At 34.9% G+C, this 72,089-nt stretch overlaps 1 protein-coding gene across 1 annotated transcript; it reads right to left on the bottom strand.

Moving 5' to 3' along the window:
- Nucleotides 1-12,483: 12,483 nt before the first annotated feature.
- On the bottom strand, nt 12,484-33,630 carry LOC149571304 (uncharacterized). Its single transcript, XM_089812853.1, has 2 exons — nt 32,888-33,630; nt 12,484-13,246 (listed from the first exon to the last, which is right to left on the bottom strand). Exon 1 carries the CDS (start codon nt 33,515-33,517, stop codon nt 32,921-32,923), a length of 597 nt encoding a protein of 198 aa, XP_089668979.1. The 5' UTR covers nt 33,518-33,630; the 3' UTR covers nt 12,484-13,246; nt 32,888-32,920.
- Nucleotides 33,631-72,089: the final 38,459 nt, after the last annotated feature.

Genomic DNA, 72,089 nt, shown 5'->3' on the forward strand with positions numbered 1-72,089 from the left:
TTTCTTTCATGTTTTGCTTGAATTTTGAAGTTTTCTTGTATGGGTGTTTTGGCATTACTCATCCTTAGATAGGGCGGAAGTGGCCAATTTTGGGAAAGGTCTTCCGTTGGACCCCAATAGTGTAGAGTCTCTTCTCAGGATGAGAAGAGGGAGAGAGGGTAGGGTGTTATGGGCCCCTACCTGTCAACACAAACCACATATGAGTTTTGGATGTAAGAATGGAAGAATGAAAGTTCTTGAATTATAGCCCCAATAGGGCATTTGTTTTGGTGTTGTGCCTAACATCTCCTGTTGGGAAAATCCACCTTCTCCCTAGTTTTGATTCAATGTTGAATCCTATTGTGAAAACCTAATATGGATATGAATGTCTGATTTAGTTTCTTGTTATGTTGTTTTGTCACCTAGTCAGTTTTCATTCCCTCCACTACCTCAGCAATGTATTACAGAAAATGAAATGGGTCCCTTCTTAAGGGCCATGAAGAAAATTTAATTTGATTGTTGAAATTTTGGGATTGAAATCCTCTGTAAATTGTATTTAAAACCTTTGTTGTAATGGCAACGATGTCGGGTTTTCTTCCTAGTTCTTTCCTGGTAGAGCCTTTGAATTAGGTTGTCAATAAAATAGTGTTTGAGTGATATTGTTCTTATGAGGTTTTCATAATTTCCTTTCAGTTATAGGAATGAATATCAAGATAAGATAGAATGATGATGTTAAATTTTGCGATTTTCAAGTGCAAATATGTTAAGGAAAATTAACAAATAAGTAAATAAATGATATTATGTTTTTGATTAGATAAACAGGTTTTACAAGGATCCTGAAACCCAAAAGTTAAAACATATAAGGCTGATAATAAGCATGAAAGCCCAGCCAAAAAAGTATAAGTTCAGAGGCTAATAATAAGCATAAAGCCCAGCCAAAAAGTAGAGTTCTAAGAAAAGACTAGGAAAAAAGACAAGTAATACCACAGACTAAAGCCAAAACAAAAGCCACAAGACAAAGAAAACAAAAGAACAGGTGAGATTTATTCCTCGCTCTTTCGCTCCAACTCTTGCATAACCTGACCAGCCTCGAAGGCTAGTTGATTCTCCTCCGCTTCCAGCTATTGTGCCCTTTGGTCCCCTTGGTCCTGATTAGGAATGGTGTTGTCCTTTGCAGAGTCATCCTCCATTCTGGCTTCATCCCTGTCTTTTCCTTCCTCATCATCCTGCATTTCTCTGTCTTTGATCCAGCCCGTAACAGAGAAGATGTTGTTGTTAATGGAGCTTAACAAAGAGAACATCTAATTCGCAAGGTTGTGATTGTAGTTCTCCAGGTTGTGTATCCTTCTTTCTGCCAGACTGAGCCTATCAGCCGAATCTATCCTCTAGGTTAGCATCCATCCCATTCCTTGTTGCCTCAATATGTCTCACCTATTCTTTGACCTCCTCCAGCTCATGGAAAAGCCATTTGATTGATCTAAAATTGTCAATCATACTGTTATGAGCATTATTCAATAGGTTCAACCCTATCTCCCTAGCTCTATCTGAAATAGCCACTATTGTTGGGTCAATGAGTTCTTCCATCCACTATTCCTCTTGATTTTCTACGAGGATTTGGGGATTCATGGCCTCCCTGAAGATGCCCATCTTTGAAGTCTTGACATTAAAGTTTATCCAAGCTTTCCTCCTATCATTGACCTACACTTCCCCTTCCGCATACCCTACATTCTCCTCTTTCTGCTCCTTGGGTTGGGCTAGGAGGTGGACAGGAGATAGGGGCAGCATAGACGCCTCCTCCAACTGAGAGTGCACTTCCTCTAAACTCTCCCTCTTGCATTTCTTCCTTCCACTTTCATCCTTAATTTCCTCCTGCATCTCCTTACCACCTCCTCAGACTCTGACTCCTCCTCATCATTGCTATCTCCCTCCTCATCCTTCTTAGGAGGCTTCTTCCCAAGATCCCTAGGGCTTTTTTTGCTAGGGGTTATGGGGGAGGGAAATTTTTTAGCTTGGTGAGTCGCTAATTTCCCCAAAGAAGAGATCCCTCCTTCCTCAGAGCTGAGGCTTTGAATTTCATCCGAGTCAGAGGAGTAACTAGAACTACCAAACTCCACATTCTCTGCCTAAGGGGGAGTGATGCTTATAGGCTAAGCCTTGAAGTGCTCATGGATAAGCAGCAACAGCCCCTTGTGCAGAGCCAGGTTTGCGGTGGGCTTCTTTTTGAAGCTATCCACGGCCTTGCTCATAGAGGTTAATAGATAATATGGAAAGGAAATATTAGCATTATGCTGGAAATGATTCAATATAAAAAAGTGGTGGGTACAAGCTGCATCAAACCTAGGGTCCAACATGATGTACTCGATAACAGCTATCAGAACATACCTCCATCACTTCTTCATGGAGTCGGGGACATAGTAGGTGTCAATCTTTCTCAGCGCCTTCAGTTCCTTCTCACTCTCCACAAAGTCCCTAACCGCATTGGCCAAGAGCTTCTTGTCCCTAAAGAATTTAAAACCCTCGATACGGATTTCAGTGACAGTTGCAATCACCTCCTTCGTTATCTAGAAGTAGACCCCATTCACCTTCACCCTGCCATCCTTCCAAAACCCCACCATGCTTTTCGTCACGTCCTGATCAAATCCATGCAGCTTCATGATATAATTAGTAACCCCACCTTCTTCTAGCTTTTCCCACACTTTCTCCCTACTTCTCCATTTCTCAAAATCTCCCACCGGCTCCTTTCTGCACCTTTTGCCCACCATTTTTGCACACTACACACCCTCTTTACTCATGTGCTCCTCACTCTATGACTGAAAGGGACCTCTAAGAGTAAGCAATAAATAGAGAAAAATAGCCATGCTATTGCTCCAGAAGCAAGTGCAAAAAACAACCCACAAAGCGTGTCGATTAATCAATAATGAATCACCACAATTACGATTTCCCATGCTTCCATTTTGAAAAGTATCCTTATTTCTTAAAACTTTCATAATCATAATTATAGCTTGATTTTCTCTTTACTTTCTTGGATCTTGTCTAAGTTGATCAAACTTTTAACGTCTGTCGGGAAACAAATTTTGGGATGCCAAGTCATTTTTTGGCCTGCGCCGACCCCAATGTTCGCAAACCTGTCGACAACTAGGTTTGCTTCCCAAAAAATATGAGTGATGTGGATTCTATTAAATTTGGCGAGGGTCTTACGTGTCTCATCAATTAGATTTGCAATCGTCCATGATGGATGTGAGTTGCCAATGATGCACTTTATATTGTTATATGAATCCCCTTCGAGCCATAAATTGGTAACACCAATTTCAAAAGCTAGTTTTACAACATTGCACATGGCGTTCGCTTCTGCAAAATGATTGGTTTGGAATCCCAGTGGGAGAGAAAAAGCCGCAATACTATCTCCATTTTCATTCCTTATCACCCCTCCACTAATTGAGGAGCCAAGGTTGCCCTTGGAGGCTTCGTCGAAGTTGGCTTTGTGCTAGCCTTCAGGGGGGAGGAGCCACTTGGCTTCATGTCTTTTCCTTGATCTGTCTTTTACCTTCTCCTTATTCCTGCCTCATATCTCAAATTCTCCCCCCTTCCTCACAGAAAAGTTTTCCTTTATGTTACTAAAAATCTTTCTCCCAACAACTAAAGCCGGCTCCTCCCTATCTCTGAAAATTTGATCGTTTCTCTCCTTCCATATGCTCCAACAAAAATGGGGCAGGATCCAGGAGCTAATTTCCTACAAGACAGACCCATTGAACAAGTCATGTCATTGATAGAAAAAGTCCAGAAGGTTAGAAGGAAAGCACTAGTTGTGGCCTAAGTCTTGGGTGAGGATGCCCTAAACTGCCCTAGAGAAAGAACAGTGAATGAACACATGGTTGCCTGTCTCTGACTCTTCTTTACACAAAACACATCTATTGGGCATGATGTGACCTCTTTTGATGAGATTTTCCTAGTTTAGAGTTTTTTCCTAAAGAGCCAACCAAAAAAACATGTTGACTTTTGGTGTGAAGCCAAGGATCCAAGCCCTCGACCAAGGGGGAGACTCTTTCAAGCTCCATAAAGCAGAGTACCTAGAGGCAACCGAATAGAGCCCATTAGCATTATCCCTCCAAACTAGTTCATCCTTATTGTTGCTAAGGGACAAGGAATTAAGCATGATCATGATTGGTTTGAGGTCATCTAAGATAATGGAAAGGTCCCTCCAACCCTGTTCAGTCTTATAATTGTTGACTTTGTGCCCATAAAGGTTGATGCAATCATTAGCCCAAAACTCATAGCTAGGGTTGTTCATAAGGGGGCCTTGAGAAAGCCAACTGTCAGACCAGAACAGAATGTCCTCCCCATTACCCAGCTTCTAGGAGACTTTTGAGTTAGCCAAGTCCTTGGATTTTAAGAAACCATTCCAAACAACAGAACCTCTTGGGAGGTCCTCACTGAAGAGGGTGAACTGAATAGAGGGCCTCTTTATATACTTATTTACTACAGTGTCTCTCCATTCCCTCGTGCTACTAAAGATGCGCCAGATTTGCTTTTCCTGGAGGGCCTTATTGAGGTGAATGAGCTTCATGATTCCTAGACCTCCATTCTTCTTGGAGAGGCAAACTTTGTCCCATGCAACAAGGGGGTACCTTTTATTCCTTTCAGCTCCCATCCACAAAAAATCCCTTTGGATTTTCTCCATCCTCTCAGTGTATTTCACCAGTATGGTAAAAAAGCTCAGAGCATATATCGGCAAGTTTTGAAGGATGGATTTAACTAGTTGACATTTTCCAGCTTGGCTAAGAATGGCTCCTTTCCAGCCTGCCAGTTTCTTACTAAACCTTTCCATGATGCCATTCCAAAAGGAATCTAAAGGGGTCCTTCCCAAGGGGAGACCAAGGTAGGTAGAAGGAAGCTTCCCCACCTGAGATCCCAGGATTCTGGAGATTCTCTTCTATCTTTCCTCCGGAGTGTTCATAAAGAAAACAGAACTTTTGTCCCAATTGATGAGCTGCCCCGACCCTCTAGAATAGGTGTCCAAAGTGTCTTTCATAGCCTTTGCCTCCTTGACCAAGGCCTCTCCACCCATAATAGTGTCATCAACAAATTTTTGATGTGTAAAGGGGGTGCATTTGGAAGAAGGTTTAAAACCTTTGATCCTCCCTTCTTTTTTCTTCTCCATGAGTCTGCCAATGCATTCTACCAAGATAATAAAGAGAATAGGTGATAGAGGATCCCCCTAACGTAGGCTTCTGGTAGGTTTGAAGAAATTAGAGGGGGATCCATTAATTAAAATAGCTAGAGAGGGAGTGGTGACCAGCTGAGAGATTAGCTTACACGATTTGACATCAAAGCCAAAAGCCTTCAACACCAAATCCAAAAAAGACCAATCAACCTGATCGTAAGCTTTGGACATGTCTAGTTTGAGTAACATCCCTTCTCTCTTTCCAACTTCCATAGAGTGAATCACTTCATGCACCATAATAATCGAATCTAAAATCTGTCTACTCGGAACAAAACCAGATTGTTGCTCAGAAATAATTAGGAGGAGAAGCTTAAGCAGCCTCGAAGTGAGCACCTTCGAGATGATTTTATAAAAGGAGTTGCATAAACTGATGGGTCTGAACTTATCCAAAGTGTCTGCTTCTAGCACTTTGGGAATAAGAACTAAGAATGTAGAGTTTATTTCCTTCAGAATACTTCTAGCTCCAAAGAATTCCTGAACTGCCTTGACAACATCCTTCATAATGACAGGCCAGTACATTTGGAAAAAGAAGGTGGGAAAACCATCAGGGCCAGGTGATTTATCCGTCGGAAGAGAAAAAAGAGCTTCTCTTACTTCGAAATCAGAAGGAATGGCCCAGAGCAGATTATTATGGTGCGGTTGGAGGATTTGAGGAATAAAAGAAACAATATCATCTTGGTCCACTTTAGAGAGCAAAGGATCCCAAGACAGCAGGGAGGAGAAAAAAGAAACAGCTTCATTTGATATATCTTCTTCCTTTGTCAGCACACATTGGTCTTTCTTCAAGCCAAAAATCCTGTTATTTTCTCTATGTTTAAGAGTATAAATGATATTATGTTATTAAGATAAAATGGTGGTATATAGATAAGCAATTTAATTTAAATTCAAACCTTGTCAAGTAATTTCCAAGGTTCATGCATAAAAATCTAGTCTTGCTTCTTTCATATTTATTTTGAATAGAAATTAATCCTATATTATTGTACCCACAATGCGTTAGAATTCCATGTTTTAAATCCAATAGGAAAGTAAAATTGATTCGCGATAACATTCCCCTTAGTCTAATAGAGATGATGGTATTAATTATATACTTCAAAAAATAATATAGGTCTCAAAATATGCTCCCTTTGGCAAGTTCTAAATTAGAAGATTATAACACTATAAAAAAAAATTGTCCCAAAGAGTAAAACTCTCTAGATTTTGTATGGGCAAGCAAAATTAATTGTTCTCATGTGATAACAGAAAATATTCTCTGTTGATTCTTTTATTTGAAACTTATATTTTTTTTTAAAAAGGAGAAGGAAATACTTCTAATAAATCTTAAATATCCTATTAATATCCTAGAATCCCAACTATAAAACTTTATGACTTAAATCCCATCCCCCTCAACTTCAAAACTCACCTAAGTATCTTTTAGACTTATCTCCCTTTATCCTCCCTAGGCTCAGGCTCTTCCAACTTGGAATGGCATTAATGCTATCTTGAATTTGTTTTGGGGGTGGGGGGGGGGGGGGGTCGTCTATGATGCCGGATGGTACCTGCGAATGGCGAGTGGGGCAAGTTGAAATAGTGCAAGTGTTTCCTTTATTAAAGTTTGAAATTACATTTTCCTTGTTCCTTACTTTCTTTTTTACCCAAGCTTCTCTTTGGGTTGCATAGAAAGTGCTTGGGATGGCGCCATGCATTGTGGGGGGGGGGGGGAACCTTGGAAGGCGTTGGTAGGATGTGGTTTGGCATTAATGCCAAAAACATTACTAGGGTCTTTTCCTTCAACCATACCCTCTGCTCTTGGCGTGCCCACCTTGGACTGCCATGCGCAGTGAATGAAGGGTGCCACATCTGCCATAATGTATGCCTAGTCAATGCTTGGGAAGTGCGTTGCAGACTTGGGCAGTAAGGTATGTGGTTTTAGGATAGTGGGTAGTAATGTTAGGATAGTTAGTTTTTAGCTTAGTTTGTTTTGTTATTTAAAAAAAAAAATTTTAAGTTAGTTATAAATTATGATTAGTTTAAAACTTATGATAGTTAAATTTAGTTAAGCTTTGTATTAGTTAATATTTATTTTTAAGTTAGTTGTTTTATTATTTAGTTAAGTTTCGTTTTAGTTAATATTTAGTTAAGGATTAAATTAATGAAGATATTGTTAGTTTTATTAAATTAGTTTCATTTTTAGTTAGTAATTTTAAAAGTTGGAGATTAGTATTAGTTAATAATGCCATTAGACATTAGAAAAGATTAGTTAGTTTAAATGTTAAGATGCTTAGTTAATATGTGCTAAAAATATTAGCTAGGTTGATGTCTTTTTATTTAGTTTTGTTTAATTTTTAGTTTTAGGTAATCTTAATTATATTACCTTTTCAATAATGTCTTATTGTAGGTTTGAAACCAACTAATTTAAAATAAAGTTTACTTAAAGCTTAATTAATAGTTTGATTGACCTTGAGTTTAGTAGTTAGTTACTTTAAAGTTTAGGAATGTTTTAATGAATTATAGATTTAAATAAAAATTGTGATTAGCATAAAGATTACTTAATTATATGTAAGATGTTACTTTAGTAGGTGTTCATTTGTGTAACATTTCGAATAATTAGTTGTATATTATTTAATTGGACATTCAAATCAATTAGTTATAATGTTAATGGATATTTTGCTTAACAGATTTATTATTGATTAAAGTTAATAGGACTTAAATTTATTGTAAATTATGTTCTACTATTGTTCTAAGGATGCAATATTTAAAGAGTAATTTAAAATTATTAAGTGTTAGGTCTTTTAATTAATTGAAATTAGTTTGTTAATTTAATTAATTGATTTAACTTTATCGATGTATTTCTTCTCATGATTATTAACTTAAGATGAATGTAGTAAACCCATCCTTGCACTTGCAAATCAACTCTTAAACCTTAGTGAACCTTATTATTATTAATTTAAAAAAAAATTACGTGTGTTTTGCCCACGTATTTTGGGCATGACAAATAACATGAAAACTTTGAAGATTTAACTTTGAATTTTCACAACACCTTGCATCTTTATTCATGCTAATCCATTATTTTTAGTGCTATTTTATTTTGGAACTAATATATGATATAATACTTTGAGGATCAATCTCACATACCTCTTTTTTGCTTAGTTTGATGAAGTGTGACTATTTGACCCATTGGGTGAAGTGATCCCTTCTTTATTTGATGTATTGCAATCATCTTTCTTCTTCCATGTCTTATTCATCTCATTCCTAATGTGTTTAACACCTACCTTGCCTTTGCCTTTATCAAATTCACAACTTGGTGCCTTTGACCTAGTTGGACAATGTTTATTGATGTGACCAGTCTTCAAACAGCTAAAACATGTAGTTTGACTCAACCATCTTTTGTAGTTACCACTGACATGAGTCCTAATACAATTTTCAAGTACATGTCCATATTCTTGACAATAGTGACAGCAATATCTTATATTGTAATCCTAATTATAAGAATTTCCATAGCTTCTTACCTTTGTTGGCTTGCTTAATGACCATGTGGACTTGGATTTGCATTCAAGGGCTCTATGTCCATACTTCTGACAGTTGTAACAATATCCTTCAAATTTTGGTGCATGCATGGTTCTAATTCTGCATTCATGTGCCTGATGACCTTGTTTATTGCACTTATGATAGTGGACCATGTTCTCAAGCTTAGCATTTTGATTTGTATTCTTGGTTCTGCACACATTAGTAGTACATCCTTTCTTTCCACAATTATGACAAGTAGGTTTGGAAATCTTACCTTTGTTGTTCCTTTCCTCAGTAGCTTTGGATGATTCTCCTTCTTTAGTGCTTGTGTAGCCCATTCTTGTTGTATCTATGTTGGATCTAGGGGATTTCAGTAATTGCTCAAAGTATTTGAATGCTTCATTTGGCTTTTTCAAACTTTCAACAAATTCCTTTTCTCTTTTTAGGTTATTCTACAGTTGTTCATTCTACAATTTTAATGCAGTTATCTCAATGTCCTTGACATTCAACTCATAATGAGCATTCATCATTTGGCTTAAGGTATCCAATTGCATGTTTGAGATCCTGGTTAGCTTTGTTGACTTTTCTTCCAATCTGTTGTTTAAGATTCTTTTGTCTTTTTCAATCATGGCCTTGTCTTCTATACCTTTCTTCTTTTGTTCAATCATCTCACATATCATCATGGCTTGATATTCTTGTTCTAGTTTGAGATTTCTTATTTCCTTAGCTTGGATTTTGTTCTTCTCCATTCGATCTGCAACTGTTGCATCAAATTCACTGGAGTTACCATCTGCAAATAGCTTTGTGGTGTTGATCTCTTTATATTGTGTGTTATTTTCTACTATGACAATTTCTTTCCTTCTTTTCAAGGAACTCTTCAAAGCATCTCTAGCTTCATTTAGTTGATGTAGTATGAGATGTATTTCAATCTACTAGTTCTCAATAGTCTTTCCCAAGTTGTAGACTTCCATTTCAAGATCTTTCCTCTAAGTTGCAAAGCTTCTCATCCTAAGAACTTAGCTCTGATAACAATTGTTTGAATTACAAGTGGGACATGTAAACTTCTGGGGGGGGTGAATCAGAAGTTAAAACATGAAACCATAAAAATTTTCACCTCACATCTACCTTATGCATTCAATAGATAAACTGAACTAACATGAAAAGTAAATGCATCTAAAACATGTAAGAAATTAAATACACGCACTTTGGCACCAGATATGATTACCCAGAAACCCTCCAAATGAGAAGGTAAAATTGGGGTGGGGATGACACCCACAAATATTTACTACTATTGTTATAAAGCATAGAAAATTAAGGTTACAATGGTTTGACCATGAATCATGATTTGCCCTATGAAAGACCTACCTTGTTAAAGGCTTACAAAGACTGTTAAGTCTCACCTTGTTAGAGGATTTCAACACCCTGTTAGAACTGTGCCTTGTTAAAGGACTTCTAACCACTCACTTAGAATGTCACCCTATTAAAAGATTTGATAAGGTCTGTTAGGACCACTCTACTTAGGAGATTTAACTAAAATTACCTGTCAAAATGTCTCAGCATAGATCTTGTGATTGGCTCTGGATTGCCTGATTAAAGATCAAATTAACACAATATCCTTCTTGATCCTTTATGATTGAATGTATCAATGTTGTATCTTTATCTATCCTTTGTTCTCCTCTAATTGATTATGCAACTCACTCTCACTGCTAAGTCACATTGAATGCTTTATAAAAAAATTTGATTATTCACCCCTTGTTACCTTCATGTAACTTGATCTCTCTCACATTAAAACCTTCAAGGCTTTGTCTTCCTTATAAAAACTTTGGTGGCTTAGGGTTAGGCATGAATCTACAGTTGAGATTCATCCTTTTTATTGCCTAATCTTTCCTATTTTCTAATTGGCTACATGCAAATACATAGGGATTCTGCAAATAGATTCATCCTTATCTCCAAAAGATCGTAATCTATCCTTTGGTCAGCTTGAAAATGGTTTACATAGTTGTTTGTGCAATCACAAAAAAATATGTCCAATCTGTGTTACTTGGCACTTGAAGTTACTGATGCTTGACAAATACTATAATTCTATTTCTGATTTGGCACCTGAACTGCTTGGCATCTACTATTCACTCGGCACTTGAATCACTCGGCATGGTCTATCTGCTCGACACTTGGGTGACTTGGCACTCATTACAACTTAGCATGCATTGGTAGTTCGACATAAACTAAGTAAATATCTTAAGTGTGTTGACACTCAATTGTCAAAACCAATCTAAGATCAATAGTAATAGGTAGTTGAATCACATCTTTCTTTCCTTCTATTTGTTCTGGCTGCACTATAATAGAAGAAGGCTTAGTTTCTCTAAAAATAACACTTCTTGAATAAAATACCTTTTGTTCAATAGGATTCCAAAGCTTGTACCCTTTCACACTATAGTTGTATCTGATCAAAATACATTTAACAACTTTGTTATCCAATTTTTTCCACTTCTCCTTTGGCACATGAGTATATGCTTCACAACCAAACACTCTTAGATGTCTAAGTGAAGGCTTGTGGCTCGACAACACTTCCATTGAAGTCTTATCAACAAGAGCTAATGTAGGAGACTTATTTATCAGGTAGTAGGTAGTGGCTATAGCTTTAGCCTAGAAATTTTGTTCTCATCCAACACCACTCAGCATACTCCTAGCCTTCTCCATCAAGGTCATGTTCATTCTTTTTGCAACTCCATTCTATTGTGGAGAATATGGAGTTTTCTTATCTCTTTTAATACCACAATCTTTACAAAATGTGTCAAAATCATTGGAGCAAAATTCACCACCATTATCAATTCTCAAACATTTTATTTTCTTCACACTCTGCAACTCAACCATTGCTTTAAATTCTTTGAAACAGCTAAAAAATTCATCTTTTCTCCTTAGAAAATAAACCCATGTTCTTCTACTAAAATCATCAATGAAAGAAACATAATAAATTGATCTACTAATAGAAGGAACATTAATTGGACCAAATACATCTGAATGGATTAAATCCAAAATACATGAGGACTTATGAGAACTCGAGTAAAACTGAATGAAATTTTTCTTACCATAGATACAATGCTCACAAAAACCAAATTCAAGATTGCAGTCATTCAACCCATCAACAAGGTTCTTACTTTTCAAGGTTTGCAGACCCTTCTCACCTATGTGGCCAAGTCTCTAGTGCCATAACATGGTGTAGGCAACTTTGATTCGGTAGACAAAGCACCCTTGGGTACCTAGAAACTATGACCATCTATTGAAAGAGAAACTCTCTCCTTTTCCAACTAAGTAGTCTATTTTACAATCTTATCAGAAGTACTATTGCACTCAATTGTGCATGCATCAAGTAGGTACAATGTACCCAATATGCTTCCCCTTGCTATCACCATAGCACCTCTCACCAATTTTACACCTACTTTAGAAAACTGTACATGCACACCTGCATCTATTAGCTTACTGACAAATAATAAATTCCTCGCTAGTCCAGGGATATGCAAGACACCATCAAATCTTCTAATTCTAGCATCAAAAAATTTTACATGTATACTTCCACAACCAAAAATATCAAGAATTGAGTTATCACCCAAATACACCTTACCACCATCAAAATTTTCATACTTACTAAACCAGTTTCTATTAGGAGCCATGTGGAAAGATGCACCTAAGTCTATTATCCATGCATTTATACCTACACGAGTGGCCAAGGTTGCAATGAAAGCATCTCCATCTTCCTTTTTAGACTCAGAATCATAATCTTGCTTCTTCTTCTTCTTTTTCTTCTCCTCTTTGTAGTCCTTTTGGAAGTGTCCAGGTTTGCCACAATTCTAGCAGATTGCCTTGGACTTACCAGGAGATTTTGATCTCCCCTTATTCTTGGACTTAGAACGGCCATGCTACTTTTCATTCTTGCCTTTTTCTTTTGGTCTTCCTTGAACACTCAAAGCCTCTTTGGCATTTAGAGAGACCTTCCTTCTCATCTCCTTGGAAAGTAGAGAACCAACAACGTCATCTATCTTCAAGACAATTGAAGTGCTTCCTATGGCCATAACAAGTTTGTCCCATGAGTTTGGGAACAAACATAGCAAGATTTGGCACCTTTCTTCTTCAACCATTGGCACCCCTACTAAGGTCAACTGAGTCACCAACATGTTAAAGCTTTATAGATGCTCAAAAATTTGTCCACCTTCTTCCATTCTCAAGGAATACAAATTCTTCCTTAAAAAAATATTGTTTCTAAGTAATTTTACTTGATAGATCTCACTTAGCTTCTTCCAAATCTTCTTCACAATAGGTTCTTCATGGACATTAATCATAATTGAGTCTACATGACACAATCTGATGAGACCTTTAGCTTTTCCGTCTGTCACATCATACTGTGTGGCCAAAGTTAGATCTACAGACCTCAACTTCTTCTTATCAATTGCATCCCATAGATCCTGATCATTCAATAGATCTTCCATCTTCGGCTTCCACATCTCAAAGTTTGTGCTAGAAAACTTTTCAACATCAATTCTCCCCAACATGCTTGCCATCTTTGTAATCCTGCAACACAGAAATGAAATACTCAGCACAAGCTCCCACTCAAACCTTGATTAGCTCAAAAAACCTTGTACCCAACAACTAGAACCAAAACTAGCTAGGCTTTGATATCACTTGTAAGAAAGCAAAGGTGTGTGAAATCACTTCCTACACTAATCATTGAGAGAACGATTATCTAAATTCAACTAACTATTGCAAAGATCTCAAGAAATGCATAATGATATAATCAAAATAACAATGAATGCATAACACAATGATTACCATGGGGAAACCCTTCTAGGAAAAAAACCCCACCCCTCCAAAACCTACATAATGTATTATCAAACTAAGATGATTACAATACACTTGCAATGCAAGTTCATACAGGAGCGCATAACCACAACTCAAACTCAAAGAGACTTCTTCTAGCATCCAGTCTTACAAACTAAACTCAATGACCCAAACACCTCCCCAAGCCCTCCTTTTATAGTGATTTTACAAACTAGAAATCACTTGTGGTTTTACAAAACCATGGGCAAAACTACCATGCCACATGTTACCCATTTTTGACATTTACATTTCCAAGATAGAAAAAAAAATAGGTTAAAATAGTAATCCCGTCCATAATTTTGTCTCTTAGTTTAGACCCCTATAAAAATCATAAAACAAGCTAACTATGTTCTAAAAATGACCCTCCTATATTCTACTATGGATAAGGCACCTTTTGGTATTTTTATACAATCTTTTCCAAGATATAAACAAGTGGAAAACTTCCACAAATAAATTCTAGAATTTTCTAGAAAAAGATTGCAAAGTTGAGACACATATTTTGAATAGATCAAAGGTTGGATCTGGGTGATTTGTTGTAGAGGATCTTGGAAGATGCCTCCAAGAAGATTGGAACCTAGGAAAATTGATGATCTCAGTGATGTTGTGGAAGAAAGGATCCCAGAGAAGGTTAAAACATATTTTAGATCTGAAATGGATGAGGTTAAAGCCAATTTCAAATCTGAGATGGCATTGATGAAGAGTGACATGATTGCTGAAATTATGAGTGCTTTTGGTGGTGTACCTAGGCATGTAGGTACTAAATATGGTTATGAGAAAGTTGTTGAAGACTTTGAAATTATTGAACCAAGTGATGAGGACAAAACTGATCATGCAAAGACACCTATTGGAACTAGGGTTGGTCAGTTTTCTAGACCTAGATCTCAGTGAAATTGAAGCATAAGATGGAGGTCTAATTTCTCAAGTACTTTGACTCCTATAGACCTGATTGATTAGAATCATGAATTAGAAGACTACTTTGAGCTTGAGGATATTGATGATCCACTTAGAGTTAGGTTGGCACAAACTAAGTTGAAAGGACATGTTGCTCTTTGGTGGAAAGAACTACAAAGAGATAGAGAAGAGGAAGGTGAAATGAAGATCACTAGATGGAACTTGATGGTAACTAAGTTGAAGTTAAGCTCATTCCTGCTAATTATGAACTTGACTTGTTCAAAGGGTTGCAGAATTTTTAACAAAAAGATATGACTATTAAGTATTATACCAAGGAGTTCTACAAGTTGACAATTTGGTCTAGGCATAGAGAATTGTCAAAGGAGAAGGTAGCTTGATACATTAATGGTTTGAGATTCAATATCCAAGATGAGGTTGGTATGTTGAAGATTGATTCAGTTGAGGATGCTTATCAGTATGCCTTGAAGGAAGAAGATGAGTTGAAGAGGAAAAGTCAAGGTAGTTCCAGAGGGAAGAAGTAGGATAGCTTAGAAAAAGCTAAACCAAGTAAAGAAGATGAATCATAACCTGTTGCTCAAAAGAGAAGGACGGGTAGAGGTGAGTTTAAGGGTACTTGCTACAAATGTGGAGAAGTAGGGCATAGGTTTTATGAATTTCTTAAAGCTGGTGACAGAAGAAATGATGTTGTGAGTGAGGTTGAAGTCCAAGACAATCAATCTGAGCAAGGAGAGAGTTTGCTAGCTTGGCGAGTACTGATTGGTCAAAAGACAATGGAATCTTATCAGAGGACTAAAGGGTTCAGGACTTGTTAGAAGTCTCGTGGAAAAGTCTGCAAAGTAATTGCGGATGGTGGTAGTATGGATAACCTTGTTGCTGAGGAGATAGTTTAGAAACTTGGTTTGAAGAGAGTGAGACATCCTTATCCTTATAGGATTGGCTGGTTTCAAGGTGAGTATGCTTTGTAAGTGAGGGAGTAGTGCCTTATTGATTTCCAAATCGGGCAGTATAAGGATCAAATGTTGTGTGATATTGTGGACATGAATAGTTTTCATTTGTTGCTTGGTAGATCTTAGCAAATATGATTGCAGGGTTGTGCATGATTGTGTCAAGAATGTGTTTACAATTGTGAAAGGTGGCAGGAAGCATTCTATGATTCCTTTACAAAATGAAGAGCTTGGTAGAAGGAACCTAAGTATTGGTAGCCAAGTTGAGTTGAAGGATTCTAAGAGGGTTAAAGATCAGTGTGGAAGACAGACCAGTGGAACATCGAGGATGAATGTGAAGAAGCAGAAGAAGGTCAAGAGAAAGAGTGTACAAGTTGAGGACTTGGAGGATATGTATGTGAAGAACCAATTTGAGATTTATGTGTTGAATCCTAGAAGATGTTATTCCAGCTTTTGAGAACATATTTTTAAACTTGGGGTGTCTGATGCAAGAGCATCCTTGGTTAGCTAGCAATCCTACATGTTGGAGGTATTTTGGCTTTGGAGTTATGGACTCGGTCACCAAAGGAGTGGTGCTCAGTTGTTATTGGATGTAGTGTTGGCCGAGGTGTTCCATCATTGAATGGCTTTGTCACTCAAGGAGCTCGAAATCTGTTGTTTCTCAGAAGTCTTTGTTGTGCTCGGCATGTATTAGTTTCTTAGCACCTATGGAACTTGGCAATGCTTGTGGGAGCTTGGCAGCACTTGTGGGCTTGCTAACACTCAACAATGTGGCTTGCAGGATGGAGTTCTTGCAAATTTCCTCAAACGTTTTGGTGCATTTAATGCATGTAGTGTGTGATCATGGTGTGGATCAATCTGAGAGTTTGTGTGGACCTATTTGGATCTTGGTTGTCTCTCCTATGTGCATTTGATTTTTGTTGTAATCCTTCTAAGGAATTTTTGGTATTTAATATATGTTGGAGGCTGACTTGTGGCTCAACATGTATTTAGTGTAAGGCTTTATTTAATTTGTAGCTTACTAGGCTAACTTGTGGCTTAGTTGAGTATAAGTAGGGGGTCTTGTGGAGTCTTTGGGGTAGTGATTCATCCAGCTTGGAGAAGAGGATGAAGTGGAGGAGCAAACTTTGTAGAGATAGTAGTTGAGGCTTGGTAAACTAGGAGATTCCTTGGTGGGCTTGCGGACACAAGTTGAGATTTCCTTGAGGTTTTCTACTAGAGTGTGAATCTGGACTAGCTAGGTTTAGTTTTGATTTGGATCTTGAGGGATCTTGTTGAACTGTTACTTTCTCTGCATTTGGTCGTAACCAAGAAGGCCTTGCATCGACACATTGCATGTAATCAGTTATTTTATGAATAAAGAGTTGTGATTTGGTATCTGATCTTGCATTATTGTTATGTTTCCAATCTATGGTTATTTGTTGGGGGTCTAGAACATCTCCTTTGGAGATTCTCCTACCTTGCACTACATCAATAGTATATTTAGGCCTACATGTAGATCAATTCCAAGATATGGTGGGACCTATCACCTCCCTTTTTACTCTCACTTTCACCAAGAATGGTGATTTGTCCATGCAAGAACTGCAATGTATTTTGACACATTAAAGTTTATATCCATAGATCAAGAGAGTTTTGATAGAAAAAGGAGAAGGTCTCACTTGAAATTTCTCAAAGAATAATGGTCCTCTAAGAGTTTTGTTGATCCATAGAAAAAGATTACCATAAAAGCATATGATGAAGAGGAACACTCAACTAAAAGATTGACTATATTGCCTATCAACGTAGGACCTAAAACAAAGGATGTGGTTTTCCAAGTTCTTGATATTGCCTTAACTTATAGCATCCTTGTTGGAAGAGCATGGATTCGTGCAATGCAAGCTATATCCTTTGCATATCATCAATGCATAAAATTTCTTCATAATGGTACTAAGATTACCATACTAGGAGATCCAAATTATTTTTTATATTGCAATAACTTAAATCTTCATATTGAATCCATTGTTCCTAGTAATCATGAAACTCCTCCCTCTCAAGAATATGTTAACCTTGAGTCCTTAAAAACATCCACCTTCGAATCTAGAGAACTTGAGATCAAAATACAACTAAAAGAACAAGGGGTGAGAGAATGGACCCTAAATTGTGCTCTTTGCATTGAAAAACTATATTTGCCTCCTCAAGTCTATGGAAAACCACAAATGGCTGAAACAATATCAAATACCACAACCCCTCAAATTTCTAAAATTGGGGAACCTTGCATGATGAAACAAAAGAATCTATCCTAAGATGATTGCACAAAGATGAAGATACAAAGAAGGAACAAGCTGAGAAACCTGAAATCAAGATACTTGTTGAGTAGTAAGGAAAAGAACTTAAGATCATAGAAATATATGGTTATGATGGTCATAGACCTCTTGATTTACAAAAACAAGGCAAACTTGAACTAATAAAACCTAATGGTGGATGTAAATTTATTGTCTTAGGTTATCATATGCAAAAAGATAAGAGCTCAACTAATAAGGGCAACTTGAGTGAGGTAGGAGAATCTTCTAATACACACAAACTGAAGAGTAGGATATCATTGACAACTATGATGATTTCACTAATATCTATGACTATGACAACATCTGCACCCTTAAACTTATTCATAATCTTGAGCCTAGAATCCTAATCATTTATTCCTTGTTCACCCAACTCTTATTGATTTGGACCAATAAGACCATCACAATTGAACATTTTTCAAAAAATGAACTAAAATTAAAATTTCTCTAAGCATGGGGAACCACAGAGTTGGTTTTACCATAGAACTTAACAACACAAATTACTCTAGAGAATGTGTCAACCCTTTCAATTGCAAAATAATTCAAAGTATAAATAGATCTTCTAGCAAAAACCACTGTGTGATGCTATTAGACTCAGAAAGGTTCAATAAAGGAAAGGTTATGAAGGTGAAAATCTCTCTAAGGCACCTAAAGATGGAAGAATTGACAAACTTTCCCTAGCATCATATCATGAGAAGTTGACTATTTTAGTGGAGAAAAAAATAGATAAAATTTGGTGTTGAAGAGAAACCAAGAATTACTCATTGAGCTAAATCATTAATCTCTCAAGGAAGAGAAACATATGTACAATTTACAAGGAAAGATAGATCAATTTTGCTCGGTCCTATCAATTTTGCTTGGTCCTATGTAGACATGTTGGGTATTGATCCTAATTAAGTCAATAGGCTTATATTGGGAGCTTTGCTCCCAGATTTTATAAATATTTGCCTAAAAATTGTCAACCTCTTGCCAAAAAATAATTCAGGTTATTTTGAATTCTTTTTCGATTATTTTAATTTCCTTTCATTTCTCTTTTATTTCATTTAAATAACTTTCTATTATTATATACTTAAGTGATTTGAAGTTTCTAATTGTGAGGACCACTTTCTAATATAATTTTAAATTTGGCATGTTTCTAATTGTAGTAGCAAAAACATGCAACAACTAGTAATATAACTTTTAGTCTAATGATGTTATATCGACTTCTTTGTTAATGTCATTCATATTGTTGTATTGTATTGTATTTTTCTTTTATTATTATTTATATTTGAATAATTGTAATTATCATTATCATTTAAAAATTATAGTTTAAGTTTTTAAATTGTATAATAATTAATTGAAAAAAAAATCAATAGTATCACCAATCTTTATGGCTATCTTTAAAATAGAAACCAAAAAGAAATGGATGTTAGAAATTTCTAATTTCATCACCTTTCTCAATGATTCCATTGTATATTGAAGTTTCCTATTTTGAAAAAAAAATCCTTTAAAGATGGAGTTTCTAAATGTATCGATTAATTTGTGTACATCTCTCACCCCTAGCTTCTTTGAAAATGTTATAGGATAGAGTGCAAGGCCAAGACAAAGACTATATGTCAAATGGATGAATTGCTTGCAATATTTTACTCTCCATTTTGTCATGATATGGTAGCTTAAAGATGTTCATAAAAATAATATTTTATGCATAACTTCACATTTGTATCTATTATGTGACTTTACTTGCTAAACACAATTTGAATTGTAATAATGAAGATCTAACAAACTTTGTTTATATTCTTAACAATAATCACTCTGCATGCAAGTAGCTAGTGATTTGTCAACTGACCTATTGAATATGAATTTGTTATATATTTTCATAGTCCTCTACAATCTCATGGAAACTAGGACTTTGTATTGCTTCATCTAATGGAGAAATGCAGTTTATGGCTCTTAATTTTACCAAGATGAATTGATTACATACCGATGCTTTTTTAAAATTATAAATCAGTATAATTGGGTGCCATTATAGTTCTTAAGGTAATTTTTCCTTCTTAGTTTTATAATTTTCATTGGATTTTTAATGTAATCTTTTTTTGTTAGAAGAAATAAATATAACAACATCCTTCACTTGTCTAAAATCTACATGCAATACATCTATAAAAATATATTTAGCTAAATCATATATCCCTATTTTGTCCTCTCATTCCAAATCTAATTTTTTTTAAAAAATTGTAATCCTCTAAAAGATGTGTGAAATCTTTACTCCCCTTAAATTTTTTGTATAGATGTTATTAGATAGTAAAATCTTAGTCTTGTGTCTACTACAAGGGAAAATTATAAATTATAAATTTAAAGGCACATGTATTTAAAAATAGGCAGCATAGAAAAGACTAACAACTTTGAAAGTGTTCCATTTTGTGACTACCTTTAATCATGTATTGGTTTTTTCTCTATGGACTTGAATGATTTGTCTACCGCTTGTTTGTACTCTGAGTATGGTCTAATATAAAACAATAGGAAAATCCACATCCTACTATTGAATTGCCAACTTTATGTACTATAAAACTAGAATGATCTAAAATGTAGTATATAAAAGAATAAAAATTGGCATCAGAATGAATTATTATAGCTGAAGTCAACCACCGGCAAGACTCATACATATGTATGAACGAAAGAAAGAAAAAAGTTTGTACATATTGTTTTCTTTGATCTTGGAATAGAGTATGCATTGATTTTATGTATAGATAATATGGCCATGTTAGCTTGTAGGATAGTGGAGTCAGTAGTCACTTAGGAATGTCTTCGTAGCATGCACACATGGGAAATAAGGAAGCTCGAAATATATTAGAGTCAAAGGATATATATATATAAGTTAGAGCATCTAAAGTACCTATATTTTCTTACCCATTCGTTTCAGCCCTACCCATAACAACAATCACAAGCTGCTAAGAAATATATGAGAAACCTTATCATTGAACTTTTTCGTGATGATGAGAAAAATTGAATGAAACAACTTGATAATTGAATCAGCTTCACTAAGGCTTCTTAGTTGAATGTCCTTGTCAGTACTAATTAGCAACATAAAATCATCTCATAAGCAATTTCAAAATCCTATCAACTACCTAGCAATCTTCGGATGTTGTCACAGAATTCTCATGGTTTATGCTATCATGCACTATGATCAATAATATCCAAGGCTCAAAGATGTGATGGACACAAAAATGTGTGTGATACTCTGTATACAATTGTATAGATTTCTTGAAGGAATACACAAACCATGGCTTGCAAAACTTGTCATATTCAAGAATAACATTGCTTGAGAAATTGTTCTTCTATGAAACAATATTTGGTTAGGTCTGACATGAGACAATAGGAAAATTCATATACCATAGTTGAATTGCCCTATATACAAGATCTGATTCAACAATGTGCCCTATATGGCTCTCAAAATATTACATGAACACGCAGAATACAACCCATGGATCCAAATCTAACTCCACTAAAACAAAAAAAATTCACAGAGTCATGCTTCTTTAATATAGGAAGCTAAGACTGGAGGTTAAGCTAACAATAATCTAGATAGACAAATAAGGCAAGCAAACATGATAAGATATTAGTTTAATGGGAAGATATCAACACTATGATACCGACATGATGATACAAAATCAGGGCTTCCACCTATTGAGTATTCCAAACTTTGTCAAACCCAATCCAATTTATCATAAGATTAAATTAAATTTTATGATGCTCCATGCACTACTGTCCTACAAAATAAATTTATATATTTTACTATCATGTTACTCTACACTTGAATATTGATACACATTACAAAAATATATTTTTACAAACATTCCAATTTCCTTTTATTACATTGCTTTACAATTTCAAAATGTCATATTACCTACAAATTATCATTCTACAATGTAATAACATGTTACACTAAACATATCACTTCTATCAACCTCTTGTTACACATACAAAAACGTGCAACTGCTAGTTTAGTTATGCATCACTTTTCTTTTCCACCAAGGGAAAACCTTGTCAAAACAAATTTGATAAAAATACACCTATGTGTTTCTCTATTAGTGAAGGTTGAGTTCCAAGTTGCTAGATGTTGGATTCATAAGACTTGTTGATTATGCTTGCTAGATTTCAAATATAGTACTGGTTTCAAAATCTAATGGGAATGTTCATTGTTGCATTGATTCCAGGGAACTAAATAGATCTTGTCCTAAAGATGATTTTTCACTTCCAAATATTGACATAATAGTTGACTTGACAGAAAGATGAGACATGCATCCCTCATGGATGGTTTTTTGGGTTGCAATCAAATTAAAGTTGCTCCTTAGCATCAGAACAGGATAGCATTCACTTGCCCTTGGGGAACTTTCTGTTGGAATGTGATGCATTTTAGGTTAAAAAATTCTAGAGCCAATTATCAACAGGCAATGACCACAATATTTCATGACATGATGCATACATATTTGTAGGATTGTGTATATGACTTACTGGGAAAATCCTACACTAGAGAGGTCCATTTAGAAATCATGGATAAGATATTCATAAGATTGGAGCAATACAGGGTCCAATTGAATTCAAAGAAATTTTTCTTTGAGGTAACTTTCAAGAAATGTACTAGAGTACAGGACAAAGTATTAGAACCAAGCTGAACCTCGAATCTAAAGTTGACCAATAACTCACTTCATTCCATTGACAAAATACTAGAACCATAATGAGCCTAGACTCTAAAGTTGGGATTGGTAACTTACTTCATTTCATTTGGGCTGCAATTGCATTGCATGTGACAATGGCCACTAATAGGCTAATAGCATAGCTCCCATGAGCTGCAAGTACACTACTATTTAAAGAAAAATTCAATTCACTCAACAAAGAGGTTGCAAGCAAGACATATTGACAAATAGACAAATGTCTATGATAAACAACATATATTCATTGCATTGATCCAAATGCTTTTATTCATGAATACATGAATATAAAGGTTCTAAATGCAAAATGCATTTTTGAAGATCTTTTTAAATTCTCATATTTTACTCATATTTTGATTAAAAATGAAACAAGCTCCCAATACTCTCATCCATACTATATAAAGGTCCGCTATTTGATTAAAATGGCAAAATTTGACAGATACTAGAGTTGATAAGTAGAATATATTTTCCATAGAGAGAAATTTTGATATTTCTATGAGGATTCAATTGTGCAGCTTTTGAATCAAACTCGTTAACCCATGTTTCATGAGTAGTGGTCTACAAGAAACCATCTCTCATGAAAATGAATAGAACACTCAACACTCATTGCATATGGGTGATACTCACATAGGTGAAGCACGAGGACTTCTCACGAGGTCATCTATCCTACTACTACTCCATCTCAAGTGCACTTAACTATGGAATTTCCTCCATTGTTTAGCCCACTTTTCTTGTAACCCCATTTGTAAAACCCTTAACAAGTATTGTGCCTTATGAGTCGTTAATTATAAATCCCCTTAAGCTCATCAATTGATAAGTATGAGATATTTTCCAACAAATCAAATTTTGATATTGTTTTTATTAGGAAAATGGGTTTTGAAAGGGCCTTGGAGAAAAATACATCCTACAAACCAAGCAAAAGATATACAATACATTCCACAATAGAAAATGAGGCAAAGATGCAACAAACATAAACAAAGAAGGGAGTAACTCACAACCCCCACAAACACTAATTGGCAGTCAAAGAAAGAAAATTAAATCACCTGAGCACCCAATGACCAAAACTAGGTAACATTGTTAAGGCTTCCCCTTAACCCCCAATTTTTGGGAGTTAGTTAGGAGCATTGTTCAAGAATGAGAGAGAAATTTCTTTGGATGTTTACCTTTAATAGTGATCCATCCCTCTTCAATCTTGGCAGCCACAGAATTCCAAGCAAGTGAATCAACAAATAAATTAGAATCTGAATGGACAGGGTTAGCAGAAGAACCAAATCCGTCTATCACAATGTTTTGGATAGGGCCAGCATCCTTAACCTTCCCCCCAAGATCCTCCAAAGCAACCAAACCCTCAACAAACTATACAAGACCAATGTTCAGATTAGAGAAGACAATAGAGGCACCAACAACATAACCAACCAAAGGAGCATCAAAAACCAACTGACCCAAGCTTGCCTCCGACAGCTAACCAGAAGGGGACAACATCTCCATCTTGTTGCTGACCAACAACAATATTAACTAACGGGATATTTGTATTCGAAACAACCTTGACCACCATGTAATGCTTCCTTAAAGCATCTTCCCACCAAGAGGAGGGTTTCTTGTATTTGAGTTTATCATCCTCACACTTTGTCGTAGCATGCCCTATCTTAAATCATTCTTTGCATCTAAACAAGAGGCCTTCATAATCTAAAGGTTGAATCCAAGTTCCAATAGGACTGCAAAGTTTAATCTCTATCGGAAGGGCTTTAGAAGCATCTATATCAACAAGAATCCTAGCATAGGTAGAATGCATTATGTCTAATCTACCATTAAGAAATCACCTAAAGCATCACCAACTTCCTCAAGAACATAGCCATTCCAAAGATGAAGAGGGAGGTTAGGAATTCATACCCAAATAGGCATCTTAGAAAAGGACTTAGAAGAAGGGTTAAAATCCTTATGCCAAGGCTTAAACATCAAAGTGAATTGGTTTTCCAATGTGAACAAATGATCACATAGAATGGTTCGCCTATCCTCCGCATTATCGAATATGAAAATAAAAAACCTTTTACCAGAAGAAAAATATGAATAGAATTAGAGATATATAGATCCCAGTGTTGAGAAATCCAAATGTGATGCCCTTTGAGACTAGGCCAAAAACCCCTAACTAGGTAAATCACAACATCCTCCTCAAGGGCCAAAGTCCTTTGCTCAATATATACAAATGTTTCCTTGTCCAAGTTGATTGCAATAGATCAGTAGGTGGGAAAGGGATTAACAGAAGACAACTTTGAGGCAGCCTCCAAATCCCTACCCTGATCCACAGACTCAGTGTAAGAAGTCCTATTTGTACCCCCCATCACAAGTGCAACCACCTTCCAAGCCACAACTTCTTGCAGAATTCCCTCATGAGTAACAAAGTAAGAGACAGGAACCCCCTTTTGAAAACCTCCCTCCTAAGATTTAATCAACCTAGAGGTTAGGTCATTTAGTGTTGAAGAAGATATTGGGGAGCCATAAAAGAAGTGATGCAAGGAGTTCGGAGAGTCATAAATTTTGACTCAGATCTGGGTTTTCTTAGATTTTTCTAGGTTTTTTTCAAAATCCATAGTTGAGGTGGATTCCAACTTAGCTAACTCTATTGGGGTCGTTTCGATTTATTTTTCAAGAGACAAAAATTCCATCTTGAGCTCTAAATTTCAATTTTAAAATATCTTGGGTGTTTTTTTTATTTTTCTACTTTGTAATAACTTCGAAATTTCTTTCTAAATTTTGGAGATTAGTTGGCAATTCACCTTTATGATTTAACGGGTAGATATAGGAAACTTCAAAATTGTTTTTGGAGGTTTTTTAGAAGTTACCAAAAATGGGATTTTTTCTAGTTGTCAAAATCTGCCAAATTTGAAAATTTCTTGTTTTCTCTTTTTGGAGTCAGTTGTTTTAATAGAGTTAGAGATCCATGTAGAAGCAGTTTCAGTAATGAACAATTCAAAGTTTGAATCTATATTGGGTTTCATTATGAATTTATTAAGTTTTTTGTGAGTTGAGATCAGTGTGCTACATCATTTGGTACTACAGCCACAAGATGGCTAGGAGAGGAAGAGGAAGAGGAGGCATTGCCCAATTTCAAAGAATCATACTGGACTTGCAAAGGCAAATTGAGGAGCTTACTGAAAGAGTTGATAATCAAAGAACACGAAATGATAATGTATTGGAAGAAGAAACAGATGAAGGAAGTAGTGATCGAATAGCACGAATGAGCTACGAAGACAGAGTCCTAAGGGCTTTAGAAGGAAAGAATGATGGTATCAAAATTGAAGTCTCAGACTATGCCAGTAGTCTTCAAGCAGAAGAATTGATAGATTGGTTAAACGAGATGAGTAAATTTTTTGACTGGAAGCCTAGGACAGAGGAAAAAAAGATGAAGTTTGCATGCACAAAATTAAAAGGTCAAATGATTTGGTGGGATCATCTCCAAAAGGAGCGGGTGAAGATAAACAAGGACAAGATCAAGACATGGAGTAAGATGGAAAAGAAATTGAGGGAAAAATTCTTGCCTATAGATTATTCTCAAACTCTATTTCATAGGTTCTAAAATCTGAAGCAAAACTTATCTTATGTGCAAGAATACACAAATGAATTCTACAAGTTATTCATGTGTATAGAACATCAAGAAGATGATGAGCAGATGGTAGCTAGGTATACAAATGGTTTAAAATTCACCATCCAAGATGAGTTGAGTATGCACCATGTCAATAGTATGGAAGAGGCCTATTAGTCGGCTCTAAAGGTTGAAGAGAAACAGAATAGACAATATAACCAGAGGAATAGAGGAGAATGAAGAGGCACATCAAACTCTTTTCGAGGAAGTTCCAGTTATGGTCGAGGAGACTCATCCTTGGGATTTGATAAAGCAATAGATACTCAACAAGAACCCCAAAACCTAGACAAGAGGAAAGGCTTTTCAAAGAGGTCAAAGCTATGGTAGCAAAAGAGGATGGGAAAATCAAAGAAGGCCTTTTGTTTGTTTCAGATGTGGTGAGGAAGGACACAGGACTTTCGAATGCTCAAACTATAACATGCCAGAAAGAATGCAAGGAGGACAAACTAGAGTGAACTTGATGCAAACAGAAGAAGAGGAGAAAGAAGTCTCACTAGACGTAGGAGAAAATCTCATGATGAGGAAGTCAATGATCATCCCAAAAGAGGACAAAACTCCTGCAAATAACTCTGAGAATTCATGGCTGCGAACTAACATCTTCAAAACCAAGTGCACTTCAGGTGGAAAGGTATGTCAAATTATTATTGATGGGAGTAGTTGTGAGAATATGGTGTCTAGAGAAATGGTAGAGAAACTAGGTTTACAATGTGAAAAGCACCCTCATCCCTATCATATTGCACTGTTTAAGAAAGGAAATGAAGTCACTATTGATAAAAGATGTTTAGTAAGCTTTACCATAAGAAAGTTCTATAAAGATGAGATATGGTGTGATGTTATCCCTATGGATGCTTGTCATATATTATTGAGGAGACCATGATAGTATGACAAGAAGGTCACACATGATGGCAAGAGAAATACATACACATTTTGGAAGGATGGCTCAAAAGTGGTTCTATTACCACTTAAGGATGAAAGGAAGAGTGAAGCCATGTTGTCTGCAAAAGAAGTTGCCAAGGAAATGAAGGTGACAGGGTGATGTTATGCTTTGGTAGTGAAAAGGAAAGAAGACTAGGAGAACCCAATACCACCTGATGCAATGAAGGTATTAGAGGAATTTTCTAATGTTGTGCTTGATGAATTACCAGATGGTCTACCACCAAAGAGGGATATCCAACACCGCATTGATCTTATCCCTAGAGTCACCCTACCTAATCAAGCAACCTATCGAATGAATCCAACCCAACATGTAGAGCTAAATAAACAGGTCACGGAACTCCTATAGAAGGGCTTGGTTAGAGAAAGCATGAGCCCATGTGTAGTACTAGCGTTGTTGACTCCAAAAAAAGATGATACATGGAGGATGTGCACTGACAATAGAGCAATTAATAAGATTACCATTAAGTACCGATTTCTTATTCCTCATATCAAGGACATGATGGATGAATTAGTAGGTGCCAAGTACTTCAGCAAGATTGATCTTCGAAGTGGTTATCACTAGATTCGTATTCAAGAAGGGGATGAATGGAAGACAACTTTCAAAACAAAGGATGGTTTGTACGAATGGATGGTTATGCCCTTCGGACTTTCTAATGCACCAAGCACATTCATGTGATTGATGAATGTTGTATTGTGACCTTATATTGGTAAGTTTGTGGTTGTTTATTTTGATGACATCTTGATTTTTAGCAAGAACAGAGAATAACACTTGCAACACTTGAAAGTTATCTTGGTTGTACTAAGAGCAGAGGGACTCTATGCAAATTTAAAGAAGTGCAGATTCATGCAAACTAGCTTAACCTTTTTAGGATTTGTCATTTCTAGAGATGGTATTCAAATGGACCCAGAGAAGATCAGAGCAATTCTCGAATGGCCTACTCCTACAAACATAACAGCGGTAAGGAGTTTAGCCACTTTCTATCAAAAGTTTATCAAGAATTTTAGTAGCATTGTAGCACCTATAATAGATTGCACAAAGGGAAGGGATTTTGCCTGGACAGCAGATACAGAAGAAAGTTTCAAGTTTTTAAAGGAGAAGGTAACTACAACTTCCAAATTTTGACAAAGTTTTTGACGTAGAATGTGATGCCTCCCACATTGGAATAGGTGATGTTCTTAGTCAAGTAGGTAATCCTGTAGTCTTTTTTAGTGAAAAACTCAATGATACAAGGAAAAATTACTCCACCTATGATCTGGAATTCTATGCCATTGTTCAAGCACTACGCCATTGGAGACACTACTTAGTGCCACAAGAGTTTGTGCTATTTACTGATCACCTTGCTTTGAAATACATCAACACCCAAAATAAGTTGAATACACGGCATGCAAAGTGGGTCACTTTTTTATAGGGATACACCTTTGTTTTGAAGCATAAGTCTAGGAAGCAAAATCAAGTTGTTGATGCCTTGAGCAAGCGTACTTCTCTACTAACCACAATGGCAACCGAAGTCATTGGATTTGATACTATTAAAACATTATATGCTACTGATGATGATTTTTTGGAAATTGTGGAACAATTGAATGGTTCAATCCCATCCTTAGTGATCGCACAAGAGCCAGCAAAAATCACATGACCCCTAACACATGCAAACGTAGACAAAGGCCTAATAGGGAGAACCATAGCAGAGGAACCTGCATTAACAATAGGCCCAACACCAACTAAGATCGTCCCCACAGTATCCAAAACCCTCAAGCTCACACATGAGTTTGAAATTGTCATCTGAAACCCTCGCACAATAGCTCATAAATGAGTTCTAACCTTATGTTGATGATCAATCTAGGGTTGCTATGTTGGATATTGGTCCAAATTGTGATATTGTTATCAAGATTCAACTATCTAGTTTTTGAGTAAAACTCATAGGCACATATATCATGAGTAGTGGTTCGCAAGAGCCATCTCTCATGAGAATGAATGGAACACTTAGCACCCATTGCATTTACGTGATGGCCATAGAGGTGAAGCACTAGAACTTCACAGGGGATCACCCATCCCAACACTAATCCACTTCAAAAATGTTTAAATACGAAGTTTCCTTCATTGTTAAGCCCACTTTGCCAACAAACACATTTGCAAAACCTTCAACAAGTGTTGTGCATTATGAATCATTCATTATAAAACCCCTTAAGCTCATCAATTGATAAGTATGATATGTTTTCCACAAATATTGCTATCAAGATTCAATTGTGCAATTTTTGAGTCAAACTCATCAACCCATGTCTTGTGAGTAATAGTTTACGGGAACCCATCTCTCATAAGAATGAATGAAACACTTAGCACACATTGTATCTAGGTGATGCTCATAGACGTGAAGCATAAAGGCTTTCTAAGAGGACACCCATCCTAATACTACTCCAACTCAAGTGCCCTTAACTATGGAATTTCCTCCATTGTTAAATCTAGTTTGTTTGCAACCCCATTTGCAAAACCTTTAGTAAGAGTTGTGTCTTATGAACTATTCATTATAATGCCCCTTAAGCTCATCAATTAATAAGTAGGAAATTTTTTCCATAGTAAGTCAAATTGTGATATTGTCTCGAGATTCAACTATGTAATTTTTGAGTCAAACTCATTGACCCATTTTCATGAGTAGTATTTCAGACGAGCCCATCTCTCATGAGAATGAATGGAACACTTAGCACTTATTGCATCTAGGTGATGCTTATAAAAGTAAAGCCCAAGGTCTTCCCAAAAGGTCACTTGTCTCAATACTACTCCACCTCAAGCATGCCTAATTATAGAGTTTCCTATATGAATCAATGAACTTGACTGAAAAATTACACAATTGGATTCCAATATATCACAAATATTAGAATTAATAATGCATTTTTTGCTACTGAATTTTAACTTTCAATTCCACGAGTTAGTACTTCGAATTTTGGTATGCATTGTTTATGGAAAACTACAATCCATTTATAGCTTAGAGAAGGGCGTGATATTTCAAACCTTCGTTCACGAGTGCAACGTTGGACTGGAGTCATATCAGAAAGTGTGAAATAGATCACAAAAAAATAGTCAATTGCCATATCATCTGGTGATAATAATATACAGCATAAAAGTACACTTTACAAGGCTCATACTCGTCATTAAAACTGAGCCAGATATCCAGTACCCCAAATAAGGTGGTGAGAACAAACGAAGTGGTATTAGTAAGAGCAAGGTAGGGGAAGAGCAGCCTTTACGAGATGTATTATCATTTAGTTAAGAAATGTTGAGATGTATTATCATTTAGTTAAGAAATGTTGACTTTCTCTAAAGGCTGGAGCTGACTATATCAGCTCAACATACATCCTGATTGTGTTTATTAGTCAGATTGGCTTGAAAATGGTAACTGATTTTAGCTCCATAATTCAAATACATGCATGAATGACAAAGATTATTAGTCGAACTAGTTATAACTTATGTTCATTCTCCTATTCTTTAGATATGTTTCTCAAGGTCTTGAGCTTTTCATGAAGCTCTTCGGAGAAAACTACCTATTCTTCCAAAGCATTTCTAGTGATTCAGTAGGCTGAAGAGCACAAATCTCCTGGATCTCTGTTCTCGGTAAGATTCACAGCTTGTGAAAAATACCATTATTAACACAAAAAGTACTGACGTTTGAGAGTTGGAAAAATAATATCACATAAAAAATGAGAATGACAAAACAATGACAGGCTTAAGTTGCCAGAAAAGGATAGAATCCTACCTATCCTGAGAGAGATACCCTGCTTTAACAAGTAAATCAAACCTAATCATTGCCAAGGTACCAAATACAAGTTGCCATTAACCTCAGTGAGCAATTATCAGGTCCAGGTAATCTTGAAAGCTGGCTTGTACCGAGTCTTATATTTGGTGGTAAAAAGAATTGGAAAGCAGAATGTGTACTTAGTGCAACTTTGCAAGATTTGAGTTCTTGGCTCAAATAACATGTGAATTCAACTTATATGGATGACCCAGGAACAGCTTGGAAGTACGTAGACAACATTAAGAAACTATTTTCCAGAAGATCTAATTAACTGGGACCATTTTATTATTTACCTTACTGGCATATGTCTGTAACGAACAGGTTCTCAGGCAGTTTTTGCTATTTTTTTTCCTAAATTTAAAGCTCCTCTCAGTGTTCCAGACTTTCATTAATAGGCCCAAATGACTTTACTTTCTCAAATGTCATTGACGTACTGCAAAGTCTGATATTGCAATCAGTACAATAGTGTCAACTGTTGATATTCTTAGTTACCGTTGATATTCTTAGTTACACGTCAAGCTTTTTAGTTTTTTCATGTTAGAAATGGCAAATTGCTGTGAAGATATTTATTTCTTGTCCAAAAAAAGTTTTGAAAGCCTTCTTTTCACTCACTGTAAATACCAAGTGTAAAGATTGAATACAGTGACATATCTACACATTTTTCCTTAAAACAATAAATTGGTGTTTGGATATGACCTCTTGCATATCACTGTGCCTATCCAAATAAAGCCTGAATCTGGCACCAGAATACCCAAGCCGTATCAAGATACGGCAGTGTAGAGGATATGCAGTAATGCACCCATAGGGTATCTGTACCTATATAAGTATTAGATACGCCCAATGTAAATCAGACAGGAGTGACACATACAATATGGTAAATTAGTTGTTGCCTCATGTCAGAACAGGGCGTGACCGATTCAATTATAATACAGTCATGCTTTATCTTAATGCGAAACCCAAATTTAGACATAATTCCCATTACTGCTTAGGATCTTCCATTCTGGGAAAACAGCTACAGAACAATTAGGAAACCTTTTATCATCTTATTTGGAAGCTTACATAAAGTGGGTAGTGGAAATTCAATGGAAAAATTGAAGCAAGTACATGGGCCTGTGACCCACCATATTTTAGATATGTACCTCATCAAAGAATAATGAATACACCTGAAACTTTCCTGTTAACAGGCTTTTGAGGGATCATCCTCGTCATGGTGGTGAGAAGAAGATTAATTGGGACCTGTCAGATCCAGGATGGATAAAGATCAATTTTAACAGAGCATTCAAAAGAATCCTGGTCCCTCCAGAATTGGAGCTGTTGCAAGGAGTGAAGACAGTAGCATCATAGCGCGAGTGGCAAAAAGAGTTGCAGATGGAACTAACAATCAGACTGAATGTCTTGCTGCAGTTGAAGCAACTTTGCTTTGGCTTAAGGGAAGCCCACAAGATTCACCTCCAAGGGTTCACAATTGGTAGTGAACAGAATAGCAAAAGGGGAGATGGACATGCGGTACTTGAACAATTATATTAAGCAAATTCAAATCTTGCGGGAAAATGTGGAGGAATAGAATTTCATTCCATACATCGGGACAGATCCCTGCTTTCGAAAGGCCGATCACGGTGAAGCGGTTGCGCAATGTGCTCTCGTTCGATGATGAGGTCTTTTGGGAGGCAATGCAGCCGATGTTTGGGAAAAATATTTGGTGCATGAGTGGAGGCCCTGGTCAAATCTTGACATATCGTCCCTGTTTTTGCCATTGGCATTAATGGTTGTGGATTCAGAGGTTGACGTCTTGGGTGTGGCAAGAAAGTGTCTGGAGGGGAAATGGGGATTTGGTTTGGAGGACGTGGTGAACAGGGCAAAAATTAGAGTCGGGTTGCCCTTAGCGCTGTGGTTTATTTGGGGGTTTTTTGTGATGTAATTTTCTATGTTGTAACATTCGTATGGGTAGATGTATTAGGCTGATGCTGGTTTTTGCTCATTGGCCACTTGATGGCTTAACAAATATATGTACTCCTAATTTCTATAAATACAAACTATTGAATTACCAATTTAAAAAAATACACCTGAAACCTTTAAAGCCAATCCAATGAGACAAGCAAAGGAAGCCTGGAAAACCTGGGGCAGAGGGTATTTTGTTCAGCAGTTTTCTCACGGAAGGAAAGTCACAGCAGGCGTCGCCATGTCTGCTCGTCTCACCCAATCCAAAACCCTAACATTCAAGGCCTCTCTCCCCAAAGTACCAGTGGTGTTAACAACAAGCTTCTTGGCCTGCGGCGTATCATAGTCACAGCAGCCATTGTAGCCCTCCACCAGATTCCTCAGCGCTTCCCAGGAGCCGGGTTTATGCCAGGACGGACTCCCCCGTGCTCGATCCTCCAACCTCCTCCTCCACTCGTCTTCATTCTCAGCCCTGCATTCAACGACGAGCAAACGGGCGCCGTGTTTTTCAGCGAGAGCCGCTTCTTCGTGGAAGAGATGAGGGCGAGATAGCGGGGAATCCACAATGACGCTGGTGCCGCATTTGATCTGGGTGTCGGCCATTTTCCATATGACCGCGTGGGAAAGATCATTGAGGAGGGCCGATGCGACCAGAGAGTGAAGGGGAAGAGTGGAATCGCGAACATCGTCCTTGTCGAGAAGAGCCCATTTAAGGGATTTGGCAAGAAATTGGGCAACGCTGGACTTGCCGCTGCCCGGATGTCCCTTCATGGCAACCAGTGATACCAATTGCCATTCACTTGCCATCTCTGCTTCTGCTTAATTTGATTGTGTTAGATAGTTTAATGGTACAGTGCATTTTAGTTGGGCAGCTGAGATCGGTCTTCCCCATTTTAGATGTGAGATGAGTAGATAGACAATCTCCCGGTTAAGGTGGGAAGATTGGGAAGATTTCTATAGCGAAAGAGTGGTTGAAATTCAATGGAACTCGTCACTAGGTTTTAGTTTGTGTAATATGCAAGGATATTTGTATATTTGTATTATTTAATTGAAGATACAAGATTGCACAAAACTATAATTTTCTCGATCAATGTCTACAATATAAGAATTTTCTTGATCAATGTCTACAATATAAGAATGATATTGAACATAGAAAAGAAAGTTTAGAATTCCGAAAGGTGTAATAATTCTTGATGTGTCAAATGAAGTTGAATGAGTTTGCATTTCTAATTGTAGCATATTCATGTGATACTAGATATATGAATTTTGGACAATATTAGTATATTTGATGGAGCTAAAGAAGGAAAAGTGCATTGGTGTTTTTTAATGGTATAAAATAACATTAATAGATCTAAATAACATATTTTATTTGATAATAATCTCAATTTTTACAAGATTTTCTAATAATTTATAATATGTATAGAGACAAATATTATGAAAAAAATAATAAAAGAAAGAGGGAGGGAGGGAAAAACTTTAAAGTTGAAAATCATTGGAGTGGTCTTTTATTGTTCACCTCTTTTATGTTCATTTGAAGTGAATGTCACACTTCATCCTCTTGTCAATATTGAAATGATCGTCTACCCTTGTGTAACCATCATTTCTAAATTATGTGTAGTATTGTTGAGTAATTGAATTCTCATTTTGAAAGCTTTGTTCGTCAAATGTACTTCAATTATAAATAGCCACACAAGTCCCTCTATAGTAATTGATAATGGGTGAAAACCATGAGCCAATAAACTGCAAATTTTCTCCTTTATTGAAATCTTTACGTTTCACAAAATACTACCATCTATGTTCCAATTACAATATAATCTCCACTTATCCATTGTGATTAATTTGCTTCAAATTGATTAGAATCATCTTCGCAGTCTACAACTCATATATAGTACCTCCCTAAAAATGGCTCATGTTAGTCAAGGTTTTTTCAAAATCTCTACTGGTATGTGCAGCCTAGTGGAAGCAAGTTGCCAAGCGTCATCAAGTAGCATTTGGATGTGAGAAGCTTGTGAGATTTCTATCAAGATTCAATCATATAGTTTTTTTAGTCAAACTCATAGACCCATGTTCCATGAGTAGTGGTTCACGCAAACCCTTCTCTAATGAAAATGAATGAAACACATATTAGTCATTGCATCTAGGTGATGCATTCGGGCTTCCCAAGAAGTCACCCATCTCAGTTACTCTAGCTCGAAAATGCTTAACTATGGAGTTTCCTCCATTGATAAGCATGTTAGCATGAATGTTGATGGCATTCCTATGGGGGAGTATCCTAGCAGTGTTGGAGACATGATTCAATGATTACATGCTACATTCATGACAGAGTTTGTCATTGATATCAACATACTTATTATGTTAAGATTGACAAAACAACATTGAGATTGGCTTCACATGGTTTTAGATTTATAGATCAACTTATGCGCACTTGAGGAGATGGTCTACAATATGTCTAAATACTATAGTTAAGCATGTGTATGGAAATATGAAGATTGGACAAAGTTATGAAGATTTTGGTGAAGGTCACTTTTAGATAGTGTTTCTAGAAAGTGGATACTATTGTTTGGATTTTATCTCCTAATAGAGATGGAATCTAGTTGAGTGAGTTGAGACAAAGGTTGAAGACATGTTGGAGATGCCTTGGTTAAGAAGGCATAATCAGATGTTCATTGTATAATGAAAAGTTATGAAGACCGTGAGTCGACAGATTGATTGTAATCTTCAAAAGATGTAATATTGTAATGTAACATGTATTGTAATATTTTAAGGATGTCCTATATTATTATTATAAATTAGAAAATCCTCAAGGCCAACTCGATAATTTATTTTGGGACTTCGTATAAAAGAAAGATGTTTTCCTTGGTTGTAATCATTACTAAGATCATATTTGTGGTGATATGCGGTCATATCTATGTGATGTATATTGTGTGAGCTTGAATGTGAATACCTTTTGGATCAAAGTAGAGATTGGTGTGGTTGAGGCACATTGAGCTTACAAGAAATTGTATTTGGCAAGATAAGTTATTGTTGGATAATTTTTGATTTACACTTGTATTATTCAGCAAGGATAATACATAAGTTGTTTGGATAGTGGGTCCAGCTGACTTCTATTGAACTCCTAACAGGGTTGGCACAACTCCTAACAAGGTTGGAATCTCTTAACATGGATTCAAAGTCTCCTAACAAGGACTCATATGTTTTGATTTTATTTCATTGACTCGTAATAAGGTCCATCCTTTCACAAGGAATGTTTATATTAGTACATCATCTTTGTTAGAGTAAATAATTATTTATTAATTATTTATTCTATTACTTAAGTTTACTTAGGTTAAATGCATCTATTTAATAGTTTTAGTTGATGAGTTGTTGACAACATGGGAGTTTTTTCCTATCTAGTCATACTTATCCTCTCACCTTGATCAAGGATATTGCACCTTTTGTGGATGTATGCTTAGTTGTCATACTTATCTCCTAGTGCTTTCTAGCTTATTCTAGAAGGTTCCTAGAGGCCTTTATAAACAGGCTCTCCTATTGTATTTTTATATAACAATATCTTTTATTTATCTAAGAATACAAGTTTCATATTTTCAGACCAAACCCTTGCCTCTTCTTGTCTTTTTCTTCTCTATGACAAGTTTTCAACATGTAGGTGATTTGAGGGCTTGTGGATTTGATTTGCATATTTGCTCAAATCCTACATGGTATCAGAGCTAGATCTATTGTAGCTTGTTCAATATGTAGAGAAAAAGGAGAAAGAGGGTTTGACATATCAGATCTAACATTTTTTGGGTTTTTTCCTTTATTTTTTGGAAGTGTGATGGCCGCGATTCAAAAAAATAACTACAGAGGTGATTTTCAAATAGCGATATCTCCCTCATACGTAATCCTTTTTCTGAGCAATTTTTTTTGTTTTGGGGTAGGATTTCATGATCTACACATTGGTGCAGATGGTTTGAGATCTCTAGTCCTAAATTTTTTTGCAACTCACAATTCTCAATTTTTGCCACTTCAAATGCTTAGTATGGGCTCATCTGGACACATATTCAGGTTTTGTTTTGTTTTTTAAGTGTATTTTTTTGTCTACTTTCCAGATCTACAATCAGATTATAGGTTTTATATACATAAATACTACTTTAAGAAACAAGCCCTAAATTGGCTATTGTAATCACACTAAGTAAAGAGTGCCCAATTTATACATTGTGTGGGGCCGGGGGGGGCATTTTATTTTCTGTCATTTACTTTAGAATAGACCCTTCTACTTCCATCTTCTTCTCTCAATGTCAAATCCTTCTATGACCCTGCTCACGCCACACAACTATCACACCTAGAAAGCACAAATGATTATGCATCTCATGTCTGGATGAGCACCAACCTATTCTCATGCGCCCTTTTGAGGTTCTTCAGCATAGGAATAAAATAGATGAGGCCATGGGATTGACTGCACTAAACATCTCAGATAGTCTTCTATTTCACTTGGATGGTTTGACCACTCTGTAGGCTATTTGGATGAAATTACAGTCTTTGTTTGGCACAGTGAATGAGTTTCGGACACTTCAGCTTAATACAAAGTTGACATCTTTGACACCTACCGACTTCCCCACCATTGAGGACTTCTTGATGAAGTTCAAATCTTTGCGTACACTTTTGCAAGGATATGGGAAAAATAAGACAAATGATGAGTGTATCTTTTTGATACTCTCAAAGTTGAGGGGACAGTATCAAATCTTCTCTTCCACTATGGATGCCTTGGGTGACAGACATAGGATGCCTTCATTTGAGATATTTTTTGATCAGTTAACTCATGACTAGTCCAAGATCACTCAAATGGATTCACTTTTAGGTTAACAGTCGCATACATTACTTTTCAATGATACACAAGAGCAGAAGCCGAAGTAGATATCAGACTCCTCTTCTACTAGTTCATCATCTTCTTCTAAGAAGAAGGAGAAAAAGAAGACTGAGACTCCTACCTATTCCTATTATCGAAAAGGATCTCATGATGAGGCACATTGTTTTCAAAAGAGCTATGATGGCTATGAGAAACAAATTGCTAATTTTCAAGCTCTTCTTCTAAAGAGCATTGATTCCTCTCCATCATCTTCTACCTCACAGGGGTCTACATTTCAGTCTTCTTCCACATCTTCAGAATCTACACAGGATCTTGGAAAGGGTCATGCATTACAAGTGTCCTTAGCATCCCTTTCACAGGTCCCTTGGGTACTAGATTCAGGTGGTTCTCACCATATGACATCTTCTCAAGGTGTCTTCTCTACTCTTGAGGCTTCTCCCATTCCTCATTTTCTCATGGGGAATAACACTGCCCTACTAGTTTGTGGGAAAGGTTCAGTTTGCATCAGGGATGGTATATTCAATGATGTATTGCATGTTCCATCTCTGTTTGCCAACCTTCTCTCAATTTCTCAGATTACATGTAGTGGATCAGGGAAGACAATTGAGTTTGTTGGTCTCAGATTGGTTTTGACAATTGAGTGTCAACACACGTAACCACTCTTCATATAGAAGTTGAGTACACTATGTATGCCAAGCTACAGTATGTGTCGAGCCAGAATTCCAACAGGTGCTAAGCAATCTTCAGGTGCTTAGTGAAGATCAAGTGTCGAGTGATATATAGGTGTCGAGTCACAGTTGATGCCGAGCAAGTTAGAACACTCCATGTGCCGAGTGAGCCAAAACTATGCATGAGCCAAGCAAGAAAAAATGTAATAGGTGTTGAGCAAACTAGGATCAAACATGTGCCAAGCATCAGTAATCCAATATGTGTCGAGTAACACAAAATCAACATATGAGTTTATGCCTTCACAAACTCAAATGTAAACCATTTTTTGAGCTGACATAGAAGGATCTCAAAGGATAATAAGGATAAGAACAAATCTTTTCTATTTCCTATACAATCAGCATGTAGCCAATAAAAAAAATGGAGAAGGCATGCAACCAATGAGAAAAGTGCAAGGAATGAGCTGGAATTAAAGATCCAATATGGATTGTAGATCCATACGTAATCTTCAAAAGGAGGACAAAAACCTCATTGTATGGATGGATGAGAGAAGTGTATGGGAAAACTATAGTGAAATTTAGTGGGAAGATTGAAAAGACTTAGAGGAACAGAGCAGTATTGTTACATCCAGTTGATTAGAACAAAGCAAGGGATACGAACAGATATCAGATCAAGCAAGGATCACATTAGAATGAGCAGAACTAGTGCCTGAAATCAGCAATTGAAGATTGTAAGCAATCAAGTCAAAGATTTCTAATACTCTCTACCAATTGTATTAGATAGTGAAAATCCTATGATGATAGGTTAGCTTAACAACTATTTTGTAGATCCTTTGAAGAGGTGATTAAATCCTTTAAAAGGGTGCCACTTCATGTAAAGTGTTTTAAATCCTTTAACCAAGTCACTATTGACACAGTGTAAAGCCTTTAACAGGGTAGACCATTAGAAGTGGTCAAACAATTATTGTTGTAGTGATTTTGTGGGTATCATCCCCACCCTAGTTTTACCTTCTTATTCGTGGAGGGTTTCTGGGTTACCAAAATTATGGTGTTATGTGTATTGATGCATGTGTTTACTTTATGTTTATTTAATATGTTTACATGCATGCAGTTTACTTTCAGTTATTTGTTTTAAAGGATTTGAAAAGGTTAAAGTTATGTACTTCTTATTCAACCCCCCCCCCCCCCCCTCTCATAAGTACTCTTCCCATTTGAATATTCCAACACTTGGTATCAAAGCAAGGTACTGACCAGGAAAAGCCTAACAACTTAGAGAAAAGATCTAAAGATGGAAGTCTTCAAACTTGGGAAGATCATAGACAATCAGGTGATTGATGTGCACCTTGCTCTACACAAATTGGAGGAAGCCAGAGAAGAATTGAGAAAGTCCTTGAAAAGAAGGAAGGATATAACCATAGTTGAAAATGACAAACACTACAAGGAGATTGACACCACACAAGTGTTTTCCAATGGAGATTCCAAGGGATTTGATGCAACAATAGCTAAATTGATGGAAAAGAACAGAGCTCAAGTAGAAGAGATAAGGTCTCTTAAAATTGAGCCAAGAGTCACAAGCCATAATGTTGTGTGAGATAACTGAACAAAAGAAAAGAGCCATTGAGGACAAGGCCATGCTTGAGGATGACAGAAGAAACCTTGCAAATAGACTGGAGGAAAAGTCCACAGAGCTTGCAAAAGTCTCCAACATGCAGTTAGATACCCTTATCCAAATGATGAATGCTCATCATGAGCTAAACATGAAGGACATTGAGCTCTCCACCTTGAAAATGCAAAATGAAAAATTGCAGAATGAATTGAGGAGAGAGAAGGAGATAACAGAAAGCTTCAACAAATCAAGTGAAGCCATCAAGCACTTTGAGCAATTACTGAAATCACCAAGGGCCAATAATGATACTTCAGGACTTGGGTACACCAGCACTAAACAAGGAGAATCATCCAAGACTGTAAAAGAAAGGAGTAATAAAGGCAAGAACACTAAACCTACTTATCATTTCTATGGTAAAAAGAGGCACATTGCTAATGTATGTAGGAGTAGGAAGACCAATTAGCAAGACAAACCCAAGAACAAGGGTTATTCTCACAAATGTAATAAGCAAGGACACCTGACACAAGAATGTAGGACCAAGACCATGAGGACACCAAGATTTGATGGTCACTACTACAACTACAAAAAGTATGGACATAGAGCTTTTAAGTGCAGATCAAAGACTATGTGGACACCTAATCAGCTTGCAAGGAGAAATAACCATGCACACCACTACAACTAGGATTACAATACCAGGTAGAGTTGTCATTACTATCAAGAGTATCGACATGTTCTTGAGAATTGCATAAGAACACACTTCAGAGGGAACTACAGCAAGTGGTTGAGTCAAGCCACATGTTTTAGTTACTTGAAGACTGGTCATATCAACAGGAATTACCCAACAAAGTTAGAAGTCAACAAAGGAAAAGAGAAGGTTGATGTGGAACACATCAGAGGGCAAATGAACAAGGCTTGGAAGAAGAAAGATGAGTGCAACACATCAAATGGAGGGATCACTTCACCCAAGAGGTCAAGTGGTCACATCTCATCCAACTAAGCAAGGATAGGTGTATGGGACTGATATACAAAGTTATATCATACATTAGTCCCAAGAAAAAGAAGTAATGCAAAGAAGAAATCAGCATGAGAAAAGATTCCAAGTCAAAATTTGAAGTTTTTGCAAATACTTTCAACTTGTCCTAAGATGTCGAGTAAAGCCCCAATGCATGCGAAATTTCTAGTTGCGACCAAGTTGATGGTTAATGCCAAGTTGAGAAATGTCAATGGAAGCTAAGTGAAGTGGAAATCTAGTGGAATCCAAGTGAACGAAATCTAATGAAAGCTGAATCATGTTGAAACATTCAAGTGCCAAGTGTACAATTGTATGCATTATGCATTTAATGCTAGGTTTTAAGGGGTATAAGGTCAAATTTTGATCATTTTTATGCCATTCAAATGTAGAGCAAAGACATGAAGAGTGTAGAAGAAATCAAAGAGCAACCTTGAAGCCATTTGCATCAATTGCAACAACAATTTAGCATCATCTTCCTCAATCTAAGGTATTTATCAAGTGTCAAGCTACACAGTGTTGAAGTTTTAATATATTGAAACCCTAGATTGGTATAATGGCTTCTTGTTATAAGAACTCCAAGGGAAAGGAAAGTCATGAGGCCCAACTAGTTAGTAATGAAGTAAAACAACCTAATTTTAGACCCATTCCTGAGGTAGCCTACAAGAACGACCTTGCTGATGTGTTGTCCATAATTCCACCCAAGGTTGTCATGATGCAGGATGTAAGGAAGTGTTACAACTGCAAGATAGGATCTATAGGTGACCTTGAGATATTCCAAGCCTATGACAAGCTATGTGACAATAGGATTCTGAAGTGTGAGTTTCAGATAGTTGAGAAGAAGGGTTTAACAAATGCCCTAGTTTTTCCCATGGTATTCAAAATAGAATGGATACAGATTGTCTTGAGAAGAATACACAATGGTTGTCTATGGCTAGAAACAAGACCAATTAAGATTACCAAGAGGATAGTATATAAGGTTACAATTTTCCCAACCCTAGATCAGCCTAAGACCCTGAGAAGTGATTCAAAAGAGGCCATTGAAAGGAATACAGGGGCTAAGTGGAATAAGAGGGGTATGACAATTGATACTATAATAGATCCTCTTCTAGATTTTGTAGTGAGAGTCATCTCACACAAGTTCTACCAATCTACTAGATTAAACACTATACCATGCATTGTTGTGGATGTAGCCTACAAGCTTGTAAAGAAAGATCATACATATGATCTAACAGAATTGATGTTGCAGCAGATAAATTAGAACCTAGGAGCAATAAGAAGGTCAAAAGGTGCTCAATGCAAGTTTGGTTCAATTCTTGTCTGCATAGTTTTCTATGTCATGGAAGAGTTTACTTCAATTGGAAAGGTGAACTGGAATCCAAACAAAATTACAATCACTCAAATCAATGAGTACATTGAACAGATGGGTGACAACTTTGAAGCCCAAATGACAAGCTATTTTGAGGATTTTAAGAAATCTATAAAGAAAAGGTTGAGGATAACAGTTTCCCTAGTGGAACAACATGTCAATGATATCTATTTCTTAGTGGACATTGACTACACCTACATATAAGCAGCAGTTCCAAGAGTGAGATGGCTTAGACAATTAAGTTATGAATTGGATATTGATCAAGCATCAACAACAATCACTGCATTGGTTGCAGAAGAAATAGACAAGATTGCCAAACATTTTGGCACATATGATGTTGTGAAATCTAAAGTTGAAATAGAGTTGAAGATAGCCTCTATAATTAAGAGGAAAGATAAACTAGTAAAGAAGATAAAGAAGAAATTTGGTGCAGAAATTGAAGGGGCAATAGGTGTTGAAGAGGAAGAAGAAGAAGAACAAGGGCAAGGCCCAATGGAGTTAACCCAAGGCTTAGGTGAAGATAAGGAGGAAGGTGCTGAGGAAGCACCATCACAAGCCAAGTCTAAGAAAAGAAAGGCTAAAACTCAGTCTCCAGCCCAACCAAAAGAGGAGAAGAAGGCCACTAAACAGACTAGTGAAGTGCAAAAGAAAAGAAGAAAGTATGTTACACAGCCAGATTCTGATGATAAGGAGAGAATAGAATCAGAGGATATTAGCCAATTTAGAGTGGTACGCCATCCTCCCAAATCTGCCATAGATAAAATTTGTGAAAATATTAAGAATGTAGATTTGATTAATTTGAAAAGCCTTGAATTTAACAAGTTAAGTAGAGAAGAACAAAAAAAAATAGAGGAATTTGTACATGCCATGATGGTTGAATTTAAAAACACACCTCTAGAGCTAGACAATACCATGCCTAGGGAGTTATATGAGATAGTTGAAAACAAATGGCATTATTGTCTCAAAATGGAGAAGGAGATCAAAGAATCTACCTTAGCACAAGTGATGCCTCACCTAACAAGAGGTCAAATAAGTAAGGCTAATAAGAAACATGGTGGCAAATTTGCACCTAAATATAGAGCCTTCAGCATCCTACAAAATAAGATTGAGAATGTAGTAAATAAATCCACAAAATTGTGGAAGTCAATATACAAATTGATTGATCATAAAGATGAAGAAGAGGGATAGGATAAGGATGTAAATAAGGCTATAGCTAGTGAGAAGGAAAATGAAGCCAAATTAGTGGAGGATGAAAAGGAAACAGAAGAGAAGGTAGAAGAGGAGACAATAGAAAAAGAAGAAGAAGAGAAGAAAGAGGAAGAGGATAAGGAAAAAGTAGAGGAGGAAACACAAAAGGGGAGGTAATGGCAACAACTAAGCAGTAGCAACAAGAGGAACAGAGTGTGCAAGACACACAATTGCCACCTCCTAGCCCTCCTCATGTAACCATCACACCTGCAGACACTATAACAATCAAGGATGTTACTGACAAATCATGTTAGAACATCAATCCCCTAACTGCAGAGAATCTCTCCAAGATCCTTGGCTAATCAACACAGCAAGCCAGATTATGCACAAATCCTGTATTGGTTAGTGTAGATGAGCTACAAAAGGTAGTAGCTGACCCATCAAGAGACAAGGTGAATCCACAAGAACCACCTTCTGTCTCTACAGCTACCAGCACTCAAATCCTAATGCTCCTACCACTAATTGCAATAGTAATAGTTGACACCTTTTAGATGCTGAGTGGAGAAAATGGAAAGGACATAACAATAGAGAAAACATGATAGATTGTTACATCTAATCCTATAGTCTAGTCTATAGGTACATCTCAATTTGTTATTATTGATCTGTAGTGCCTGCCCCTAGTTCGCATTTCTGTTATCATTGTCAAATTCTTTTAAGCTGATTTTATGCATTGATTAGTTTTAGAGATACTGGATTTACAATATTATGATATTATTTCATGTCTTGAATTACAAATATATTGGTTATAACTATTTAGTTGATTTCATTTCACATGACGTTAATGATGTTTTGATGATTCCTAGTTAGTAAATGTGGTTTCTTTCATAAAAATGTTAACATGATGTCTTTAACGATGATTATGTTGTATTGATAGAGATGCATTATTATATACATGTATGCATTTGATGTTAGACTTGTGATTTTTATGATACTTACCCCATACTTGCATGTGTATGGTGTGTGTGTTTATTTTATCTTTCTATCTGACATGTTTGATGTGGTTAAGGGAGGGAGTCGTAGTCACCTGCTAGTCGAGATCTACACGATGAACCACTCCCTGCCATTGCTTGTTTAGTTTAGATATAATTATATACATGTACATGCTCGTCTTTTATGTAGGATGCAGGTACCAGGCATCGACTTCCCTGAATTGCCAGGATGAGCGTGCCCTATTACATATACTCAAATGGTGAAAATGGGAAGATAATGATCAGGTCCAATCCTAGCCATAGCCTAAAATACTTGTCCTACAAGGAGGACTCGTAACAGACTATCTACCCTTTTAAAAACCCGTGAGTATTTTGTGTGTATGTTGTTTTGTGTCTTTGATGAATTTTCTATTAATTAAGTCTAATTTAAAGATTAAATTAATGATTTAATTTAATGGAGAATTATTATAACATTTTAATATTTAATTATATTTAATTAATTGAGAAATTAATTAAATAAAAAGAATTGAATTTGAAGATAAAACTTATAAAATTAAATTTAGAACATGATAATATTTATTTAATTTAACAATAATATATTTAGAGTTCATTTTTAAATAAATGCTAAATATTATTGTTATTTAAGTTAATAAATATTTATCAAATTAAACGTTCAAAAATAAATTAAGAAGTTAAAAGATATTAATTTATGAAAAAGATTTAAGTTCGCATGAATGAGTTTAAAATATAGAAATTAATTAAAAGATAAATATGTGAACTTAATAAAGATATTTTACAGTGCGCATGGGATTTAAAAAGGTTAATAAATTAATTTAAAGTGAAATTAGGTGGAAAAATTAAATAAAGTAGTTTAATAATTCACTTAGCGTGTATGAAAGGAATAATAAAATAATAATTTGAATTAAAAGAAAATTAATTGTGCGTTAAAGGATTAACTAAATAAAATAATTATAATTTTAGAAGTGGTGGTGATAGAAACCCTAAAAGGTAATTAGATTCTATATTAGAGGTTTTTGGGTCATTATTGCACACACAGGTTTATGGAGAGCAACTGGAAGGGTTTGGAAAGAAAAGAATTTTACGTGGTTTGAAAGATTTTGCTTGCGATAGGAATTTGCATCTAGTTGTTAGAGGTTAGCATCAGATCCAGGTAGGATCTCGTGGCTTGACTATATAGTGGTTTTCATTCTTCAAGTTTCTATCTGCTCCGTGTCTTTTGCATGTGTTGTTTTTCTGGTATGCAATAATTGTTCTTGTTGAGAAATATCTGTACATGGCTTAGATGGATACTTCGTTGAGTTTATTTTAGAGGATTGTATTTGAATAAGAAATTAATTAAATATGGGAATCTATTGGATATTGAAATCAAGCTTGAGATTTAAAAGATAAATGTTCTCGTTCAATAGATTTTAAGAACGAAAATTAATTTGAGAAAAAGTTTGAAATGAAAAGAAAATTTTGAATTAGAAATTGAATGGTTAAATTTGATTTTCCTATCAGAGTAATAATGTACATGTTATTAAAAAAATGTATTATCATAGAGTAGAATGAAATGAGTATCATAAATTTTAATAAAATAAAATTTATAAATTATAAAATAATTTTTAATCTTCATATATAATGATTTACAGAATATATATATATATATATATATATATATATATATATATATATATATATATATATATATATATATATATATATATATATATATATATGTTGGGGCGAGGGGGGGTGGTTTGACCACCCCACCACCTTTCTTGTCTGCCATGCGTGCGCAGGCTGACTGCTATATGCGGCAGCAGACAAGTTTGCAGTCGCGCAGGCAGCCGCACGGCTCTGACAGTATGGCCGGCGGCTTTCAAAAGCCCTCCAACAATTTTTAAATTGCTCAAACAATTTAATTTGCACTTTAATATATATATTAAAGTTTAGTTGTTATGAAGTATTATTAATATTCATTGATTAATATTTATTATTTAAGAAATATTATATGCTATGTTTTAATTTATAAAATAATAATGAATTATTATTATTAATTTAAATTATGTTTTAAATGAAATTATTATCATTATTATGCTTTAATAAATTATTAATTAATCAACGGATTTAAATTATGATAATATTTAATTTAAGTCTTAATTTAGTCAGTGACGAAATTAGAATTGATGTGAATGTTTTATATTTTAATTAATTTAATTAAATATAATTTAATTAGAATTAATTAATAACAAAAGTAGTTTAATTAGGTTATAGTAATATTGATTTTTTTCATAGATTATTTTCTTTGGAAGACAACAAGTATTATTTTATCATTTAGAGGATTACCCTTGAATTATTTGTAAGAAACTAGCTAAAAAAAAAAATCAATAAGGGTAAAATTCAAACTAAGAACGAGATAATTTGTATGGGTGATCTTTGAGACTTATTTACTTAAAATTTATACTTTGAAACACAAATTAAAACTCAAACTTTATTGTTCTACTTGACTCTCTATTTCCAAATCAAACCAACTATTAGACCATTATGTTTTCTATGCACTCTCTATGCTTTGGGATTTTGGTGTTGATTAGATGTCGACCAGTCTAGGACGTACACCAGAGGTTTTATGGAATTTCTTTGATACTATTTTGTGGTTGGATGTCATGATATATCTTGTGATTGAGATTGAGATTATATTTATGAGATTTACTTGGGGAGCATTTATGTGTTCTTGGATGGGAGAACCATCTTATTATCAGGTTGCCTGTTAAGGAACAAAGTTTGATCTTTATGAGTGTTGTGGTATGGGACACAACTGTGGATTTATGTGCTTAGGAGAGGCTGTCTAGGTACATGACTTGGGAGTGGCTTGCATAGGGGTCTGGGACCCAAAGTGGTCAGTGCCAGGGTAACCTAATGCAAGTTATGTAATAAGTGATAATCTAGTAATTAAAAATTTTGGGGGGAAAACACACTAAAAAAGATAAGTTAGAGATATTTGATCCACCCATGCCTTGAGTGCTTGTATAGACTAAGGATGGGAATGAGATGAGTGCCTCGTCTTCTTGACAGGGCTTTCTGGTTTCCATATGTGTGATGTTGAGGGTCCAGGGTTCAGAGTAACCAATCCAGGGTAACTCAACGCTTGAGGGTTCGGGGTCTATTAAGAGATTAGTCTAGGGTAACTCAAGCAGCCATGTGATGACACTCCTTAGTATGTAGCCTGAGTCTCCTCTATAGATCTTTGTGGATTTAATGTACCTCTGGTGGTGTATTTATTGTTGGATGTGTTTATTGTGGTTATTGCTTTCATTGAGGATGATTAGTGATTCATGGATGATGTACTTTTGACATGTGGTTATTGACTTGAGGAGGATATCTTTCATTGACTTTATCTTATAATCTTGATATTTGGTTTATACTTGGTTCGTGTATGATGTTTGGTTATGTGGAGTTGGTATTGGATTGAGTGTTCTTACTTTTGGATTATTTTATCTTCTTGAGTAGCATGTGTTACCTTTGAGGTAGTTTTGGCTATTAGGGGTACCTTGCCTAGGAATGTTTTATGTTTGATAGCCGTTTGTGGATTGTTCATTATCTTCCCTGCACGGTGGGAGTGGAAGCCTGACTAGGTAACCACGCGGTCGGGAGGTAGTGTCTTCTTACCATTTGGGTTCCCCTTCACATTGCTAGCTGTTGGATGTTCGTTGCAGAAGATGTACCTTTATCATTCTTATTTCTTAGCTTAGAGACTTCTTTTCAGATGATGTATATATATTATCATGTATTTTGATGTATAGTATCTATTCTCACATACCCTGTGACATGTGCAGTGGATGTTATTTGGTGGATGTACTATCATTGTATTAGATATACTTATGCTTTGCTTATGCAATTATGTATTTGGTATTTCTTTACGATCTTGAGACATTGTACTTGGAACTTAAACTAATTAATTTTAAATTATTAAATGTGACTCAACGTAAAGGAACCCTTGAGGAATTGAAACTGTATATGTAATTGCAAATGTGTATTTGATGTGTATGTTCTTATTGCTTCCGCATTAATGTTATCTTGATGTTGTTTAAACTTTAAGAAAGAAAGAAAAAATAGTTCAGTAAACATTGTAACATGTTAGGTTTATTTCTCTTGGGTTCCCGAGCGGGGCGTTACATGATCAAGGGAAGTCTGATGAGAAAAAGGAGGACAAATCAAAAGATGAGGAGCAGGCTGCCATTCAAACATTGATAGAATTACCAAAAATAGGCAGTCCTACAAAAACTCTTCAAAAATGAGCATTGAGATGATACCTTTGCAAATCTCCACACCAGGCTCGAGTTCTACAAAGGTTACTAGGGTACTTCACTATGAAGACCCTAAGTTAGATGAAGAGATATTCATACCTTCCTATGACTCTACCAATATTGGTATTGAATAGATTATAGAGATGTAGAATGCATTGGACAGAAGGAAGAAGCAAGAAATACTCATAAAGGAGTATAAGCATGAGCAAGCACTACTTAACATAAAGAATATCTTTATGAATGCCTTCAACTTGCAGTCACCAGATGAGTCAAAGCCTATACTAGACCAATTATCAAATATAGTTGACTAGGTGACAAGTGAAGACTAGGATACAAATGTCAAACTTATGGAGTGGTCTAAAAGGAAATTTTAGGGAAAAGTAAATGAGGAAATATCAAATGAAATATTACTTGCATAGGTAGAATTGGCCAAGAAAATTGAAAAGGTCAAAACTGTACTTGAGAACATTTTCTCACTATACAAAAAGTTGTGTGATTTTTCCAATTTCACACAAGAGATAGGCTAGAGGGTATTGAGATTGGAGAGAAATCTTAAGATTTCTAGCATGCAATTACCAAGAGATCTAGCTCAAAGTGAAAAGCATTTTGCTCAATCACTTCACACTCAAAAGGAGTTAGCTACACTTACAAGTGAAGAGGCCAATATTAAGGCCAAATTAATGTAGATTCAATCCTCCATAATCCCACATTTGGAGGTCCTCCATAAAGAGCAAGCCTATGTAGAGAATGTTCTCAAGAAAGATCCCAATTTTTCTACACTTGATGGGCTTTTACATCTTGCTATAGAGACTGCCATTCAGCATAAGTCACTTGAAATTGCTTTGGAAAATTGGGATGTAGCTCTGAAAATGATAATGGAGGTAAACAGTACATTTTTGGCTAAATATGGTATTACTTCTTAGAACCCTTTGACATAAGTGTCAAAATGGGGGAGAAATAACAATAAGGGAGATTTTTTTTATATATATATATATATATAATGTTTTGGGAGAGAAATAATAAGGAAGATATAGCTAAGGGGGAGAATACTAAGCATTTTGATTACATTCATTCTTTTTAAGAATAAAGGGGGAAAGATTGTACATAGCCAAAAGATAGAACAACTCAGCACATAGGTAAAAATTATAGAAACAGGGCAAAGGAAAAGAATATCAGGTACATTCAACATAGAATTTTGGTTACAAGAATAGACAAGGCACAATCAGCTTATGGGGAGTTATAAAGTATTTTGAACAAATTTTGAAATTTTGTACATATGTAGAGTAGAATTATTAATGTACTCATAAGGTTAGATCGATAATGTTTAGTTAAGTGTTTTTGACACTCATGTCAAAGGGGGAGATTGTTGGTCTCAGATTGGTTTTGACAATTGAGTGTCAACACACTTAACCACTCTTCATATAGAAGTTGAGTACACAATGTATGCTAAGTTACAGTATGTGCCGAGCCAAAATTCCAATAGGTGTTGAGTGAAGATCAAGTGCTGAGTGATATATAGTGTTGAGTCATAGTTGATGTCAAGAAAGTTAGAATGCTTCAGGTGCTGAGTGAGCCAGAACTATGCATGTGCTAAGCAAGACAGAATGTAATAGGTGCCAAGCAAACCAGGATGAAACATGTTTTGAGCATCAGTAATCCAATATGTACTGAGTAACACAGAATCAACATATGAGTTTGTGCCTTCACAAACTCAGATGTAAACCATTTTTTGAGCTAACATAGAAGGATCTTGAAGGATAATAAGGATAAAAACAAATCTTTTCTATTTCCTATGCAATCAACATGCAACTAATAAGAAAAATGGAGAAGGCATGCAACCAATGAGAAAAGTGTAAGGAATGAGTGGGAATTAAAGATTTAATATGGATCATAGATCCATACCTAACCATAAGTCTTTATAATCTTTAAAAGGAGAATGAAAACCCCATTGTATGTATGGATGAGAGTAGTGTATGGGAAAACTATAGTGAAATTCAGTGGGAAGAGGGAAAAAACTTAGAGGAATAGAGTAGTATTGTAACATCCAGTTGATCAGAACAAAGCAAGGGATATGAACAGATATCAGATCAAGCAAGGATCACATCAGAATGAGCAAAACCAGTGCCTAAAATCAGCAATTAAATATTGTGAGCAATCAGGTCAAAGATTTCTAATACTCTCTAGCAATTGTATTAGATAGTGAAACTCCTATGATGATAGGTTAGCTTAAAAGCTATTTTGTAGATCCTTTGAAGAGGTGATTAAATCCTTTAATAGGCTGACACTTCATGTAAAGTGTTTTAAATCCTTTAACCAAGTCACTATTGACACATTGTAAAGCCTTTAATAGGGCAGACCATTAGAAGTGGTTAAACAATTATTGCTGCAGTGATTTTGTGGGTATCATCCCCACCCCAGTTTTACCTTCTTTTTCTTGGAGGGTTTATGGGTTACCAAAATTATGGTGTTATGTGTGTTGATGCATGTGTTTACTTTATGTTTATTAAATATGTTTACGTGCATGCAGTTTACTTCCAGTTATTTGTTTTAAAGGATTTGAAAAGGTTAAAGTGTAGTACTTCTAATTCACTTCCCCCCTCTCAGAAGTACTCTTCCCATTTGAATATTCCAATAGAGTTCACTACAGATTCAATCTTCATTCAGGATCATACCATAGGAGGCCTTATTACTATAGAGACAATTGATTCTTCCACCCATCTCTACACCTTCTCACACTTTTGCCCACCATCTCCATTTTTGGAGCACAACTCTTCTCTTTCATAGGAGTGTCATGTGGTGCAGTTAGGATACTTGAACCTTTGTATTATTCTCGATATCCCTATTTTGACTTCCACACCACATCTAGTTGAGGGCTTTTCTCTTCTGTAGGATTCTTCTTTCGCTCTACCTAATCCTCCAACTTTATTCATCGAGCCTCCAAGTGCACTTGTTGTAGATACTATAGAGGACATTCATGACAGTGTCATCACACCTACCTTAGGGATTCCCTTTCAAGATCCTCATACTTTCTCCTTTGGACATCAACTAAGCCTTCTAGTTTCCCCTCTCATTCAGGGGTTCCCTTGTTCTATTCCCTTATGTCTTCCACATTGGAGTTTCATTAGTTTGATCTGTACTTTAGGGGCTCCATTATTATGGTGGGGCTTTAGTATCTCTCATGGGGGACTAGTTGTACTTACAATTTTGAGTGAGTCTCTTGAGCCTTTTCCAGTGGAATTTTTCCTTCAGGGGTCTTATTGAGGCCTTCCTTCCTTCATGTTTTTTAGCATGTTTGCTCTCACCTCTTTTGGGGGATGGTTTTTCCCATGTGGTTTTCTCTCTTTCCCCATTTTATGAGGTTGCATTTCTTATGCATTTTTACATGGGTACCTAACATGGCCTTGTTGCTGGGACTCATTTTGCATTTCATCTTAGCTATTGTGAGCTTAAGGCATTCCCCTAAGTTGCACTTAAGGGGGGGTTGTTAGAATAAATAATTATTTATTCTATTACTTAAGTTTACTTAGGTTAAATGTATTTATTTAATAGTTATAGTTGATGAGTTGTTGATAACATGGGAGCTTGTTCCTATCTAGTCATACTTATCCTCTCACCTTGATCAAGGATATTCTACCTTTTGTGGACATATGCTTAGTTGTCATACTTATCTCCTAGCACTTTCTAACTTATTCTAGAAGCTTTCTATAGGCCTTTATAAAAAACCTCTCTTATTGTACTTTTATATAGCAATATCTTTTCTTTATCTGAGAATACAAGTTTCATATTTTCAGACCAAACCCTTGCCTCCTCTTGTCTTTTTCTTCTTTGTGATAAGTTTTCTATGTGTAGGTGATTCAAAGGCTTGTGGATTTGATTTGCATATTTGTTCAAATCCTACAATCTTGTGGGCATCATTCCCACTAGGGTTTTCCCTCTGATCAAGGGTTTCCCTTGTTAACAAATCTGGTGTTATTGTATATGGTTATCTTTCTATGGTTTTTACATCTAATGTTTACATGTTTTAGAATTAATAAAGATATTGAGATTTGTTTTAATTTCATAACTAGTTCACATCCATCCACCCTTTCATTTATCTTGGTGGGCTTTAATTTCTAACAATTGGTATCAAAGCATTGGGTCCTTGAAGGAAAATCTTAACAGCTTAATGAAATCTATGGCGAGCCATTTCAAGAAAGAGAATCTAAAGTTTGATGGAATCAACTATGACAACTAGAAAGAAAAGATGAAGACATACTTACTGTACATGGGTCCAGATTATTGATTAGTGACTAAAAATAGTAAATATGTGATTAAAGAAGACAAGCTTGAGGGTTGTGAGGAAAATCAGAAAGATACATTCATGTATAACATTCTTGCTAGAGAGTGGTATGTGGGTTTTGATTTTCCTACTAAATCATTAACAAGATTCCTTTGTGGGTAAGGCTACCCTAGGGGATTTTTTGTTGGTTGACTATGTATCTTGTAATGTGTTTCAGATGACATATGCATGCATCCTTGTGGAGATAGATGTATCTAAGGGGCTCCCAAAAATGATTAAATTGGTCTCTCCTAGTGGCTCTTGGAATCAGCTTCTTGATTATGAGGGAATCCCATTCAAATGTCAGATATGCCAAAATACTAGTCACCTCACAGCGAGATGCTCCACTGGAAATGTTAGATTGAATAAGTCACCTTCTTAGTGGAAGGAGATTTTGGATGATCACTACTCTATTCAAAAAGCTCCCTCTATTGGGGATGGGTTGGGTGTGTCTTCTTAGGATACTTTGAAGGTGGATTCTTTTGTTGTTCTGCATGTTTTCCCTATGGTGGTGGCTAATATTGTTGTCTCTTTTGCCCTGGCTGTTGGTTCATCTGTAGATTATGTTGTCCTAGTTTCTGGTGTGGATTTTAGTGCTATCTCTATTAGTCTATCCACTAATTTGGCTCCTTCTGTGGTGGCAACTGGTCCATCTCTCCTAGTTTCTGGTATGGACTCGACTACTGTCTCTATTATTCCACCTACTTCTAGCATATTAATGGTGGATTTTCCATTGGCTCCTTCTATGGTGGTAGCTGGCCCATCTCTAGATTATGTTGTCCTATTTTTTTGTGTTTCCAAGGTAGCTCCTCCTATGGTTCTTTTTCCAGGTGTTGTTGTTCTATCTCAGGCTTCTATTATCACTTCCTCTTCTGTGACCTTTTCCCTAGCTTTAGGGGTTTTAGGTTCTAGCTATGATGGTGCTGATTTTCAATGGCAAAAGGCTACTGATTTGGTGGAGGATGGATGGACCGCAATAAAAGGAAAAAAGGTCAAGCCTTTCAATCCCTCTTTTGATATGGCATTACAATCCCAAAAAAAGGGGTCAAAAGGGAAGTTTGAAGTGGCTATCCTTTTTTGGATCTTCTAGCTTTTGGCCTATTATCCTCTATGGTGTCCGCTAGCTCTTTTGGCCTATAGTTCATTGTAGTTTGTCTCACCATGGGGTTTTAGGAGCCTAGTCAAAATCAGTTTTTGTGGCTGAAGTGTTTTGTTTTATATGTGTTGCCACCTTGGTCACCTTTTGTTTGGTGACCTATTCCACCTTGAGTTGTTGTTTTGTATAGGGTTATAGGCACCCTTAAAAACTTGTTAGGGGTTTTAGGTGCCCATTCAAAACTTGTTTGTGTGGCTGATGAGTACTATGTTATTTGTAATGACACCTTGGTCACTGTGTCGTGTTGGGTGACCTATTTCACCTTTGGATTGTAGTTTTTTTTGGTTTGCACTTCTTTGAAAATTTCATGATTTGTAAAGGATTTTAGACTCCCTTCAAAACTTGTTTTTCTTATCAAAAATATTCTTGCTCGAGAGGCACTCTTATCAATTCTTCTTGAAACTAAATATGGTCAGTTAAAATCTTTGAGACTTGCTCACAAAATCTGGAAAGCTTTACAAAGTACATTTGAAGGTGATAAACATGTTCAAAAGGCTAAACTGTAGAGTTGGATATGTTTATTTTAAGATAATAAGATGTTGGAAGTTGAATCTATAAGAAGTTATTTTTGTAGAATATCATAAATTGTTACAGGAATTAAGACTTGTAGAAGAGAAAAATTAGAAAATGAAGTTGAGTGGAAAATATTGAAGACTTTGACACCTTCTTATAAATAGGCATCACAGATGATTGAACAAGTCATTCCTTGTGCTGGAAATGCCAATGGAAAAGTAAGTTCTTTGGGGGGGTTGAATCAACGCTTTAAAACTTCAACCTTAAAAACAATTCATCATACATCCATCTCATAACTTTGCATGCAAACTAAAATAGCTAACCATACATCACATCCATAACATAAAGTAAATCAACACATAACACATAAGATTTTGATTACCCATAAACTCTCCAAAGAGAAGGTAAAATTGGTGTGGGGATGACACCCACAAATGTTCACTACTGCAGTTGTAAAGTGTGGTCAATTATGGCTACAAAGTTTTGACCATAAACTATGATCTACCCTATGAGGGGTCTTCCTTGTTAAAGGCTTACAAAGACTATTAGATCTCACTTTGCTAAAGGATTTTAACTCACAATTAAGTAAGCACTCAATTAAGAGATTTATAACAGCCTGTTAGGACTACTCAATTAAGAGATTTACTCTATATCACATGTTAGAATGATTCAACACCTGATATTTGGTTAACACCTTTCTGCCTGATGTTAGATTTCCTCTTTGTTGGTTCTTTCTTGATCCTTATGACTAGATCTATCCTTTCTAAACCTCTCATTGCTTGTTTATGTTCCTCTTAGATTGATTCTGCTTTGCATAACTCTTTCATAGCCATCATAGCTGCCATGAATGCCTTCTCAACTATTAGCATTCATCTCCTCATGCATTGATAAACTTCTTAGGGTTTTCCTTTCTTAAATAAACATTGGTGGAGATGGATTAGGTTAGAATCAAAGACTGTCATTGATCCTTATTGCCCCAATACTTCCCTTAATCTCATTGGTTGCATGCATTGCATAGGGATTCATAATATGATTCCATACTTATCTCTTATAATCATAAATTCAAGATTATGTTGGCCAAAAATGGTTTACATAGAATTTTGTACCATAACAAGCATCTTTGTCATTCACTATTCACTCAACATCAATATTCTTTAGTGCTCATCTTCATTGTGCTCTAAATACTATTACTAAGGTCTTATAGAACTCAACACTAACTATTTCTTGACACCTTAATCACTCAGCATGTATATACTGCTCAACACTAGAGTGACTTGATACATACTATCTTCTTAACACTGACTAGTCATATTACATGGCATATACTATCTAGAAACTTATGCTCAGCATGTTTTAATCACTTAGCTCACATTGATGGCCACAAGTGTCATAGATTGAGCTAACATACTGGAAAACTATTCATTTTCACTATCATAATTGCAATGGAAATATGCCAAAGGCACTGTTGCAATTACAACATCTATGCAAAAAAAATGCTATGAGCCACATGGCAAGCCATCAGAAACATTTGTCACAATTGAGATAGGCTATAGCATGAACACAAAGTTTCCATTACAATTGTGATGACATGTTGTATTAATAAAAAAAAATTAGCAGCAAATGTTGAATAGTTATGATGCAATCCTAGGTTAATATTGTCATATGATTATAGGTTAATATTGAGCTTCACTTGGCTTTGAGAATCATTTAATATTCTCTACTAATCAGGGCAACCATGTGAACGTGGAAGCTAATTCCCCCCCCCCCCCAACATCTAAAATCTTTAAGAAAGGATCAATCTTTAAAGTATAGAAAAAGGTTCCAGACCTGCAAAAGTGACATCATTTTCCCATCTTTTGGTGCATGTCATTTTTCCATTGCATCCAAAATAAGATTCTACCACTCTAAATCAAGAATGCACATGCAACTGTATTATGTATGCATGGACAATAGAAGGAGCTAAAAAACCCCAACACATTTACATTTATTTAATAGGTCTAAAAAAAAGCTCTAACAAAAATGCAAACTTGTTGAGTTTTTTAGCTCCACTTGATGTCATATGCATATGAATTAAGAATTCATATTGAACTATGGTGTCCTTCTACATTGTGTGAAACCAATAGATTCACACAGTTAGTTATCATACAACCATAGGTTAATGTTGAGCTTCACTTGGTTTTGAGAATAGTTTAGTATTCTCCACTAAGCAAGGCATCTAAATTCCCAATTAGCATCTAAAACATTTAAGAAAGGAACAATCTTTAAAGTACAAAAAAATGTTCCAAAACTACAAAAGTGACACCATTTACCCATCTTCTCCAAAATAAGATTATGTCACTTTGAATCGAGAATGCACATGCAACTACATTCAAATGCATGGACAGCAAGCGGAGCTGATAAAACACAACACAATTACATTTATTTAGTAGGTTTATTAAGTTTTTAAAATTATAAACCATTGTGAACAATGTTCGTGATGGTCTATAACTTAAAATACCTAATTAAATACCTCTAGCAAAAATGCAAACCTATTGTGTTTTTCAGCTCCTCCTGATGTTGTATGCATATGAATTGACATTGTATATAGAACTATGGCATCCTTCAAACATTTTCTAAAACCAAGAGATTCACTCAATTAGCTGTCATACTCAATCATAGGTTAATGTTGAGCTTCACTTAGTTTTGAGAATAGTTTAATATTCTCTGCTAATCAAGGCCAACCACATGAAGGTGAAAGCTCATTTGCAACCCCCCCCCTCCCCCACCCCACAACATCTAAATTCCCTATTAACATCTAAAATCTTTAAGAAAGGATCAATCTTTAAAGTACCTAGAATGTCCTCATCACCTCTTGGTAGTCATAGGGGAAATCCACCTTCATTGCTCATGACCACTTCATCACACAAGTACATCCAGGAATGTCCTCATTGCCACTTGTATAAAATGAATCCAATATTATAAAATGCCCCTACGAAATAATAGTTCAAGTGAAATAAAAGCATAAAAAATGAGAGAGAAAAGAGGATTCTACTTACCAATAGGAGTTGCCATCATATTTGTGGCCATGCTATCTGTTGAGAGAGTTTTATTATTTTTATGTGTGTGTGTAGATACATACATACATATACAGAGATCACAAGGGAATGACAATGAGATGCAGAGATCACAAGAGCACGACAATGAAATGTAGTGATCACAAGGGTAGTTACATACATACATATATATACATACATGTATATATATATATATATATATATATATATATATACATACATATATATATATATATATACATACATATATATATATATATATATATATATATATATATATATATATACATACACACATATATATATATATATATATATATATATATATATATATATATATATATATATATATATATATATATATATATATATATATATACATATATACATACATACATATGTATGTATGTATGTAATATATATATATATATATATATATATATATATATATATATATATATATATATATATATATATATATATATATATATATATATATATATATATATATATATATATATGTATGTATGTATGTATGTATGTATGTACAGGGAGATCTTTTTTAAGGTGCTAAGTGACTTACCTCGAGATCCTCCACAAAAAAAATGTAGAATAGGAAAAATGGGTAGTGTTCGCAAGGAATTTTACAAAAATGTATCATAGTAGATTTTTTAGAAAGAAACAAGCCATAACCTAGTAAAATGAGTCTAGTTGTTGATTATTTGGGTTGATATATATGTATGTTTAACTAGGTTATGGCTTCTACAAGGGAATGTGATGGGGATGCGCCCAAGAACAGAATGGACAGAATAGAAAAGGGAAATTGTATTAACTCAAAAATAAGCTAGTACATTCAGTACAGAGAAAATAAACTTCAAAACATGCCCTAAGGCTTACAATAGCATAAATGTGGAGATAATTTCTCCTTTCAGTACCTCCTCTCAAACTCGACTTCAAACTGCCTTTTACAATGCCAGGAATCTCCTTAAATAGACCTCGGAGGGCTAAGGACTAGGAATACATTCTAGAAGGTGCTAGTAGGCATCCACTAACCAAATAGAACGCTCCAAAAGTTGCGTTAGAAGTCGGCACAAATCTAGAAGAATCCAAAAATGGTAACCGAACTTTCGGGAGGCATAACTTTTGAACCGTAGCTCCGATTGACGAATCGTTTACATTTTCAGAAAGCTCTCAAAGCGCTCTATAGCCTTATGGATGAGCTTCACTCGTATCCCATTTTTTAGACTTTTTTGAGGTCATTTAATGCCCCTAACTTGACTTTGAAGCATTCTTAGCAGGTCTCCAAAACCCGAAAAATTGCAATAACTTTCAAACCGTGGGGCCTTTTGACTTGATTCTTTTTTTGGAATGTTCTAAATCACAATTACATTCATCTGGCCAATTCAAACCTTCTAGTTTACCAAAATGATGGCCCATTTACATGCTCCTTTCAGGATTTTCTAGCACACTGATAGTGGAACTGTGAGAGTTGGAACCTTTATTTGACCCAAATGGGTATCCAAAAATGAAAACACATGAAATAGAAACTAAGTCTAGGTACATTTTTTTGGGTGACATAGGATTGCCCTTATACCTCTGGATGCTCCTGCATTAAAATGAGCCTCATGATTATGGCATTTACACAGAACTCAGAACTTGTTTCTTCAACTCCTTACACACAACTCTTCATTGAAGTTATTCTTCCAGCAGTGAGAATAGTTGCTAGAAATTCTTGGGAGCCAAGGGACCCTGAATCTATGCTACATTTTTTGGAGACATGGGCGAAGTTACTACCAACTTCAGTACTTCATAACATTCTAGATCATCTAGTGATACCCAAATTAACATTAGTAGTAGATTTTGGGATCCTTGCAGGGAGAGCGAGCCAATACATGCAAGGTTACATTATTGGTTTCCATTGCTGGGCTAGTGTATGGAGCCTTTATATCCAACCATTCATTATAAATTGGGGAATGCAATTCATGTTTGGCATTCAAGTGATGCATCTACATATGCAATTTTATCACCTTGGAAAACTATATTTGATCTTACTAGTTGGGAACAACTAATTATTCATTTTATTGTACCTGATCTGATGACAATACTATAGGAATTTTTAATCAACCCATCTAATTAGAAACTAGACCAAATTAACTAGGTTATGGCTCAGGCATGTGCTATTCCCATTCATCATATGGTTGCAATGTTGGAGGCAACATTTTTAATTTTTGCAAGATATGGAGGAAGAGCAATGGTGTTGTCAAACATGAAAAATTAATAATGCACAGTCACCTTGAGGAACTTATGTATGCTCTTGGCAAACATGTCATAAAAAATGTTCATCATGGCCTTTTTTGCTTCTACATGTTTTTGCATTGAGCCTTCACAAACCTAGTGCCCACAAATGTCTACTTACGAATGTATGTGAACCTGCAATGCATTGTTATGTGGTGAAATATGTTGAAAATCATATAATACTTCATCACACAAGATCTTTCACTTGGTGTGCTCATTCATTAAGTTAAGTACCCAATTTAGTATTTCAAATCATGATTTATCTATTTTGTGCTTAAGAACTAGTACAACAACCTAGAAAGAGTACCTAAGAATAGATGGATCTCACATTCATTCATTAATAAAATATAACATTCTTTCATTATCACATGAAGTAAAAAACAATTATGAGCATCCATAAAATAATCTCATAATGTCTAAAGATAACATCTAACATTAGTTTATCCTTCAACATTCATTAACAGAAGCACATAAACACATAACATTCAATAATATGTAAAATAAGGTATTTAAACATGCCTCAACTAATTATAATTTAATTTTGGGCCACCTACCTGATTAGGTTGAAATTTTGTTCTCACTAAAAATCATAAAATGTAGGAATAATTGTACCAAAAAGAGCATAAAGATGATTACCGTGCACCAATCATGTCTTTTATCTCTTTTGGCACAATAGTTTTTACAATTTTTGGGCTCAATCTCCAATTGGTCAGTATGTGTTTTGAAAAATTATTCTTGGACTATGAGTTAGGAAAAAGAGAAATATCAAACTTGAAAAATAGGTACATAAATGCAATTAATTTTTAAACTTCAATTTTATAAACTTAAAAAGAGAACCATAGAATTATAAGCGTAAAAATTTTCCTTAGGGTAAAATAACACCAAGTTCAAAAAGCTCAAACACTAGCACAATATGGACCAATAATGGATGATCAGAATAACAAGCATGTTAGAGTTTTAGGTGACTCTACAACACCCCCAAGATCAAATGAAAGAACAAGATAACATCCACAAGAGATTGGCAAGACAATTGTATGAAGATGCAAGATTGCTATTATTGATAGTGGACTTGATTGACATCCAATGGATTGATTTGAAATGTACATAATAGACCTCCTTATATAGGAGAGGCGATAAGAGAAAATGATAAGGAGAAGATAAGCTATCACCCATACAAGATGAAATCACATGTCCACCAAAGGTGGATCATCCTCCATTATGCAATGAAGTATGTGCAATGATGAGGATGATAATGTGATAAGTGCACTAAAAGTGGAATAAGATAACAACTATGACCACCTAGAGTGGAATTCTCCTACACCATGTGTTTAATTGAGGTGTAAACTCCTAAGTATCTCAATCACAAACTATTATGAAATGTATTATCCTAAGTAAGCTTAAGTAAGTGTAATTAGTGAATATTTAATTAAACCAACAATAAGAAACTATTGTGGTTTGTACTATTTGAAAATTATAGTTACAAGTGATAAAGTTATATACCTTTGATTCAGAGAGAGCAAATAATAAAAAATGAAGTATTGACAATACCCATGGCCATACTACCTATTGGGTGAGTTATTTTTATGTTGTGCCAAGATCTCTTTGTTTATATACATACATACATACTTAAACACATATGTATACATATATGTATGTATTTATATACATACATACATACATATACAAAGATCACAAGGGCACGACAATGATATGCAAAGATCACAAGGGCACAAAAAAAAAATGCAACTATCACAAGGACATGACAATGAAATCCTAGATCTCCACTGATCTTCACAATCCACAAGATCCCTCTCTCTATATATACATACATACATATATACATACACACATATACATACATACATATAGATACACATACATACATACATCTGCATATGCAATTTTATCACCTTGGAAAACTTTATTTGATCTTGCTAGATGGGAACAACTAATTGTTTATTCTATTGTACCTAATTTGATGATAGTTCTACAGGAATTTGTAATCAACCCAGCTAATCAACAACTAGACCAACTTAACTAGGTGGTGGCTTGTTTCTTTCTAAAAATATCTGCTATGATATGTTTTTCTAAATTTCTTTCCCATTTTTCCTATTCTACATTTTTTTTGTGCAAGATCTTGAGCTAAGTCACCTAGCACGGGTTGAATGAGTTATATTGTTTTATTATTTTGATTCTCGAATATGGGCTTCATTTTATCATTGGCTTTGCTCAAGTCTTGATTTTAATGAAGTAACAAAGTAGTTTTTAGGGTGGAAGGGACTATATAATGAAGAGGAAACATGAAAACTTGAATGTTGAAATGCTAAAATGAAAGCTATCAAGGATGAAACACCTATGGCAAAGTTACAACACAATGTGAGGAAGTAAGGAATCCTAAAGATACACTCGGTTACTACTAGCTAAACATTAGAAGCTGTTTGCATCTTTCATTGCTAAAATATCATTATGTATACCAACCCCTAAAAATTTTTGTGGTGTACTTCTAAAAGTCAAAGTAACCAAGCTTGTGATGTTAAAATGAATAGAAGAGAAACTATGCACTTGAAATGAGTCATGAAAAAGATACTTGAACATTTGTGGAAACTCATAAATATAATTTTTTTTTTTTTTAAATGACATAAATGATTCCCCATTTGTTTTGATTGTGGATAGTTGCATGCGAAAGAGGGTGGAGAGCTTCAAACAAGGGTGGAGAGCTCTGAACGTTGGGGGAGATTTCATTGTTGTGCCCTTGTGATCACTGCAAGTCATTATTGTGCTCTTATGATCTCTGCATTTTGTTGTTGTGCCCTTGGTGGAGATCAATGGAGATCTAGGATTTCATTGTTGTACCCTTGTGATCTTTGTGCCCTTTAACTATGATTTTATTTTCATGTCGTGCCCTTGTGATCTCTGTGCCCTTTTCATCACTACAAAAATTGGGGTCAAATTACGATGTCAATTTGCGATGACGATATAATTTGTGATGTTCAGGCCCAATGTAGTAATGCTTTCTTTGCAATTTTCTTCAAGGGGAGAAGAGGTACCTATATAAATTTTCTTTTCTTTTCCTTCTAGACATGTATCTCTTTAAATTTTTCCCAATAGATGATTAGAGAAGCTTCTCTTTATGTATATGTATATGTATATATACATAGATACACACACATATGCATATGTCTATGTATGTATGTATGTATAGAGAAGCTTCTCTTTATGTATATGTATGTGTATATATACATACATACACACATATGTGTGTCTATGTATGTATGTATGTATATATACAAAGAACTTCTCTTTATGTACATGTGTGTGTGTGTGTACATACACACACATATGTGTGTCTATGTATGTATGTATGTCTAATCTTCTGTAAGTCTCTCTCCTCTAAAGGCCCAATACATGGAGCCACTATCATCATGAATAGACTCACTCTTCTTAGATGAATTCAATCAAAACTAAGAATGAAAAAATCTATACTTACAAATTATATTATCTCTTGGTGATTGAGTAAAGATCAAATACAAATTTTCAAGGTGATACAACTGCATATGACAATTTATGTATGTATGTATGTACATATGTAAGTATCTCTACATCTCATTGTCATGCCCTTGTGTATGTATACGTACACACACATATGTGTACATATATATGTATATGTATAGATATACATATACATATACATATATACATATACATATACATATACATATACATATACATATATATATATACATATACATATATATATACATATACATATATATACATATCTATACATATATATACATATACATATATATACATATATATATATATATATATACATATACATATGTATATGTACACACACACACACACACACACACACACACACACACACATACACACTTAGTTTGGTATGTATAGATTCGATTGAATTCATCTAAGGAGAGTGAGTCTACTCATGATGATAACCACTCCATGTATTGGGTCTTTAGAGGAGAGAGACTTACAGAAGATAAGACATACATACATACATAGACACACATATGTGTGTATGTATATATATGTATATACATACATACAAATATACATATACAAAGATCACAAGGACATGTCAATGAGATGTAGAGATACATACATACATCTACATATGCAATTTTATCACCTTCAAAAATTGTATTTGATCTTTATTCAATCACCAAGAGATAATATAATTTGTAAGTACATATTTTTGCATACTTAGTTTGGTATGAATAGTTTTGATTGAATTCGTCTAAGGAGAGTGAGTATACTCATGATGATAACGACTCCATGTATTCGGTCTTTAGAGGAGAGAGACTTAAAAAAGATTAGATTTTGTTTATGGATATGGGATGATTTTGTGATGCCAATTTATCCTCCTCCATATTGAATTTTTATATCATCAATCTGCTAAATACAAATCACTGGACTTGGTCTTCTGAAATGGTGGGACTAAGATGTAAACCTCAAACAAGGGTTGTGTGCTATGGTGGGGTAGGAGGAAGATGGTTGTGTGAATGGATGATCAAGCAAGTTGTAGAAAATTAGGGTTTTGGTTGTAAGTAGTTTCATTAATTTGATAAGGGAATTAGCTTTGAAAGTGGGATGATCAAAATTGGCACGTCCATCCTTATGATAGATGTCTCTATCTCACAATAGAAAATTACCTAAAGTGACAAACTACAAATTATTAAATATATGAAAAATCAAAAGAACATTCATCTATAATATTTTTGAAGAACAAAAATATAATAAAAATATAATTTGGTTGAAAAATCCATGAGCTATGTGGCTCCACATTGTGGCTATTCCACTATCTAGTAATGGAAACTCTTCATGTTGAATATGAAGATCTTGAAATTAAAAAAGATAAATATCAAAGATCTATATTTATGTTTTAGTGATAACAAATATGCAATCTAATTTTAAGATAAATAATAGTCTTAAATGTATATGATTAAATAAAATAGACAAGAGTACTAGCTATAGCTATATAATTCTAGTATTACTGATTATGTTAAATAAAATGTTCAATAAAACAAGTATGAATCAACATAAATGGATCATCCGCTCAATCCTATTATGAATTAATGTGAATGCATTCGATCACTACCTGGATGATATTATCTAATGCCCTGCTCGGGAACCCAAGAGAAATAAACCTAATATGTTGCAATGTTTACTAATTTTTTAAAACTTTTTTTAAAGCTTAAAGAACATCAAGATAACATCAATGCGAAAGCAATATGAACATACACATCAAATACACATAAGAAATTGTAATAAATTTTCATTACTCAAGGGTTCCTTTGTGTTGAGTTATATAAGAAGTTTATATTAATTAGATTAAGTGTCAAGAACAATGTCTCATGATCATAAAGGATTAATAGATACATAATCTCATAAGCAAATGCATATGTACAACTAATACAATGAAAGTGCATCCATCAAATAACATCCATTGCACATGTCGCAAGGTATGTGAAAATAGATACAATACATCAGAATACTTGGTAACATACATACATCAATTGAAAAGAAGTCTCTAAGATAAGAATGATAAAGGTACAACTGCATCACCAAACACCCAACATCTGGCAATGTGAGGGGAACCCAAATGGTAAGAATAAACTACCTCTCAACTGTGTGATTACCTAGTTTGGCTTCCACTCACACCATGCAGGTAAGATAATGAATGATCCACATACGACTATTCAATCATGAAACATTCCTAGGAAAGGAATATAGGTACTAGCCAAAACTACCTCGAAGGTAACACGTACTAATCAAGAAGATAACATACTCCAAAAGGAAGAACACTCAATCCAATACCAATATCATACATATACCAAGAATAGATCAAATCACCAAAATCATAAGATAAAGTCAATGAAAGATATCCACCTCAAGTCAGAACCACATGTCAAAAGTACATCATCCATTAATCACCAATCACCATCAATGAAAGTAAATTACCTCATTAAGAACATCCAACAATAAGTACACCACCAATAACAACACTACCAAAGGAAAATACAAAAAATTATAGAGAATAATTAGGCTACATACTAGGGAGTGTCATCACATGGTCAAACTACTTGAGTTACCTTGGACTGATCTCTCAATAGACCCTAGACCCTCAAGCATTGAGTTACCCTAGATTGGTTAATCTAAACCTTAGACCCTCAATGACACATGTGTAACCAAAATACCCTCTCAAGAAGATGAGGTAAACCAATCATACCTCTCACTAGGTATCATCTCATTCCCATCCTTAGCTTGTACAAGCACTCAATGCATGGGCGAGACAAATATCTCTAACTTATATTTTTAGTGTATATCCCCAATATATTAATTACTATATTAAATCACTTTTTACATAACTTACAATAGGTTACCCTAACACTGACCACTTTAGGTCCTAGACCCCTACTACAAGCCACTCCCAAAGACACGTACCTAGACAACCTCTCCTAAGCACATAAAACGTAGTTGTGTCCCATACCACAACACTCATAATGATCAAATTTTGTTCCTTAATAGGAAACCCAAAAATAAGTTGGTTCTCCCAACCTAAGTAAACAAACACATCAAAATAAATCTCATGAACATTAGTCTCATTTTAAGCATAAAATGCATCATGATGTCCAATCATATACACATAAAAAAAGAGAACACAAAAGCCTTTGGTATACATTCTATTAGGTCATCTAACCAACTCAAATCATTTATAAAACAAAACAACAAGACAAAAAACAAACATGAGGAATACAAAGTCCAGTCACATGTTTCCAACAAATCAATCTCAAGGTTTAGATAAGCCATCAAACATGGTTCTTCATAGAATGATAAAACAATAATATTTTGCATAAGAAACTTCTAGTTCATAAATCCATCTATGAAAATATAGATAACTCATTTTTTTATTTTTTTAAAAATCTCCCAACTAACAAATATCATGAAAAATAAAATATCTAATAATAATTATTAACCATAATTATTAATTTTAATAAATATAAATCAGTTTTAAAACCCATGACTTAAATTTCCAGTTTTGCTAACTATAAATAAATTATAATTTAAAAGAATCATAAATTAAAATTACTACTTTTTCAAACAATTAAAAATAGATTAAATATAATTTTAAAACTTAATATTATAACTAAATCTATTTATAAATAAGATATTAATTTTATTTTTAAATACCATTTATATATACAGAAAAACTCATTTATAACTAAATAAATACATAAGTAATGCTCATGTGCCCTACCTATCTTTGTAAACCTTACTCTCTCTTTTTAAAAAAGGAAGTGAGAAAAGGTAAAGGGATGTGTTTAAAGTAAGCCTAAGTACATGACTGCTTAAAGCATGCCAATCATTAAAGGTGTGATGTGTTGGTGCAAGTCCCACTCTATTTGAACAATAAATTTTTTTTGTATTGATATTTTATTATAATTTTTTTGTTATTATTATTTTCATAAAAAGTTTTTAAAAATATATATTATTATTTTAAAAATCTATACAGGTACAAATTTGAGCATAATTTCTAGCAACTCAAATTTTTTTTTTTTTAATTTAAAAAAAAGCAAGTACAAAGATATCTAAATCAAATTGTAAATTCAAACTAATTAAAATTCCAAATCAAACCCTAGCCTCGAAATTTGTTTTCTCCCTAAAATTTTGTTCTGGAAAAACAATTAAAATTTCTAATTCCATTCATATAGATTTGGAAAAATAATCCAAAATGACAAATAGGATTCAACACCCAAAAAACACAAAGAAAACAGATCCTTTCAAATAAAATATTCAACCTTGGTCATTTTCAAATCCTACCTCACATTGACGCTAACAATCTAACAACTTGTTGAAAAACCTTGCTAAAACGAAACCCTTCAAGCTATTAGAAATTTCTTCTTCTCCCAAATCCTAAATTTGCTTGTCAAAACCTATGTGTGCAATAATGATCCAAAAACCTTCTAATATAGAGCTCTAATTCCCTTTTAGGGTTTCTATATCCATAGCTCTAAAATTGCAATTGTTTAATTTAATTTATCTTTTCATGCACAAATTAATCCTCTTTTAACTGAAAATACTCTTTTATTATTGTTTTATTTATCTCTCCACATTACATTTATTTATTATTTAATTAATAAAGATAACTTAAGTGCATTATTTAAATGCCACAAATGTTAAATCTTTATTAATTAAATAATAATGCTACATCATAATTAATATTTAATATTTAATTTTCAAATCTTTTTAACATAGTTTTCTAAAATTAGGACTTTTAAATTAAATCTTTTAATTTAACTAAAAATCCATTTAATTTCAAAAATGCAAGATCGTCCTATTTTAACATTTTTTTACTTTTAAATTAAATAACATTTGATAAATCAATATCAGCGATCAATCCAAGAATCATAAATAACTAGTCTAACAAGAAATTCACCAAGCCAAACCTCAAAAAATGCATAAGGAAAATCAATGCAAACAAGAATCAAACCACATACGCACAAAAGACTCACATGTTTTAAAAAGGGTAAATAGTTTGTTACAAGTCCTCCTTCCAAAACAAATATTTAGGCTATGTTTGGGATTGGAGTTGATCATTACCTTCCCATTCTCACCATTTGAGTATTGTAATAGGGCACACTCATCCTAACAATTTAGGGAAGTCAATGCCCAATACCCACATCCTGCATAAAAGATGAGCATGTACATGCATATAAATATATCTAAAATAAACAAGGACTGGCAGGGAGTGGTACATCATGTAGATCCTTACTAGTAGGTGACTACGACTCCCTCCCTTAACCACATCAAATAGATCAAACAGAAGATAAAATAGACATGTGCACCATACACATGCAAGTATGGGGTAAGTATCGTAATAACCACAAGTTAAACATCAAACACTCGGGTATAAAAATGCATCATTACAAATATGAAATATTTCTCATTAAAAAACATCATCTGACATTACTATGAAAGAAATCTCATTTATTAACTATGAATCATTAAATCATCATTAATGCACCAATAATCATAATCATTAAATAATATGTGATATATAGTCAACTAAGTAATCATCATTGATATATCTCCAATCCAAGTCATGAAATCATATAATAAAACTATAAATTAAATATCTCAAAAATTAACAAAAACATGGTAATATGCATAAAAGAGTTTGGTAATCATAATAGAAAAGTGAACTACGGGTGGGCATTACATATTATGCACAAGAACTTTACTCAATCACCAAGAGATAATATAATCTATAAGTACATATTTTTGCATACTTAGTTTGGTATGAATATATTCGATTGAATGCAAGGATAATTGCTTGTGTGAATTCAAGACATGAATAATTAATTAAATTTAGCACAAATACTATGTGTGTATGTATGCATGTAAAGCAGTTACAAACATACATGCACATATGCATACAAACTCACTTACAAACATACATGCACATATGCATACAATCATCATAATCAATTATCCTTGAATCTGACCAAAGCTATTATATATGAACAAGAGGTACATGTTTAAAAGGAAAAGACAAGAACATTTACATAGGTACCTCTGCTCCCCTTGAAGTAAATTGCAGAGCAAGTGCACAAAGATCACAAGAGAATGGCAAAAAAATCCTAGATCTCCACCAATGCTCAAGGCTCTCCACCCTCGTTCAAAGCTTTCCACCCTCTTTCACATGCAACTCTCCACAATCAATAAAAAAAAATGAGGAATGATTAATGTCATGTTTTCTTTTCTTTTTTGTTTATAATCCATAATCCACAATCCACAAGATCTCTCTATATACATACATACATACATATAAATATATACATGTATGTACATACATGAAAACAAAAATGAGCTTTCTAAGAGTTTATAATTGTTCAACAAAATTAACATTTTACAAGAAAATGCATCTAAAGAATTATTAGCTCAAAAGCAAGAACATGGTTTTAAAATAGTACAAAAAGTGCTTGACATGAGAGGTCCACAAGTGAGGGTGTTGACCAATCTTGAAAATTTGAATGCTGAAATGAAAGCTATTGATGATCAAACACCTATGCTAGAGTTACAACACACTGTGAAGTTTATTTTAGATAAGGTAGAGGCAGATATTTAGAAGTGTGATATTCAAAATTTAATGCACGAGAGTGAAGAAGGAGTGGCTTTAGAAAGAGAATGAGAAGGAGCGGTTTTAGAAAGAGACTACATGGCAAAAACAACAACTAGACAACATAGAGGATATTATGGGAACCATTGGATAGAATCCAAGAAAGTGTTGTGGTAGGTGCTATAACATTGGAAAAAATAGTTAAATTGGTGTAGATGTTGATTAACTGGGTTGATTACTTCATTATTAGATGGTCCAATAGTAATTTTATTATTTTGACATACATGGAAACATTATTATTATTCATTATTATACATACATACATACATACAAGAAAAAAATAATGCACTTTCTAAGAGTTTACAATTGTTCAACAAAATTAATGTTTTACAAGAAAATGTACCTAAAGAACTATTAGCTCAGAAGAAAGAACATGGTGTTGAAACAGTACAAAAAGTGATTGACATGAGAGGTTTATAAGTGAGGGTGTTGACCAATCTTGAAAACTTAGATGCTGAAATGAAAGCTATCGATGATCAAACACCTATGCCAGAGTTACACCACAATGTGAAGTTGATTTTAGATAAGGTAGATCTAGATAGTTAGAAGTTTGATAATCAAAATTTAAAGCATGAGAGGGAAGGAGAAGGAGCATCTTTAGACAGAGAAGGAGAAGGAACGGCTTTAGAAAGAGACTGCATGGTAGAAACAATAGCTAGACAACATAGAGGATATTATGGGAGCCACTAGATCGAATCCAAGAAAGTGTTGTAGTAGGTATTGTGACATTGGAATCACTTGCAAGTGTCTTTGAGAATTTACAGTCCAAATATCAAATGCTTATAAGAGTGTTTCAAGTATTGGCACACTCTCCCTGCAATGATCCCAAGTATCAAATTCTTGTAATAGTGTTTCAAGGTTGGGAGCCACTTCAACATCCTTTGCATAGTTTAGAGGTAATGTCATTATGGTAGAGGCTTCCTGCAAGGGAATGAGCCTCGTGATTATGGCATTTACACAAAATAAAAACTTGCTTCTTCAACTTCTTACACTCAACTCTTCACTAAAGTTATTCTTCAATTCCTTGCATATGCAATTTTATCACCTTGGAAAATTATATTTGATCTTGCTAGCTAGGAACATCTAATTGTTCATCTTATTGTACCTAATCTGATGACAGTTCTATAGGAATTTGTAATCAACCCAAATAATCAACAACTAGATCCATTTAATTGGTTATGGCTAGTTTCTTTCTAAAAGTATCTGCTATGATATGTTTTTGTAAAATTTTTTGCAAACTTTGCCCATTTTTTTTGGTCTACATTATTTTGTAGAGGATCTTGAGATAAATCACTTAGCACATGTTGAGTGAGTTTTATTTTATTTTTATTTGGATTCTAGAATATGTATGTAGTTGGATCAATTTTTTCTATTGTGGTAAGATGCAATAAGTACCTTAAAAAAGATATCTAAATATACATGTTTAGAAGGAGATATAAAGAGATACTTGTTTAGAAGGAAAAGAAACTAACATTTACATACCCTTAAAGAAAATCACAGAGCTAGGGCATGATATGGAAAAAAAATGACAGAGCAAGGGTGCAACAACAAAATCACAAGTCAAGGGAACGACAATGAAATGAAAAGATGACAAGGACACGAAAACCAAATTGCAGAGTAAAGGAATGAGAATGAAACATAGAGATTACAAGGGAATGGTAATCAAATCTTAGAGAAAAGGCATGATAGCAAAATGTAGAGATCATACCAACGAAATCATAGAGCAAGGTCATGGCAACAAAATGCAGATATATATCACAGGAATGAAATGTACCAAGAACAAGGGCATGATGACTTTCAAATCTCTCCACCTTCTTTTGTGCACAGATCTCCACAATCAAGACAAATGTGGAATGAT

This window comes from Cupressus sempervirens, chromosome 2 (assembly GCF_028749045.1).
Source record: "Cupressus sempervirens isolate cs-2001-9-10 chromosome 2, ASM2874904v1, whole genome shotgun sequence".
NCBI classification, from domain to species: domain Eukaryota; kingdom Viridiplantae; phylum Streptophyta; class Pinopsida; order Cupressales; family Cupressaceae; genus Cupressus; species Cupressus sempervirens.

What these genes read in the sequence shown, in the direction of transcription:
- LOC149571304 (XM_089812853.1), bottom strand. Translation starts at nt 33,517, where the DNA reads ATGGCAAGTGAATGGCAATTGGTATCACTGGTTGCCATGAAGGGACAT.